Source organism: Pectinophora gossypiella, unplaced genomic scaffold (assembly GCF_024362695.1).
Source record: "Pectinophora gossypiella unplaced genomic scaffold, ilPecGoss1.1 Pgos_32, whole genome shotgun sequence".
NCBI classification, from domain to species: Eukaryota; Metazoa; Arthropoda; class Insecta; order Lepidoptera; family Gelechiidae; genus Pectinophora; species Pectinophora gossypiella.
In genome coordinates, this window is record NW_026063242.1 from 253,336 (window position 1) to 325,424 (window position 72,089).

Here is a 72,089-nt window from a genome sequence, read left to right on the forward strand (position 1 = left end):
TCAAACTCAAAAATATGTTAATTCAGTAGGTAACATTGTTACACTTTGAATCGTCAATTTTTACATCTTTAAGGGATTCCCGAACTGACAATAAAGTATAATTTTGCGTTTCGCATACTATTTCGTTCAACATAGGATTAATTTCCGCATCCATCTGAAGTCCAAACATTACCTCAGTCCGTCCCGTTGTCTTCCGACGGGTGTTGTTCATGCCCCATTGGACTCTACCTATCTTGTCATCCCAGACGTTCTTGTCAAAATTAAGATTTTGCGCAGTTAACGACCCTAACATCGTGCGATTACACTGCTCTACTTGTCCATTGGACCTAGGACTTGCAACTGCGTTCAACACGTGTCTAATACCTTTATCCGAGCAAAACGTTTGAACACGTACGATGTGAAGAAAGTACCGCGGTCGCTAATAATTCGATTTGGGTTTCTGAACGTATAGAAAATATCTTCTGATTCTCGCGTTGTTGTAACTGTTTTTGGTATTTCTGACTGGCCTGATAAATTTAAATTTCGTAAAGGCATCTACGACTACCAATAGGTAAGAGTTTTCCTCTCTTTGATCGCACAAAAAGGTCCAAGGTGATTGATGTACAGGGTGTGAAAAGGCACCTCGACTTTTCGTTTACGTGGAATAGGCCCTCATTTGAATTAGTTTTCTGTTATGTACTTTAACCCATCTGCATCAATATCAGTGGTAAGAAATTCCCGAATGCGACCCAGTTCACTATCACCTAATTGAAGAGTCTACAACCTGTCCCCCTCATTGATTGACATAACCGTCGGGTAAAGACCAGCGTCAATTTCCATTGAACTAAGATCCTCAATTGGGTTCCGAAATAGAAGGTCCACGTGCGACATTTTCGTGCCAGCACGATATTCAAAAAGCAAAAACAGCCACCAGCGGGCAATACGTCTAACCAAATCGCGTTTGGAAAGCATGGAGCGCAACGCACTACAATCGGTCATGATTTTGAAATTTTGACCCAGAAGGTAAACCCGAAACTTTTGAGCGAACTTACTATAGCAAGAGTCTCAAGTTTATAAACCTTTTCTCTTCTGGAGATGTCTGGCGACTAAAGTACGCTACGGGATGGTAGGTGTCGTTTCCATTACGTCGCTGCATCAATATTCCACTGACGCCCACTTCACTGGCGTCAGTGTGCAACTGTGTTTCGGCGGTCGGGTCGTAAATGGCTAAGATTGGCCTATCTATCAGACTACTCTTGAGATCAACAAATGCGGCTTCTTGTTCCTCAGTCCAACACCATTCCACATCCTTCTTGAGCAACTTATTCAACGGATGTGATAAAGGCGCGTAATTCCTTATAAATTTTCCGAAAATATCCTACTAGTCCCAGAAATTGGCGGACGGAATGTGGACTGGTGGGACGAGGAACATCAAACACTGACTGTGTTTTTTTGTCAGCCGGCCGCACCCCAGCAGCGCTAATATCATAACCCAAATAGTTAATAATTCTGCTGTAAGAAATTACATTTTGCCAAATTCAGAGTTAGGCTTGCCTTTTCTATCAACTGTAAAGCCCTTTCTTACCTATCCAAACACTCTTCTACATCCTTTTCGTAAGTTAATACGTCATCGATGTAAGCAGTAGCTTCTGAGAACCTAGCGGAAACCAATACCTTATTCATCAGCCTTTGAAATACAGCTGGTTCGTTAGCCAACCCAAACGGCATACGATTAAATTCATATTGGTCGTCTGGGGTGATAAAGGAAGTTAAGGGTTTCGATTCTTCTGCAATAGGCACCTGGTAGTATCCAGATGCCAGATCCAAAGTTATAAAGTAGGCCTGCCCCACTAATCGAGCAATCTCGTCTTCAATCACTGCCATCAGGTACCTTAACTGTCATTGAATTCAGAAACCTATAATCAACACAGAGCCTTTGTTTACCGTCCTTCTTACGAACCAACATAATTGGACTCGCATATTCCGATACAATTTCTCGTACAATCCCCGCATTCATCATCTCACCAACCATTTCTCTTACTTGTTGTCGTTCCTTGTGCGACAATATGTAAGGCCGGTAAACCACAGGACGCTCAATATTCAATTCAATTTTCATTTCAGTCATATTTGTACATCCCAACTCCTCTAATGATTGCGCGAAGCAATGCTTGTATTCGTTCAAAATGTTAAAATAGACGTCGTTTATGTGGCTCTTCAAGCGTTTTTGCTAAAGTTAACATCTTTAGGCTCTATACCTAAATGCTCGCCAACGAGGTCTGTGGGTGATGTACAAATATGATTGACAATCTGAACTCTATTATGTTTCGCAGCTTCATTCTTTGCGATTTATTGTTAACATAGTGTAGTTATGCCCCCACGCATCAGCCTTGCACGGATTTTTAGAGATATAGTAGGATTTAAAAAACGATATATGGCAACACTGAGTACTGGTTTTTCCTGTCGTTCGCACATTTTCTTCATTCCGTGTTTCTACGTTGAAGCCTTCGCACAACTCCTAAAGTTCGCAATTATTTTTACAAAAAGTATAATAATATATCTTTAAACATGGGAAAACGGAAAGAGAAGACTAAGGAGCCAGCTGAAAAACCCAAAAGACGGCGAATAATTTATTCTTCGGAAGATGAACAAAATTGTAAGTAAATCTATATTATCTAATTGTGAAAAGTGATATCAATGCAATTAAAAGTGATGTGGACAACTGAATTCGGGTTGTACCCTTCACGTTGGTTTTGATGTGTACTGCTGTATTGGGCAGTGACCGTCATTAAAATATATAACGATGTGTATTGCTATAACCGGGCAATAACCGTCACCTGAAAATTACTGACAACTACATTTGTTGCAGATGAAGACGATAATTCGTCAGGAGTACGACTTAGGTCACGTGCCGCCACGTGCTCACGCACTCGTAGCCGGTCACCGGTGTTTCCCATCCACCGTGATACTTCGCCATGCCGCCGCCAGCCCTCACCACAACGCGATCCTTCAGCAGAGCCAGGTCCATCAACCGTGCCAATCGAAAATTGTACGGAAGAGATGGAGTTAGATGAAGAGATTTTACTATTACTTGGCGAGGCGCCAAAGGATGTTACTTCGCTTGGACCCCCTATCCATAAAGACATAGCCAGTCGTTGGCAAGAAATACTCGCCAAAGGTTTGTCGAAGGAAGTAAAGGACCAAATAATGAAGGAGCACAGCGTTCCAAGCAATTGTGACCTATTGTTACCTCCGGAACTTAATCCTGAAGCAAAGGCAGCCCTATCAGAGGTGTTTATCAAACGTGATATATCCCTGATGAATAAACAAAAGCAATTGGCAACGGCGCTTTCTGCTTTGGCCACCGTGACTCAATTGGTAGTTTCCAATGAAACATCTAAACAAAAACTTTTGAAACCTCTGAGCGATGCGTGTCGTATTATTTGCGATAGCCATTACAGGGAGACGGCAACACGAAGAAATTTTGTAGTGTCTTCCGTAAATACGGCCCTTAAAGAAACTCTTATTGACGCAAAGAGAGGAAAATTCTTATTCGGTGATAACGTCGGAGAAAAATTAAAAATAGCTCAAAACATTCAGCGATCTGGCGATGCCCTTAAAAGTATACAACAAAAGAATACATTTACAAAAAATAATTTCACCTTACGAAAGGGCCGTTTAAACTACCAGCACCAACGGAGGACAAATCACAAGCCAGCCGGCGAACTTCCGAGAGCAGCTCGTCAGACGACGATGACGCAGCGCCAGCACCCACCGCGCCACCCCGCCACCAACCGCACCCGGAAGCCGTCCGACCGCTCCCCACCGCCACGCAGGACTTACCAGCGATAACCTCTCACCAGGTACCTTACGCCGGCAGGTTACAATATTATTTACATGAATGGCAAGAGATCACAACCGACATAACTATACTTTCTTGGTTAGAAGGGTATAAACTACCGTTTACCACGACTCCATACCGTCATGATAGCCCTAGTACATTTCCTAAGTCTATTCAAGAAGGACGAGATTTTACTAAATCAATCACTACTTTGTTAAACATTGGCGCAATTTCAAAATGTCATCATGAAGATGGAGAATTCGTTTCTAGCATATTTTTAGTACCTAAACCGAATGGTGACCAGAGATTTATTCTGAATTTAAAGTGTTTGAATAAATTCATTAAAACTGTACATTTTAAAATGGAAGATTATAGGACCGCGTCAAAATTGATTACAAAACAATGTTACGTGGCATCGATAGACTTAATGGACGCATATTTTTTAGTTCCTATCCACAAATTTCATCGCAAGTACTTACGCTTCCTATACAATGACACACTGTATGAATTTAATTGCTTACCATTCGGCTTATGTACAGCACCATATACGTATTCACAAAATTGTTAAAGCCTGTAATGGAGTTTTTAAGGTCACGTAATATGCTCTCTGTAATCTACCTTGACGACATCTTTTGTATAGGGCGAACATACACAGAGTGTGCAAATAACATTCATAACACTAAAACATTATTAGAAAATTTAGGCTTTATACTAAATTTCAAGAAAAGCTGTCTTATACCAAAAACACAATGCAAGTTTTTAGGTTTTATTTTTGATTCTAGCAATATGGCTTTAAAACTTCCTGAAGAAAAGAAAATTAAAATAAAGGAAACTATGACCTCTGTTATAAATACGCGTAGATGTAAACTTCGTGAATTCGCCAGATTATTAGGACTTTTAGTGTCAGTCTGCCCTGCTGTTCAGTATTCATGGCTGTATACAAAAGATTTCGAACACTTTAAATATTTTTGTTTACTTAAAAATCCCAGCTATGAGCAAAAAGTAGAATTACCAGATTATTTAAAAAATGATATGTTATGGTGGGTAAACCACATAGATGAAGGTTTTACTTCCTTATATCCTAAAGTTTATCAATTAGAAATATTTTCAGACGCCTCCTCCACAGGATGGGGTGCTTATTGTGACAAAGGGGAATGCTTTGGATATTGGAAGGATGTAGAAAAGTTCAGGCATATCAATGAATTGGAAATGAAAGCTGCATTTTTCGGTTTAAAATGTTTTACCAAGCAACTTAGCAACTGTAATATCTTACTGCGAATCGATAATGTCACAGCGATATCCTGCATAAATAGAATGGGCAGCATTCAGTACCGACATCTAAATAAAATTTCTAGAGAAATTTGGCAATGGTGCGAATATCGCAGAATAACTATTTTTGCATCCTACATCAATACAAAAGATAACCAATTAGCAGATTCTTTATCACGTAAAAAATTTAATGATATAGAATGGGAATTAAACGATTATGCTTTTAATGAAATAATAAAAGAATTCCAAATTCCTGATGTAGATTTGTTCGCGAGCAGAAACAATGCTAAATGTCCAGTTTATGTGACATGGAAAAATGATCCAGAGGCCTGCGCCATTGATGCATTTACAATACCATGGAAAAATAAGTTGTTTTACGCATTCCCACCATTTGCGCTAATTCCAAAAATGTTACAAAAAGTTATCAGCGACGAGACTGAAGTAATTGTAGTAGTCCCATACTGGCCTTCTCAACCGTGGTACCCAGTATTTCAAAAACTGATAGTTACTAAATCAATTATTTTTGACCCAGATATAAACTTGTTAACATCTCCTTTCAGAACGAGCCACAATCTGCACAAGACCCTCAGATTGGCTGCCGCGAAGCTTTCAGGCAAGCTTTACTTAGGAAAGGTGTGTCAATAAGATCCACAGAAATAATGTTAGCCTCACTGTCAAACTCTACTTATAAACAATACGATGGGTGTATTAAACAATGGGTACTATATTGTAATACAAACAATTTAGATTACACTAAAGCGTCAGTTCCTAAAATTTTAAATTTTTTAACACACAATTTTGATCAAGGTGCTAAGTATGGTACTCTAAATTCTTGCAAATCAGCTCTGGCTTTAATTTTAGGTAATATTCTTGAAGATGAACGCATAAAACGCTTTATGAAAGGGGTTTTCAAACTACGACCAACAAAGCCTAGATATGCCGTTACCTGGGACCCAAATGTAGTTCTTAACTATTTAGCACAAAAGTGGCCTAACGAAGATCTCAGCTTGGAAACCATTTCAAAAAAGACGTTAACTTTGTTGGCATTAGTGACTGCGCACCGTGTACAGACGTTCTCCCTAATTCAATTGAACAATATTAAAATACAATCTCCTAATGACATTACTATAAGGATCCCAGATATTATAAAGACATCGAAACCTAATTCTTATCAACCAATTTTACGTTTACCTTACTATCCTGCGCGTCCAGAAATCTGTCCAGCTCGTTGTTTGGAAGAATACATAAATAAAACACAATCGCTCCGTAAAAATCACAGTTATTTATTTATCAGTTCTAGACGACCATATTCAAAACTATCACCACAAACACTCAGTCGTTGGATTAAAGATGTTCTTAGTAGTAGCGGTATAGATACTTCAGTATTTAATGCTCACAGTACACGGCACGCAGCCACATCTTCTGCTAATAAACTTGGTGTAAGCATAGACTTGATCAGGAGCACCGCTGGTTGGTCTAATTCATCTTCAGTGTTCGCAAAATTTTATGATAGAACTATTGTTCCAGATCCTAACCAGTTCGCAAATTCCATTCTGTCTTCAGAGCACCTGTAACAATAACAAACATTAATTAGAACTATCTACTACGATTATGCATGTCAAACGTTAAATTATTTTTGTTATTAAATAAAAGTTATGAAACAACACTTACCTTAGTTCCTTTCTTTTTGAGTAATTTTATCACCTTTCCAGTATTGAAGAGTGATTATTTCACATTTTTCTCTGAACATCTACACTATGTTAACAATAAATCGCAAAGAATGAAGCTGCGAAACATAATTGAAAGTCAAACGAACTTGTAAGTGAAGTTCGATGACAATTATGTGAGCAGCTTCATTCGACGCGATTTATACACACCCTCCCTAAAGCAAAGGAAGCATTAAGTATATGTACACACTTAGTTAACAAACTTAAAAGAAATGAAGAAAAACCCACCCTAGTTTGTAAATAAAATGTGAAATAAATTACTTTAAACAAAATGAAGAAAATGTGCGAACGACAGGAAAAACCAGTACTCAGTGTTGCCATATATCGTTTTTTAAATCCTACTATATCTCTAAAAATCCGTGCAAGGCTGATGCGTGGGGGCATAACTACACTATGTTAACAATAAATCGCGTCGAATGAAGCTGCTCACATAATTGTCATCGAACTTCACTTACAAGTTCGTTTGACTTTCAATTTCATCTACCTATAATATCACCTTCATCAATATAACAAAAGCTGACAATGGGGTAATATGAACAAAGAGCTGACCTTCCTCTACTTTGTATAACCCGCCGGCTATCGTGAATTCTCGGTTTGGCTTCCCCACGACTCTTCCGCTAAGCCTAACATATCAATTAATCACAACATCAGTACGAGCTCTGATAATCGCCTCTCCACTCAATCTTGCGCATGAAGCGGAGACGACCTTTACACTCGCAGTATCACCACTACCACCGTTAGCAAAAGGATTCATCATCATAATAAAACCTCAATTCGTTGGCATTCTTGAATACCAGCACCTGCTTCTGTTCGGTGAAGGACTGTCCTACTAATATGGGACAATTGAGCAGATTACTGTCAACCACGTGACACAAAACATCCGCACTAACACCGTCGATGCATAAATTAACCTGTGTCCTGCCCATGGACAAAATAAAATCACTACCAAAACTTTTAGTGGAGTCGGGGGTTGATCACAAGTCTACCCCAAAATCAGTGTCGTTGTTTGTTTTATGAGCGAAACTTCGCTACCGAAATCTATAAACGATATCATAGAGGTGTCATTTACCCTAACTGTATTGAAATATTTTGAGCCCGACTTAGAGGTAAGTATGCGCATGATTTTAGGAATGTTACCTAGATTATCACGGTTTTCAAAAAAAAAGGGACTCTGCAAGTTTCCATTTTATGACCGAACCTACGACATCCTGTACATTGGACCAGAGGTTTGGGGCATTTAAGATACGGGTAACCTTTTTCCCTACAGTTAAAGCAAAATAATTTGTAACTTGAATTTTTTTTTTTGAAGTCTTAATTGATTTATCCCTATTGTCATTATTACTTCCCGCTGTGGATTCAGTCGACTACTTTGTTTTATTAAAATGAAAGCGATCGGGCGGCGGTTGGTTCTCCTTATTACTCATCAGAAAATGGAGTTGATCAGGCTGCGTACATGGTAACGCTTATCGCTGGATCTAATTGTCTTGTCACTTAATCCGTGGATAATGCAGTCCACGGCTCGTTTCCCTTCGATGTCACACCGGTTCACGATGGCTAATTCTTCATAATAATAAACCTCTAGCGGTTCACCAAACCTACTCTTTCGCCTAAGCGTATCCTCCAGGGATTGGCCATAATCATGTTCAAAAGGAAATGCGTCTAACCACTTTTGCTGCCATTCTGCCCAGCTGTACAAAATAGAATTGAAGCTTTCATACCAAACTTTGGCCAACTCCTGCAGTTTCTGCATTGCGAAGTGGATAACGGTTGTTCTCATCCCATCCGTAAACAGTGGCACACTCATTAACTTTCTTTAACCAAGTATCAATCTTTTGACTTTTCGATGAGGGTCCAAATTCGGGTAACATGGTTCATAATACTACTGGAAGGATGTGATGTGGCGACTGCTGTCGGATTAGGTTAAGATCTTAAGTTAACTAATGATTCAACAATATTAAGAACATCTTTAGATGAAAATGTAGGGCTATCTGACCTTTCTATTCCCTTAGCTGCCGACGAACGTCGCACCTCCTGCCCTTCGCCGCGACGTCGTTGGCTGTGTCGCTCGTTGTGCCGACGCGTGAAGCGACGTCTCTCTCCGGCTGTACTCCCGGCTCTCTCTCCGGCTGCGCTCCCGGCTTGTATCGGCTCGGCTCGGCTCGGCTCGGCTCGGCTCGGCTCGGCTCGGCTCGGCTCGGCTCGGCTCGGCTCGGCTCGGCTCGTCTCGGCTCGTCTCGGCTCGGCTCGGCTCGTCTCGGCTCGGCTCGGCTCGTCTCGGCTCGTCTCGGCTCGGCTCGGCTCGTCTCGGCTCGTCTCATCTCGGCTCGTCTCGGCTCGTCTCGGCTCGGCTCGGCTCGTCTCGGCTCGTCTCGGCTCGTCTCGGCTCGGCTCGGCTCGGCTCGGCTCGTCTCGGCTCGTCAGTCGTCTTCGTGGAACGATCTCGTCTTCAAGAGGCATAATCTGGAACTCGAAAACATTGGAACATGTAAATATTCTTCAGATAACCCTATATGTATATATCTATACAGATATATTTCCAAAGTAAAATATCTCAAAAACGGTGTATCCTGATTAACACATATGGATACCATCCCACTTCTGAAATGTAATAAGACCACGGTAACATGATCATTAACTAACATACGGATACCTGGATATACATAAAGCTGCCTCAGGTACATGCTCTATAAATAAAACAACCATTGAAATAATAAATAATAAGTATATTGGTTACTTACTCTAAATTTCCAAAACGCACGCGTGCTCAAACACAAGTGTACACGTGTTCAAAATGGTACGTCTGCCTTCGATGCGTGCTCGAATCAAAAGAACCCCAATGAAAGACAAACACGCCTTTTTATACCCTTTCTCCTAGTGTTGCCATATAAAGGCAACACAAATTCGCACAAAATTACAGAAAACCTAACATTGTGTCGGCTCTGGTACTCTTAGCTTTACCTGCAAGAATGGCACATATTAACGTGGAGCACACAAATACACACACATTGCACATAGAAGGAGGAATAAATCACAGGTACTTACAAAAATAGTTATGCATGCTAATGAGTGACGTCACGGACGTTGTGTTTATATGTGGAACGTCCTATCGCTGCGACTTTTAAAAATACTTAAAATCACCACGAGAGCGCGTTAACTACTTAGATACATAAAGTAGCCTCCAGTGAGCAATATATATTGTGGGATAAGTGTGCAGTGCTAAGACTACTGTATAAAACCTAAAATAAAATACGGCCCGGACAAGTGAGGAAAAAAGTGTACCCACATATAAAAATATAAACAATACACAGTGTTAAATATCATTTATTTTCAATAGTTAAAATCAATAAATTGGTAATTAAACAAAGTAAAAAAAAGGAAACAGAATTACAACATATATAAACACTTAAGTACACAAAAGTAAACGCCATCTAGTGGAACTACAGAGATCTAGCGTAACATTAATCGATCGAGTTAAAAATGCCAGTGAAGTGCAGTGCGTGTTGCAAGTATATGTCGGTTATAGAGGGCATTGTTTGTCCCAGTTGTAAGGAGTCAAACCACAGATCGTGTGTAAACATACCTAAGGATGCTCAAGTGCACAGCTCCTGGCTATGTCCGAGTTGTAAAGCCAGGCTGCCAACGAGGAATGAAAATAGCACGCCCTTTCGTGGTATGAGTGCCGCCTACGTGTTGGACGCCTCCATGTCCGAGCCGACGGTTGTCACCCAGCCAGCCAGCATAGAGCTGGATGATACTGCTGGCATGCTTAACAACACAGCGATTGACAATACAGTGGCGTGCGGGGGGCCGGAGCCCGACCTGTCTACAGAATTGCGGCAGTTCCGGGAGGAGATGCGGCGGACTCGAGAGGAGTTCCGCGCATTCCGCCAGGACATGCAGGATCTGCGTGCCCTGGTGTCCTCATGTGACACACGGCTTAGCAAGCTGGAGACTAGGGTCGACGAAATGGAGCGGATTGCGGGTATGGGCGGAGACGGAGCCCACGGTGAGCTCATCGGTATGCTGGAGAGCACAGTCGCCCAGCTGAGGCAGGATCTCGATGATCGTGATCAGGAGCTACTCCTGAACGACATCGAGATCTCAGGAGTCCCCGAGGAGAATGGAGAGAGCGTCGCCCACCTCGTTACGGCGTGCGCCGCGAAGCTCGGCGTGACGGTCGACGAACGTGACATTGTTAGGTGTATGCGTGTGGGTGGGCGGCGCGCGGGGAGCGAGGGCAAGCCGCGCCCGCGCAACATCGCCGTGCGCCTCGCCCGCCGCTCCACTCGTGACCGGTTCCTCCATGAAGCGCGCGTGCGGCGCACCGCCACCACGGAGGGAACGGGCCTACGCTCTGAGCCTCGGCGATTTTATGTAAACGAGCGGCTCACAAAAAACAATCGAATGCTGTTCGGCCGAGCGCGTAAATTAGCTAGCTCTTTAAGTTGGCGGTATGTATGGACGCGTGACGGCAAAATTTTCACCCGCCGAGACCAGGGCGATCCGGTAAACCGGATTAGGTCGGAAAAAGACCTAGTTAGTGTTTTTGGTCCGGCGCGCGTTCGTCCTGCTCCCGCAGCTGGCGAGAGCAATGTACTTATTGATACGATATAATAATGTTATACCTTTCATTGCACCGTATCTCTATCCTTGTCTGTTGTTTACACTGTGTTTGTTTCTATCGATGTTCTGCGTTATCAAAATGTATGTTTGCTACGTCATGCGGCTTGGTCATTTGTGGTGGAATGCGAAAATCGTTACTAAAAGGTATGTTTATGTAGTGTACGGTGTCATATTACGTATAATAAATTATATTACAAACAAACAGTTACACATGATTAGTATATTCCATTTCGATTCCAGTATTTCATTATTAATCACTATATTAACAAAACACCTTCGAAAATGTATACGTTATATCATGAGTACATTTTCATTCTTAGGTAATATATTATCACATAAACACCAACATGCACACATACCTAAACATTACTTTACAACGCTATTAAAACAATATAATTTGATTGGCACAAATGATTATGTCATGGAAAAATCTTGCAATTCATACTTTTCAATTTTTAATTCAATACTAATACAATACTTTAAGATAACATATGATAATAATAATATTCAATAATAAACGAAAGTTAAAAGTTGGACTATTTAATGCTGGATCACTGGGAACTGGGCATGACGAGTTTCTCGTGGCGATGGACCGTCATAACGTAGATGTAATGGCCATCAATGAGACCTGGATACGGGAGGGACAGGAGGGCCGCGCGCCCGCCGTGCCGGGATACCGCCTGCGGAACACACCACGCCCCCCCGGGCGCCGGAAGCGGGGGGGCGGAGTCGGATTTTATATCCGACGTGGTGTCACCGCGCGAGTGCTAGCCCATCCACAAACACCACCGGTGGAACAGATGTGGCTGGGGGTCACAGTTGGTAGTTGTAAGCTAGTGATAGGTACTGCGTACAGGCCAGACTGGGTGACTGAGGGTCTACTTATAGATGCTCTTTCTTCGTCCCTGGAAACGTTCACCTGGTGTAGTAATGTCGTACTACTGGGCGACTTTAATATTGACGTCGCCGTGCCGTCATTGGCTAGTGTCAGAAAACTTAACCAATTCTTAGCTGCTTTTAAACTCTCGCAATTGGTCACCGACTACACGCATTTCACTTCTCACAGCCAAAAGACTATAGATCTAGTATGCACCGATATAAAGGGGTGTACAGTAACAGTGGACTACATTCCGGATCTTGGTAGACATGCCTTTATCGCATGCCTACTCAATATACCAAAATTTAAACCCTCTCCTGTTAAAGTCACGCGACGGGCACTTAAAGACATACATGTCGACACTTTTAGAGATCATCTTGCCTCAATAGATTGGGGCAATGTCGAAGCAGTCGCCGACGTAAATATTATGGTATCAATGTTTAATTCAGCTATTGTTGCACTATTTGATTTGCACGCTCCATCCAAAACTTTCAGCATGCGTCATCACCAGTACCCTTGGATTACGTACAATGTAAAAATGATGATGAAAAGACGAGATGAAGCACATGCCAGGGCGCGTATAAGTGGCTGTGGCTCCCATAAGGCGTACTATAAGGATCTCAAGTATACTGTGGAGAAGGCATTAGCGAGCGAAAAGCAAGCGTATTATGATCATTACGTTAATACCAACTATAATGACCCTCGTACACTCTGGACACATATAAAAAATAACGTTAGGATTAAATGCAAACCTGATTTTCCTACATGTATTTTTAAGGATCCTGAAGCAATAAATGATCACTTTCTAGACGTACCTAATGGGGGATCGGTGCCGGTTTCAAATCTATTTTTTTTTAAGGAACAACGCAAGATCTCTTCCACATTTACACTGAGAAAGGTCTCTGAGGGGGACGTACTGAGGGAGTTACAGTCGCTTCGTTCGAGCGCCGTTGGCGTCGACGGTATTTCCTTAGACATGATAATAATGTCACTACCCGAAATCTCGTCAGTGCTGACATCTATTGTGAATAGATCGATCGATACCTGCACGTTTCCCAAACTGTGGCAGAGTGCAATCGTCAAACCACTGCCAAAGAACTCCAGTCCCTCCTCCCTAAAAGATCTGCGCCCTATTAGCATATTGCCTTGCATTTCAAAGATCTTAGAGAAGATCGTGGCGAAGCAGATGAGACTGTTTTTAGAAGCAAATGCTTTGCTTCCAGAGCTACAGTCGGGTTTCAGGAAATCTTATAGTACAACCACTGCTTTGCTGAATGTGGTGGACGACATTCTAGCCGCACAAGATGACGGGCGGGGTACAGTATTGGCGCTGCTGGACTTTTCTAGGGCGTTTGACTGCATAGATGTTTCTCTATTATTGGCAAAGCTACATTACTATGGTTTTGGTGCTTCTGCCATTCAATGGTTCGACAGTTACTTTAAATATCGTAACCAATACGTCCAAATACAGAATGATCATGGCGAACCGATGGTGTCCCCTCCCAAGCCTGTCACTCGTGGTGTTCCGCAGGGCTCTATCTTAGGCCCACTGTTATTTATCATCTATAGTGCCGATGTCGTGACTCATATTGAGCATTGCAAATATCATATATATGCTGACGATATACAACTATATATATCATGTAAACCCGGCGATACACATTCCGCTATAGACAAATTAAACGATGACCTAGAAAGGATCACTTTGTGGTCAGAGTCTAATTCATTGGTTTTGAACGGAAGTAAAACCAAATACATGATACTGGGCTCTAAACAACAGGTAAGTAAAATATCTAATGAAGGTGCTAATGTGGTCATTAGAGGGGAAGCCGTGGAGCGTGTCACGGAAGCTAGGAATTTGGGACTTCTCATGGACGAAGAACTGAGGTTCGACAAATATATAGTTAACACTGCAGCAAATTGTTTTTATCGTCTCAAGACATTATACCAAATCAGGAACTATATTAATACTGAAACCCGCATCAAACTTTGCGACACTCTTGTTATGTCGAAATTTAACTATATGGATGTAGTATATGGTCCGCGACTGCTTGCCCGATCACAAAAACTCATACAAAGAGTTCAAAATGCCTGCGCACGATTTTGCTTCAATATACCACCACGCACACACGTCACGCCGTTTATAAACAATGCCAATATTATGAAGATGAATGCACGGAGACAACTACATCTTGCAACGCTCTTGTTTGGTGTAGTGAAACATCATACGCCGCCGTATCTCGCTGAGAAATTGGTGTGGTCACGTGACGTGAAGTCGTACAAAACTCGCTCGACGTATTACTCACTGGCAATACCGCGTCACCGTACCACTGCCTTCCGCGGAAGTTTCAGGTTCGCCGCGTCCAAGTGCTGGAACGATCTGCCGCCTCCATTATGTAGTCTGAAAACGATACACAATTTTAAATCTCATTTTAAAAAACATCTTATGAATTTACAAAAAAGTGTCATTTAAGCAATATAAATTTCTTACATATTTAAATTACTTCACATTAAATTACACTAACGTCTTACTTACCTCAATGGATCAGACACGAAGGTTTTGCGGAGTCGTACTAGCGGCGTGGAAGCGACGATACCACGCGGTCTTGGTTTTTCACTGTTTTCATTACACTGCATCCATTGACCACAATGTACCTATTTATTATTGCTGAGCTCAATTCGTTTATCCATCGATTTTTATTACTTTTTCAATTATGAACAAATTGTGAAGTAAACAAATAAATGATAATCACTGTCTTATTGACGTTGATAGTATTGGATTGCATCGAATGCGCAATTGGTGTAGTGCCTGCTCGGCGACGCGGACGGCGGGCGACTGGTTCTTATCTATGCAACCATTGCAGTCATAAAAAATAATGCTTTGTCCCTGTCGATCTGCGGCCGACCGGTGCGGGACCATTGCCTAACACACACACACGTACACACTCCTACATCTTATTTGTTCAAACATTTATTTTATTAACCTGCTCACGATTGTTTTTACTTGTTTTCCTTTATGAGTTTGCACAATATATAATTAATATATATTATACTTATTTACATCTATATTTTATTTTATTTGTAATTATATTATGTAGTAATTATATTATGATAATATCTAAGTAACCTATAATAGTAAGTAAGTATATGTACATATGGTGGCGCGACGTCCGTACTTCACTCATTACTCAGGCCTCACAGAATACCAGCGTCGCGGCTCACGCCGCGGCATAAGCTGAGTGAGGACCTTTTATACGGGACACCATCCACTACACATGGGTAAGCCGACATGACGTCACTTTTTAATTTAGGTATAAGTTTCTGTGTTCGTTTTCCATGTTTCTATATAGAAAATATTTCGTGTGTGCGTTGATTTCTGATGTGATGTCATTATAATGTATATATTGTATATGTAATCCGTGTCTGTGGTGTCCTAAATAATAAATGTTTCTTTCTTTCTTTCTAATTATTTAGTGCAATAAAAAATATTTGTATTGTATTTAAATTTTTTTTCTATTTGCATGGAAAAAATAAGTAAATAGTAGAATACAAAAATAAAATTCATCTATAAAGTTATAACTAAACTTAAACTTACCTTATGAGAGGTATGTGAGTGAATTATAGAGTTTCTATGTCTATGGAGTGAATATTGTTGGTACTGCATCACTATGTAATAATTTTGTTTGGTATCCTGCTCGATAGCAAGCAAGATATATCGAAATGTAATGAGCACAGGTGAAAATAAGAAAAACGCGTCCTTCAGAAGAGAGAATCATCTCGTTTCATGGTCTGAATCCAATTGTTTCTTAATTTCTGTCCTAGTAATATGTGCTGATCCCAAGATTTATACATCGTAGGGCTGGGTGTGCTGATATATATTCTATCTGCATGCCGTAGTACTTGTCTTTTTTAAACCTACCACACTGCTTTATTTACATACAATTTATTTGTAATAATGGAAGAGCGGGGCCTCCAAACACAGGCTATGTCGCTTAAATGGAGACCCCAATCCACCAGTAGTTAAGGCTTTATTGTAAAAGAAAATAAACATTTTTAATTTTTTTTTCATTTTTCTGGTTTCGTAAATTAGGATATTTAGGAAATATGTAATCTTCATCCAAATCGGAAACAGGTCGAAGAATAAATTAAAGATGAATAGAATAACACATCTAGATGTTACATTAAAACATAATAATATGTTGTCGACATCAAAGGACAACACTACTTATAATACTTTGAGTACATGATCTGTCAAAGCTGATTAACGTAAAATGTGAAATCAATTATTTGTACAAATGTCGACGGCTTTGCTGAAAATATGCGTCTGCATCGTATTTAGGGCTCAATAAACTTTTGAAAAAACAGACCATGTAATGTACTTCGTGCACACAAATATGAATAATGTGGTCGATAACTTACCCATGGTGAGACATTATTTGATCGTTCTCCATTATAACACCCATTCTACTCTCACAACCAATGGCTACGCAAGCCATGGTTCATAATGAATAACTATTTCACAGATTTTTTATATAAAAAGTTGAAATAACATCCCAAAACACCGAAAAACTAACGCCAGGTTTGATATCCAGCTGGCTACCACAACATCTCAAAACGGGAAACCTGACGTTCTAGACAGCGGCGTTTGTCTATATTTGTTTCTTTTTTTCACAGAGAATGTTGCCATAGGGAAGAAAGAGAGCTAGGTATGATAGTTTCATCGTCATTCTAAAATATTATCTGTCTATTCTATACTTGGTCTTTGTCCACACTGAACATCATCAACATATGTGGAATATTCCAATGCAAAGGAAGCTAATGGATATTTACTTTTAAAACGATGTGAAAGTTCCATGAGACCGTGTCGTTAAAAAGCTGAGCTTTTAAGCCCCACAGTTTGTATCTGAATGCATTTAATGAAATCATGTGTGGAGTCACGCCATAAAATGTTTTGTAAACAACAATAGGTATTTATTATCAACAAGCACTTGTCTATACGTGGACTTAATGTCACAAAGTAAGACATAATATTATGTTCTAAACAAAATCAAAATGTCAAAAAGTTCACTTTGAACAGTGGAGCAATTTAATAAAATATCATTAAGGCATAAACCATTTTTTTTGTTTTCATACTGGCGTCAAAGGATTGCAAACAGGGTGATGAGGCAGAAATGACACATTTCCAGAATTTAAATCATAACTGTCAATATTAAAATATATGACCCTGGTTTATGTAATCATTAATCATCATCATCAATTTAAGAGCCACGCTCTTGTCGGTGTAGCATTTTCCATCATCATCAAAAACACAACAACAATAATAATCATTAATAAACTTACTAGGTATAATGTTGATATAGAATACTGTCTTTAAGAAACGCCTTTCAAGGTTATAAAGTCTTTGTAATGCTGAAGAAAAAGAATCTCCTATAAGAATATCCTCTAGTTCCTGTTTCAAAGATAGGGCAACGGATTTTTTTTTATTTACTAAACTTACAGAAGCTTAGATAAGCATTCTTCTGCTAATTGGTGCTCAGAAGTCACTTCTTTAAAAACACTAGGCACATTTTCGCATTTCCAAAATTTGGAAATATTATCATTAATCTCATTTAATTGTTACCTTGTATATTAATACATAAATTGGAGGAAAAAACCTTGCCAGCAGACTCCCTGCCACCTTATAACCAAAACTTGTATTTCTTATTTTAAGTAGGGGCCGGACGATGTAACAGGAATCACGCTGCAGCACCTGAAAGAATAGGTATGTCACAACCCAATAGCAACAATATTTCATGACTTTTGTTAAAGTTTTTGTCAGCTAATTGCACATGAGCATCATCATCATCAATTTAAGAGCCACGCTCTTGTCGGTGTAGCATTTTCCATTCCAGTCTATCAAAGGCCAATTCCTTGACTTCCCTATAAGACACGACGTTAACCTTTTCTTTAATCTGTTCCATGTAAGCTCTTCTTGGTCTTCCCCTTCCTCTCTTTCCTTCTAGCTTTCCTTCTATGATGTTTTTAATGAATTCGTCGTGTCTTATTAGGTGTCCAATCATCTTGCCTCTTCTGTCCTCAATAATTCTCAGTATTTGTCTCTTTTCCCTTACTCTTACTAGCACTTCCTCATTTGTAACCCTTTCTGTCCAACTTATTCTTTCCATCCTCCTCCAACACCACATTTCAAAGGCCTCGAGTCTCTCTCTGTCCTTCTGTGTCAGTGTCCAAGTTTCACATCCATAGAGGGCTATACTCCATACGAAGGTTTTGACACATCTTTTTCTGATAGATTTGGCAATCCTAGCCTTGAATATGCACCCTTTGTTATGGAAAGCTTGTTTTGCCATTGCTATTCTGGTTTTAACGTCTAAAGTACATCTTGAGTCATTCGTTATTATGCTGCCTAGATACTTAAAGTTCTTTACATTTTCAATCGGGATATTATTTAACTTAATTATTTGGCTGTCTATTTTTGGAGTTTTGGAAATTGTTAGAATTTTGGTTTTACTTATATTAATTTTAAGGTCGTATTTTTCAAAAACTGTGTTCATTGTGTTAAGTAGGGTTTCTAGGTCTTCTTTATTACTGGCCAGTGCCGCAATATCGTCTGCAAATCTGATACTAATTATATTCTGTCCATTTATTGTTATTCCGTTACTGATTTTAGCTATTTCCTTCATGGCACCCTCTATGAAAATGTTAAATATTAGTGGAGATAAGGAACAGCCCTGTCTTACACCTTGCCGTACTCTAGCTTTTCTCTTCACTTCTCCTATTTCTACGACAGTTTCCTGGTGTTTATATAGTTCGTATATTATCCTTCGGTCTCTATAATCCATTCCTACTTCCTTCAACCCCCTCATCATTTTCCTCCAGTTTACCTTGTCAAAAGCCTTTTCAAGGTCTATAAAAGCCACGCTGGTATCCATGCTTAAATCCAATCTCCTGTCAATTATCAGTCTTAAAGCTAATATTGCTTCTCTTGTACCTTTCTTTTCCCTGAACCCATACTGGTCATCTCCCAGACATCCCTCAGCTTTAGGTCTCAGTCGGTTTTGAATGATTTTAAGTAAAATTTTTGAAGCCTGTGATATTATGCTCAGTGTCCTGTGTTCTTCGCATTTCAAAGTATTTGGTTTTTTTGGTAATGCCAAAGTTTTACTAACATGAGCAGGGATGTTAAATTTGGAAATGTGAAAAGAATGTTGACTTAAATTACAGGTTATTTTTCTTACAACTCAGCAGGTAATATTCATGGAGAAGCTATTTGTTGTTGAATGTATACACACCTCACACCTCAAATTTGCCTTTGTTGAGACATTTATTACATTACTTCACAATTTACTTTCTTTGCTAAATCGTCAGTTATAAAAGATAGCTGAGACCCAGAGTCAAGTAAAGCTCTTGCGTATATGGTCGTGCCATTTTTACCTTTTAACCTCACCACAGCAGTTGGGAGAAGGACATCTTGCGATTGTGCAGTACCCGACATAGATACCACACCATTGTCTACCTCTGGAGCATTGCCAACAGTAGCCACATGAGCATGGGGTGATAATGGTGCATGCACAAGCGTTTTGTGCTTTTGTTAACAAACTGCACATTTCAAGCGAAGGAAACATTTACCTCGATGCTGGTTTAAGCAAATTGTGCTCGGGTATCTTTCTACCTTTGTCAAATGTATAAGATAGATATCTTCATCAGATGCTATTTTAAATATAGTACACTCATAAAGTTTGCAGTACTTACATGATGGTGATGTGGAAGACTTGGTGGCCACACCAGTGACAACTTTACCACTGGACTTGGCACGCCTTGGGGATGGAACAATCCTCTCTTCGTCGCTATTTTCAATGGCAACGGCCAGTTTTCTGTAAATAACAAAAACTCATCCAGTATGGGCACCTCCTTTATGTTCTTTCTAAATAAAAACCCCTGTTGGAATATGTGACAACCTTTTTTTTATTAAAATATTCACAAGTAGGTGTGTCCCATGAATCAAAATCAGTAGGCAAATTTTTGCGCTGTGCACTTTTTAAAAGATGTTATATCTAAAATGCTTTATACATGGAAGTTTGTAATTTGAGAGCCATTGTTAGGTATATCTATCATGTAGAAGTTTAAGAGCATCATTATAATTTTTATCAGTAAGTGGCATAATTTTTATTATTATACTTTACGTACCGTAGTTGGACTCGGAGCCACTGCAGGGGTGCTGGATCTAAGTAGGCGATCCAAAACCGCAATACTATTAAAGTATTTGGTTTCATATTCGCCATCGCCATAGTCTTCTTCGTCATCATCGTCAAACAACACCAATAAATGTAAGTCTCGTAATCTTTATAGGCTTCGACAAGCTGTTTACGCTTTTCGTATAAAAGTTCATGAGAGCTCGTACCTATTGTGATTAAAACCCCTTGACGAATATTTTATAATCGAACAATTTGTTTTTATGTACTTTTAGGGTCAGAAGTGGTAATAATTTAAAAAAAACAAAACTAACAATCACACTTTTTATTTGAATTGAAATTTTAACAATCACTTAAATACAGAAAAAAAGAAACAAAAACAAAATAACCTCGCTTGAAAATGCAACAGAAAAACAGGAAAATATCGAACAAAAATGGCTCACGTGACCTGGAACGTAGTCCTCTACCGATCCGTAGGCTTCGACGTCTCTCGAGCAAATGTCCGCCAAACTGGCGCGCGATGCTTTTTATAGAAGTCGGAGGTGCTACGATCGATCAGTGGGGGGTTACGCTTATACGGCCTCTCCTGATGATAGGTCGTCCTCGACCTGGTCATTAACTAGGGGAGTTCTGGATGAGGGTCCGGCAATCGCAGCTTGTTCAGTCTCCCTATCGCAGTCCAGTAGTGGCATCGATGGTAGTGCGTTGGGTAGCGCTATTTCGGTGTCCACAACTCCGTCGTCTGAAACGAGTCGAACATTAGAGATTGTTTCCTGAAATATCACACTCCTTTCGCGCTCCTTTCACATATCATTCACTTAATTCAGACAGTTTTTCATTCTTCACATCTTAAGCTCCTTGCATAATACTCGCATACGCACACACATTTTGGAATTAGAACATGTACGCCTTGACAGGTGACTGCCAATGCCCAGGGACGACTTGGTCAATCAATATCTGTCAACCGTAGAACGACTTGACAGACATTGCCAACGTCCGAGCCTGCCTAGTAACAAGGCTACAGGCAACAAGCGACAACATGACTGACACGTCCGCTTAAAAGCGACTTGACGATTAACGTCAACGCCAAGGACGACTTGGTCACTCAATATTTGCCAATGACCATGATGACTTGACGAGATGACGTCAACGCCAAGACGGCTTAACAAATATTGCCAACGTCCACGGACGACTTGGTCACTCAATGTTTATCAGCGTCAATAGTGGCATGACGATCAAACGCCATCACTTAGACAGCTTGAAAAACATTGCCAACGTCCACGCCCGACTAGCAACAAGGCTACAGGCAACAAGATCTACTTTATTCTAAGCCCACAGAACATTGCTCACCACTACTCAGAAAGGGGCCTAAGTTCAGGGTTATGAGAGGATTTGGATATATTCGCGTGCCGGCTTTTAAGTAAAATTTGGAAGTCGTCAGTTAGTCAGGTCAAAGAGAAAGAACACAGGGGTTTCAAGAGGGGTATATGTGGTAAACAATGTAACGCTAGCCCCGAACAAAGCTGTCTCTTATTTCAACTCACTCTCGAAGAAAGCAGCGCACGACTCCGGACACCATTCGCCGCGCCAAGCAACCATATGCTGCGCAGCTGCCTGCGTGAGCTTCCCACGGCCTCCGCTCAGAAGTTTCAATTCGTAGCGGCCGCCCGGTAAGGTCTTCACCACTTTGTACGGCCCACGCATACCAGGGTCAAGTTTCCCGGTTACCTGTGAGAACTTAATCACAAATACCAAATCGTTAACATGAAACAAACGCGGTGGGCGTCTGTGGCGATTCACATGCTCGTCTTGTTTAAACTGGTTGTCCAGAAGTCGTTGTCGAACATTGGCCCTGGTTATCTCGCGTACAGCCTCTCGGTTAGGTGATGTTCACTCGAGAGCCACGTCCCTCACCAAGTTACGGATGACGGGTGTCGTCCCTTCCGTTCCAATCAGAATGTTCAGTGGCGATGCCTGTGTGGTCTTCTGCTTCGTGATGTTCAAAACGAGCTGCATCTTCCACAAGACATCCGACCATGATGCATTTTTGTGATTGACTTCGATGCGTATCATGTTTAAGACAGTGCGTACGTACCGCTCGACTTGGCCATTAGAGTGGTGCATTTCCGGAGTGATGAAATGCAACTCGCACCCTAAGCCGTCCATCTAGGTCTTGAACTCGTTAGACTCGAACATCCGCCCTTTGTCTGTGACCATTAGTTTGGGGACACCGAATAAAGAGATAGCCTGCGATATGACACGTTTGAGTTCACCTACATCTTGGCGATATATCGGCTGTAACATGGAGTACTTCGAAAATGAGTCGACTAAGATAAGTACGAACCTATACCCTTCGGACTCTGGGAGAGGACCTAAGGCATCTACGTGCACAACGTGGAAAGGCTCAGCAGGTTTTTCCCATGATGTAATGTGCTGCAGTGGTGCCCGAGGTACTCGTTTCTTTGAAATGCACACTAAGCAATGAGAAATATATTTCCTGACGAACTGCCTTAGACCAGGGAACCAGAAGTGTCGCAGAATCAGGTCTTGAGTCTTCTCGTGTCCAATATGTTCGTGCTCGTCATGAAATATCCGTAAAAGGCTTAGACGGTAACCTTTCGGGATGTAGCAGAGCAGTCGTGGCTCCTCGCCTACAGTGGAGTACTTGTAATAAAGGAGTTCATTTTGTACTACATACCTGTTGGTGTCAAGAGTACCGTCTTGAAGTTTCTGGATGAGGTCTTGACTCTCCTGGTCGGCTGACTGTGCTATTTGGGCCCAGCTGCGGGGTCTGGAAATCTGGTTAACTCTAGCTGGGTTCCGGCTCAAGTAGTCGGCATGTTGCATTAGAACTCCTTTGCGATACTCGATATTGAAGTGGAAGTCCTGGAGGTAGATCCACCACCGAGCGACACGAGGTAGCAGGTCTTTTTTCCTTTCAGTTGATTTCAGAGCATTGCAGTCTGTGACCACAACGAATTGCATCCCCGCGAGGTAGTGTCGAGAATGCTGGAGTGACTTGACTACGGCCAGAGTCTCGAGCTCGTAGAAGTGGTATTTGTTTTCGGCTCCTTGGGTAACTTTACTAAAAAAGGATACCACGTGCTTCTTACCATCTGGATGAGTCTGTAGTAGCACCGCTCCATAGCCCGCACTGCTCGCATCCGTGTGGACCTCAGTAGGTAGCTCGGGATCAAAAATGGCGAGTACCGGTTCGCTAGTAAGATGTTTTATTAGGTCTTGTCGTATGGCTTCACATTCAGGACTCCAGTTGAACGCGACACCCTTTCTAGTTAGAAGCGTGATGGGCGCGGTTTTAGTCGCATATCCTTTGATATACCGGCGAAAATACCCGGCCAGGCCAAGTAACTGTCGCACCTGTTTAACATTTTCAGGTGGCGTCGTGTTAACAAGTGCCTCTACTTTCCTTGGGCTCGGTCGAACCTGACCTTTACTTATAACTCGCCCAAGGTATTCAATTTCGGTCGTAAGGAAGGAACACTTTTGGAGATTAATTGAAAATCCTGCCTGAGTGAGCGTCGACAACACCCTTCGCAGCAATTCAATGCCTTCGGTTATAGTGTTACTCATAAGGAGCACATCGTCTACGTAGACCAAGACACTACCCTCGTCGATGAAACTTCGTAACGCGTCATTAATTATGCGCTGATATACAATAGGGGAATTAGCAAGACCGAAGGGCATTTTGACATACTCGAAATGGTCCTCTGGTGTCACAAACCCCGTCAGAGGGATGCATTCCTCTTTAATCGGGATCTGGTGAAAACCAGTGGCCATGTCGAGGCTTGAGAAGTACTTGTAGCCTCCAAGTCTATCGATGTGGTCGTCGATGAGGGGGAGTGGGTATCGGTCTTTGACAGTGATGCGGTTCAACGCCCTGAAGTCAACGCAAAGTCTATCCGTGCCGTCACGTTTCTTAACTAAAATGATTGGACTGGCATATTCGGACTTTGACCGCCTAATAATGCCTTTATCTAGAAGATCTTTTATGATTTCTCGTACTTTAATTTTCTCTTGATACGACAACTTATAGGGGCGATATACTATCGGCGAGGAACTCGTCAGTTTTATGTCCATCTCCCCTGTCTTTACCGTCGTCGTGGCAGTGCCGGAAATAAGGAAATCAGAGAACTGATTGATGACGGAAAATAGAGTCTTACGATCTTCGCCCATTAGAGGTGTGTTCACCTCGAAAGATTCGATGGGAACGGCTGAGTGCGGATGAAAGTGTAAGCAGTCGTCTGATCGTGTTAAATATTGCCTATCCTTTGTCCTAACATACGTTACTCCTTCCCGATTCAGGACGTCCGTTCCGATTATGATGGGTGCGTTCATACACTCAGACGGTACAACAACTAAGTCCGCTTCAAGGCTAATTTCACTAAATTCTAGCGTGACTGTAACGTAAGATGTGGCGTTGATTTCCTTCTCGGATATTCCCTTAAGAACGCATTTCCTAGGTTTGGGCTGACATGGGAGATATTTAAGTACGTCTGATGAAATGAGAGACACGTTCAGAGCACCGCTGTCTATCAAAACGTCAACTGGGATACCTTCGATTACCGCTGCAGTGATATCACTGTTTCGTGGGGCGCTAGCATCTCCATCCGAGCAAAGATTAACATTATGCTGGTTTCGGGGTTCTGAACGTGCCTTTGCGAAACATTTGCTTACGTCATGTCCCGGTTTTTTACAGAAGGTACAGGCACTATTTGTAGGCGGCTTCAGTGTGCCCACTGACGGTGCGAGGTTCGGTGGATTCCCGCTTGAACCGCGTCTAATTTTCTTGGGGCAATTACGACCTATGTGACCTCGTTGATTGCAATGGAAACATTTAATATCCGGACGTTCATTTTGTTTACTCGGCTGATTTGTCTTAGGATGTAAATTATTGGGGTGGCTACTAAGTTTCCCTCGGTTGGGTTTGACGTATATTGACAGAAATGACACAATATTATCAGAAGTCAAGTCCGCATTAGCTGCAGCGGCCCGGACCTGCGGATCGTCTATTCCACGAATTACTATAAGGGTCCGCAACTCGTCGGAAAGACCCCGTACAATCCGTAGACGTAACAGCGTTCGACGTGCGTACTCAGCGTAGGTAGTATACGAGTTTGACGTAGTATTCATGGCCGTAAAGAGAATGTTCGCATAGTCTAACTTCGTGGGGCAAAGTGGGATGAACTCGCGTTTAAAATTCGACCAAGTCCGGTCGTTTGTAACCCATTCACCTAGCCACACCTTAGCATCCCCCTTAAGACAGGAAGCGACACGGGATAAGCATTCCTGATCGCCCCAGCCGTTAGAAGTTTTAGCGCGATCAACTTCCTCACACCATGCTTCTATGTTGTGTACGGTGGGATCAAAATTCGAGATATAGTAACAGTTTGATCTAACGGGTTGGTTTGATTTTAGAACTTCTAACAAGGCCTGTGCAAGGGTAGACGCCTCGGAGGAACGACACTCCGACTCACAAAGGCGGCGCCCCGTACCATAAGGTCGGTGAGTGGTGTCAGTCCCTTTATCCCGACTACCATCGTTTACGGGTAAAGGACTAGGCGTTCGAGTGGACGACGGGCGTATATCGCGGGTGCGGCGCTTGGTACTCCGGGAACGTCTCGCGGACCTACTACGTCTTTCATCGCGGGATGGACTTCGCGTATACAACTTTGGGTGGGAGCGCGTTATAACCCTATCGCGTGACGAAGTGCGCGACCGATAACGGCGGTGTCGATTATCAGCACGACGGCGGTCCCTACAGCGTGAAGAACGCGGGGGGGGGGGCGATCTTGATCTAGCCAGGGTTCGAGAACTACTGCGAGACCTACTACGCGTCATGCTTCGAACACGAGAACGTACGCGGACACGCGAGCCACTTCGTGTACGACGTCGCGATTTACGGCAACGCTTGCTACGTTCCATCACTACAACACTCGCGGTAATACGCACTTATTCACGGGACGCACTGATACACAACACAATTGACACGTAAACAAAATTTCAAATAAACGGTTATCGCTACGAAAAAAAAATCAAGCGGGCTACTCTGCTTTGTACGTCGTAACTATAGTGGGCAAATGAAGTTCTTTATCCCACTTCTGATTTTAGGGTCAGAAGTGGTAATAATTTAAAAAAAAACAAAACTAACAATCACACTTTTTATTTGAATTTAAATTTTAACAATCACTTAAATACAGAAAAAAAGAAACAAAAACAAAATAACCTCGCTTGAAAATGCAACAGAAAAACAGGAAAATATCGAACAAAAATGGCTCACGTGACCTGGAACGTAGTCCTCTACCGATCCGTAGGCTTCGACGTCTCTCGAGCAAATGTCCGCCAAACTGGCGCGCGATGCTTTTTATAGAAGTCGGAGGTGCTACGATCGATCAGTGGGGGGTTACGCTTATAGTACAATAATAAACAATGAACAAAAAAGGCGCAAAGTACACAAATAGCGATTTTAAATTGAAAGAATCCTGTACTGGTAAAATCTAGAATTGAAAGAAGAGTGACGAAAATGCCCGCGTTCGGATACAAACTTATACAGCCGATGAACAATTCCGCTTCAAGCGGTATTTCGCTAGACGATTTCTTCATACAAAAAATCTTCCTCGCTGCAGCGCTGCAAACATGATTTCGCGCCAATTTAATTTTCGCGACAAATTGAGTTGGCGTCATTTTGCTGTCTTCTTTTTTCACGGATGCGATGTATATTGTTGTCTCGTTCACACACTTATCCAAACGAGAATAGGCTAGATCCAACAGTTTCCAACTAGTCAAATCAGTTACTTTTTACTAAACGTCATAACACGAAATTATTATAGAATTTGTTTGAAAAAGCCAAAAGCACATTGTGACGTCACAGAAAAACGTGATAAATTGTCGGACTTATTATTACGTTTTTCTTGTTTTAAATTCAAAAATGAGTAAAATTGAAAAAAGAAAACGTTTTTCGTTACTTTTAGATGTGTCTTTATTTAGTAGGTAATCAGAATTTAATAATTTAACTTGAACCTAGTACACGACCCAATTTGAGAAAGCGCGGGGCGGATGGCACAGACAAGTGTGGACTGGAAATTTTGATTTTGATTTCCGTTTTTTTTTTATTCAGAAGACGAATAAGACTCATCTATTTAACGACTAGCTTTTGCCCGCGACTTCGTCCGCGTGGCGTGTTATATAAGAGAGAGATCTTTGTGTGTGTGGGAGTGCATACTTATGCAGTTTAGATTTTTTCATAAGTACATTTTTTTTTTCCCAATAACTCCCATTTTTCAAAATACAGCCAAAAATAAACTTTATATTTACTAAGGTATGCATGCATGCTAGATTGAATCAATTGATTGAATTGTTTTTTTTTAATTGATTGTTCATTGAGTTTTAATTTTAATACACACTTCCTCTCTTCCCTTCAACGTTGCTGTGCCCTACACGGTCCATGTTTTAGTTCCTATGCCTATGTAACACCCCATTGTACTACATGGAATGCAATAAATAATTTAATTGAATTGAATTGAAAATATCTATCTTACGCGGTTTCGATTTTTTCATACAAATGTTTTTTTCCCACTAACTCCCGTTTCCGTGGGAATTTTGCAATATCCTGTTGCAACTAAGCTTTAAGTTAACTAAGGTACCTGCATGTCAAATTTCAAGCGTCTAACTTAAGCGGTTTAGATTTTTCATACAAAAAGATTTTCCCGCTAATTCCCGTTCTCGTGGGCATTTCGGGAATTCCTTTCTTAGTGCACCTCTACGGTACTTAAGGTATCTGCATGCCAACGTCTAACTTGAGTGGTTTAGATTTTTCATACAAAAGGATTTTCCCGCTAATTCCCGTTCCCTTGAGAATTTTGGGAATTCCTTTCTTAGTGCACCTCTACGGTACCTAAGCTATGTCCCTTCCAAATTTCAAATGCCTACGTTTAGCCGTTCAGGCTATGCGTTGATATGTCAGTCACTGAGTCAGTCAGTTTCTCCTTTTATTTAGATTTGATTTTTTCATACAAATGTTTTTTCCCGCTAACTACCGTTCCCGTGGGAATTTTGTAATATCCTGTTGCAACTAAGCTTTAAGTTTACTAAAGTACCTGCATGCCAAATTTCAAACGTCTAACTTGAGTGGTTTAGATTTTTCATACAAAAGGATTTTCGGGAATTCCTTTCTTAGTGCACCTCTACGGTATCTAAGGTACCTGCGAGCCAAATTTCAAACATCTAACTTGAATGGTTTAGATTTTTCATACAAAAGGATTTTCCCGTTAATTCGCGTTCCCGTGGGAATTTCGGGAATTCCTTTCTTAGTGCACCTCTACGGTACTTAAGGTATCTGCATGACAAATTTCAAAGGTCTAACTTGAGTGGTTTAGATTTTTCATACAAAAGGATTTTCCCGCTAATTCCCGTTCTCGTGGGCATTTCGGGAATTCCTTTCTTAGTGCACCTCTACGGTACTTAAGGTATCTGCATGCCAACGTCTAACTTGAGTGGTTTAGATTTTTCATACAAAAGGATTTTCCCGCTAATTCCCGTTCCCTTGAGAATTTTGAGAATTCCTTTCTTAGTGCACCTCTACGGTACTTAAGGTACCTGCATGACAAATTTCAATTGTCTAACTTGAGTGGTTTAGATTTTTCATACAAAAGGATTTTCCCGCTAATTCCCGTTCCCGTGGGAATTTCGGGAATTCCTTTCTTAGTACACCTCTACGGTATCTAAGGTACCTGCATGACAAATTTCAAACATCTAACTTGAATGATTTAGATTTTTCATACAAAAGGATTTTCCCGCTAATTCCCGTTCTCGTGGGAATTTCGGGAATTCCTTTCTTAATGCACCTCTACGGTTCCTAAGGTCCCTGCATGACAAATTTCAAACGTCTAACTTGAGTGGTTTAGATTTTTCATACAAAAGGATTTTCCCGCTAATTCCCGTTCCCGTAGGATTTTCGGGAATTCCTTTCTTAGTGCACCTCTACGGTATCTAAGGTACCTGCATGCCAAATTTCAAACGTCTAACTTGAGTGGTTTAGATTTTTCATACAAAAGGATTTTCCCGCTAATTCCCGTTCCCGTAGGATTTTCGGGAATTCCTTTCTTAGTGCACCTTTACGGTATCTAAGGTACCTGCATGCCAAATTTCAAACGTCTAACTTGAGTGGTTTAGATTTTTCATACAAAAGAATTCCCCTTCACTACTCTGCTCCTATTGATTGTAGCGTGATGAAAAGTATACTATAACCTGTCCAGGAGTGTGAAGAATAATTGTACCAAGTTTCATTAAAATCCGTCCAGTAGTTTTTGTTTCTATAAGGAACATACAGACAGACAGACAGACAGACAGACAGACAGACAGACAGACAGACAGACAGACAATAATTTTACTGATTGCATTTTTGGCATCAGTATCGACCACTTATCACCCCCTGATAGTTATTTTGAAAAAATATTTAATGTACAGAATTGACCTCTCTACAGATTTATTATAAGTATAGATATTTTTATCTTTTAGGCTACCAATGGAACTTGTGGCGGTGCCAGCAGAACCAGTTACATTGTATGAGAACAATAATAACAACAATCGGCGACTGCTTGAAATAGCGCTCAGTAAGCGCCACAATATAGTAGAAAATTACTTTTGAGTAATAAACAAGTCTTTTTTTATTTAATCTAGTAATTGGGTTTTTTTACTTACCGCTCCCTGTTTTTTAATCTGTTTTGCAGAACCAAATTATTATTTCTCTCCTTCAATAATTGGTTCTGTGTCTGTATGGTGTTGACTATATCCTGTAATGAAGCATTTATATTTTGAAATTAATTCACATTACTGTGATTGATTAATATAAAAATTCAAACAACAAAGTCGCGCGTTACTTTACTTTTAAAACATTTGTCGTTGCTTGCTCTGCCGCAAGAAACTCGACGGCCCGATCTCCTAGCCCAATACGCCGCTGCTGTGATGTGGAAGTGGTAGGGTGCACGTCTCTATGAGCAGTATTCTGGAATGAATGGGTTTTAAAGTAGTGCTTTAATATATTATTAAAATGAGAAAGTTGGAACCTTCACAAACTTACCTGGCTCCGTGTGAAGGTCGACGTGTAAGCGGGTAACATAGGACTTTGTCCCGGGGCCTGCCTGTGTTCTAAATTAAAAACTGGCATCTGGAATAAAATTCGGCTTTTATTTTGGTGCTATAGAGCCTAGATATTTCACTCCATTACGTATACTGTATGAACATGATTTTATAAACATTTACAAAAAGAAAATCGAGTCTTGCCTGTATTTGGCTCTGTGTGGATGTCGACGTGGGGTTGGTGGGACTTTGTGCCCGAACCCGCCTCTGTTCTTCATTGAAGACTGGCATCTGGAATAAAAGCTAGTTTTTATTGGTAATATAGTGGAACAAGAATGTATATGTATATATATATTATGTGATGCAGTGGAAATGAGAGCTATGTGTGGGGTGACTTGACTACTGTAAGTGGAACTCCGTGGACTCTGCCTACCCCAATGGGAAACAGGCGTGATCGTATGTTCTGCTCATTAGGTATACTGGATGAATATGATTTTATGTAACTTCTGATTAAAAAAAGAAAATTGAGTCTTGCCTCTATTTGACGCACTATGGAAGGGACGGCATATCCCAGAGCCTGCCCCTGGTTTTCGATGATTTCAATCTAAAATAAAAGTAGCATTTTATATTGGTGTTACATTACTCCATAAAAGTAATTATAACTGAAATTCTAAACATGTACACCTCGCTTGCTATTTAAATACTTGCCTCTATTTCATTATTCAATTCCTGTGACTGACCCATTGACGACTCCACAGTTTTATGAGATGGCAGCTCCTAAAAATGGAAATCACTTTAATGTTGGATTTTAGGATTTCATTTATCTTTTTATGTTTGTATATTTTAAATGATAAAATATAATGAATAAAGATAATATTTGTTCACTATATTTGATGTTCTAATTCACTCCAACTTACCCCAATACCTGTCTCCTGTGAGTCGCCACCTATACCAAAAGCCATCTCTGTGCCAATGACACCTAAAATTTTATTTGTTGTCTCGGAGAGGCTTGGCACAGGAATTAAATTGCCTGTGGCGGTCAAAGCCTTACGTAGGCTCGCTCCTTCGCCCCTTGCTTTTTTTTTTAAATCCCGCCAAGTCTGAATTTTTTTTGATTACCAATTAAAATTGTGCTTTACTTCAATACATATAATAATAATTACAATCTAAAATGAAAATATTAAATAAATTATTTTACAACAATATTTAAAAAGAGCAATAATTACATGTCGCCATTGTTCTATGGATTTGTCAGGCCCATGTTCCCTCAGCAGCATCCGCAGCGTTTCCCACTGCTGTAGATACTGCTGGCTGCCCAAGGGGCCAGTGAACTCCCCGTTGGCAAAACTGGGGTGTGTACTCATGTAATCAACTAACATTTTTTGTTGAGTTAGAGTACTCCTTATTCTGAAACAAGTTATGATGATTAAACAAGATTCTTCGTAAACCAAATAGAACAATTCGGATTTGATACTTACTTCTTTTTCCCTAACTGCGGGTTCATTTCCAAAAAGATCACGAAAACTTTTACTTCACAAAGTTCAAAAGAAGTTGAGGACTTTAATTAGTTCGTTTGTATTTTTTATGTTCGCGTTTTTTTTTTTGTTCGCGTTTTTTTGTCATTGAAACAATCACAAGACTCATAATAAAACAGTAAAAACTTGTATAGCGCTATCCTTTTCTAATCTTGTGAGTACGTCAAAAATCGCATTTATAAACCAAAAAAAGAAAAAAGATTACGAAATGAACGAATGATTTAGAACAGCACTATTGGGGGTATAGTGTTAACAAATGAAAAAACAACACTTTTATTTCAGATAGCAACATTTTTTTATGCGACGAGTTATAATTTTATCCACGGTAGATAGTGGATCGCGCTGTCAAACCGTGCCCGCAGAGAAGATAGAAACTGCATATATCTTAAACCATACCGCGCCGCGCCGCGGCGCGGCAGTAGATAGTCGTGCCGAGCCCACAGGTTGGACATAGATCGATAGGAAGGGCACTAAACTATCTGGGTTTAGGTTAGCGTTAGCTGCGGCTGCTTTAACGTGAGGATTGTCGATACCGCGTATTACTATCAAAGTCATAAGTTCATCACTAATTCCCTTAATTATTTTTAGTCGCAGGAGAGTGCGTCTTGCATATTCCGCATAAGTGCTGTACTTATTAGATGTCGTGTTCATAGCTTCAAACAATATGTTAGCGTAATCTAATTTTCGAGGGCAGAGTGGTTTAAATTCATTTTTGAAATTCGACCACGTGCGGTCGTTTGTGACCCATTCGTTTAACCATACCCTCGCATCACCCTTAAGGCACAAACCAACCCGAGATAAACATTCATGATCGTTCCAGCAATTTATTTCCTTCGCGCGATCTACTTCCTCACACCACATGTCGATATTATGTATGGCGGGATCAAAGTTAGATACGAAATAATTATACGATTTGACCGGTTGAAAAGATCGTATAGCATCCGCCAAAAGCTTAGCTGGTTCGGTTACAGGGTGAAAATTCGAACTAGAGGATTGCGTCGCATTATGTAAGTCTACCCGCTCATCATGAGAACTTGACTGTGGTTCCAAAACATGAAATTCGTTCGAGTCGTGCGTACTCGTCGTGTTTAAGTCGACTACACTAGGATTTACGGCACTAGTCGGGTTACGGTTTACTATTGCATTAGGTGGGTCAAAGGTAGGGTTAAACTCACTTGAACATTTATTTTCTACAGCCTGTAAGCGTTTTAAAATTGAATCTAACGCGTTACAAATCATATTATTCGGTTCGGGGGTAGTCGTAACTCGACAATGATGGCGACGTGAGCGGTCCCGCCATGCGCCTGAGTGGCTGCGTGACCGGTTTCGCCGTGCCCGGGAGTCGCTACGCAAATGATCACGCGAGCCAGAACTTGATGAGTCCTGTCGGTGATGATGTCGCGAACGCGAACGGTTATGACGTGTCCGGCTTCGCGATCTATGCCTAGTATTAGACCGATGACGTACTCTAGACCTGCCACGAGACGTCTGTCTCGGTTGATCCGACATAATCGTAAAAAAAAAAAAAACAAGCACAGATACCAAAATGTTTGATTAGGTTCCTCTTTGTGGACTACAGGTTACTAATCCCACTTCTGATTTTAGCATCAGAAGTGTAAATTTAATAAAAAAAAACAATTTTAATGAACCGATATTATTTAATTTCTTTATTTACAAAATTATATAAAGCAAAACCAAAACTCAACTTTCATAAATTAAATAAAGGGAACCAAATCAAACAATTAGAATAACATAAGTAAAATAAATAAGTGAAAAATACGTAGCTCACTATGAACCGCACTCCACGAACGCTCGAGCAAAAGTGAGCGCGCGGCGGTAATGCGCGCCTTATAAAGGAGGGAGGCAAACAGGCGGGGGCTGGTAGGTCTTATTCCTTATAATATATTAATAGATATTAATAGAGGGACACTCGTACATTGAATACAACCATCGCTAAAATGTGGGAACTCGCTCCGAAACAGGGTGCGCTGTCGCTGCTACCGCTAGGGCGCCCCTTTCCATTGACGAAACCATGTCCTTGACTATGGCAGACCTGGCCTGCTGACCACAACGCCTGCATCCTTTGGACATTAACACTAAACCCACGATGACAATAATACAAATTAGAAAAACACTAAGCAGTTCCACCTTCTTCTCCATAGTCGCGGTGGCGTTGGCGTCGTTAGCTCCGACTTGAGCTATAACGACTTCCTCATTCTTACTTTGCGGATTACCCATAATAGAAATAATACTCATCTGGTTAGCAAGAGCGACCAGATGCTGCAGTGTCCGTCTATTAAATTAACACAAAAAATCTTTTAAACTACTTAAATACTAACTTTTTTGCTTACTTCAAAATTATTTTAAACACTAGATTATTTTGTGCAATTTTTGCTTAACATAAGAAAATTCCGACTTGACGTAGATGCTTTTTATGCTCCTCTTCGTCATCGACCTTACACGTGTTAGATGCGTCCGTCATTAATGCTAACGTAGCGTCTGCACCCGGGTAGGCCAACCTAACGGCTTGGCTAAGGCTCCGCTTACATTCGTCGAATGCCTTCTCGGCATCCTGAGTCCACACAATGGGGGTCTTATCTTTCTTCTTTGCCCCGTGTAGGTATGAATTAAGTAACGCCTGACTTCTAACTGCGCCCGGAATGTGTGGGCGATAAAAAATAATCATACCTAGAAAACGTCTCAACTCCTCGATCGTTCTTGGTTTTGGAAAATTTTGTATCGCAGCAACTTTGTCATCTAAAGGCTTAATTCCTTCAGTGGATACTTCGTGCCCTAAAAACTCTATTTTCTGTTGACCAAAGGCACATTTGGACACATTAATCGTTATACCATACTCATTCAATCTTCCTAAGACTTGACGTATCACAAAATAGTTTTTCCTGTATGCGGTACAACTATTTTCTTCATAACAACGTGACTGCCAAACTCATTACGTTTCAAATATTCATCGTTCTTCTGAGCTTCTGCTAACTGTGCATAATCTATTGTAGTTGGACTACATACTGTTTCTATGCGCGATAAGGCATCCGCAACAATGTTGTCATTACCATTTATGTGACGTATGTCGGTAGTGAATTCGCTTATTACTGTCAAATATCTGGTACGCCTTGGCGTTTCTTTTTCCGGATTAATTTTCGAAAATGCGAAAGACAACGGTTTGTGATCAGAATAAACTGTAACCTGACGCCCTTCAATCATGTTTCTAAAATGTTTAATACACATGTAAATAGCCAATAATTCTCTGTCATAGGTTGAATATTTCTGTTGCGCGTCGGTTAACTTCTTGGAATAATAACCCAACGGCTCCCAGTGACCGTTGCGCTGTTGTTGCAAAACTCCAAACCATGTACAAACCAGGCTCGTGGCTGATCAGTCCAAAAGTTTGCGATCCGATTAGATATCGAAATTACTGCTAAAGTTTCCACTGGTGGTGGTGGGGGTGGGGGTGGTGTATTACCCGGCATCTTTCACTGTCACTATTATCACTTAAAAAAAACACAAATTAACCTTTTAAGGCGACTAAAATCGCGTGTGCGCTCCCCCGCTAGCCTGTAGCCACGCGGCAAATAGGCCCGCGCCGCGTGGCGAGTTGTTTCCTGATTCAGCAGATTTAAAAATGTTCAAATTCACTCTAGGGGTCACCAGTTTAGGGTTTATATGTATTCTATTGCTTTGGACTAATAGGAGATAAAGAAGAAGTCAGATTAACGTTCACGCACTGCACATTTATTAGGTTCTTTAACAATTGAAATAATTATAATTAACAGGCTACTGACGCGAGTGGAGGGAGCGCGGTATGGGAAACAACTGGTTGGCGCCGTTGCGCCCGCACAGAATTGCTGACTCCGATTTTAGGAATAATACACTGTGTGTCCCTACAAACTTATCAACAAGGGATAAAACTTACGTATGGCGGACTCGTGTAGGCTTCAGTATTTGCGCAGTATTCGTTCCCACTCCGCATTGACCGCTCTTGTTGTCACCGCAAGCGTACACGGCGCCCGTATCTGTCGAAATACAGGATTGTTGTCAATGTAATATAAACGCAAGATTCAGTTCTTTTGTCCAAGTCCAAGGAAGATGTCTTCCGATTGTGGCTCCGTCCACCTCCTAGTAATATTATAAAAGATGCACGAGAGAAAAAGTAATATTATAAACGCGAAAGTTTATAATGTGTCACGCAAAAAAACTACTAAACAGATTTTGTTGAAACTTCAGTTTGTTGTGGCCTTATGAAGATAGAGGTACCGGTCTTCTATCGTGTGGGTTATGAGGTGCATTATCAACATCAGCAAGCCTGGTGCCAGGATTACTAAGGAGCCGTATTATTGAGAGATAGAATCCGACAGAGAACCAAAGTTACCGATATAGCTCTGAAAGTTAGCAAACTGAAGTAGCAGTGGACTGGCCACAATAGTCGCAGAACCGAAACCCCTGGTGCATGCGTGTTCTGGAGTGGAGCCCGCTTCTACGGAAACGCAGTGTGGGTCGACTCCTGGCTGGAGGCGCCTGGATAAGAACGGCCGAGGATAGGGCGTTGTGGCGCGCCTTGGGAAGAAGCTTATGTCCAGCAGTAGACTGCAACGGGCTGCTGATGACCAGTAAGTAGTAACCGCGACCAAGAGATTAAAGTGCATTCCGAAGGGTCATAATATTACAATTCACACAATCGGGTGATCAGTCTGTAATGTATATTTATTTATTTTAATCGGGGTCGGGGTTTTTTTGTTTGGCCGCCCAAATTGTACTGTATTCATGTGTCTGATTGTTGAAATTTTACTTGCTTACTTGCTAATTTTACTTACTGGTGCATATACCGGGTGTTATTAGTGACAAAAGTGAAAAAGAAAACTTTGAGGTATCATTCAGACCATAATTCTGTATCAGGATGAATTTTCCGTTGCAAAAGTATAGAACTGAAAATAATTAAAAAATAATACAAAAATTTTCATGAATTTTCCGACAGAATTATGGTCTGAATCATCGCCCTCAGTATTCGTTACGGTGTCACTAACATTCATAGCTACCTGTACTTGTACTTGTAAGGGGTATTAGTGACATCGTAACGAATAATGATTCAGCTCATTATTCTGAGTTAATATCAAGTGGAATTTTCCATCGCAATAGTATAGAATTCAAAATAATTAAAAAAAAAAGTTCCACTTACTGTAATTAATTTATTAACTCAGAATCATGGTCTGAATTCGGTTAGTTACGATGTCACTTGCACCCTGTATGTCGCGAAAGTCAAATAAGCAATACAAGGTGCTTGCTGTATTTAAGTAAATGTAAGTATTTATTTTCACTTAAAGTATTATTCATGTTTAAAATTGACAATGGTGCTAATTCCTGTAAATACCATCTAATTTTATTTTAGGTTATATCTGTCATTTTCTTATCCGCCGAAAAGGAAAGGGACGGGTAATCGACAAGCATAAAATTTATGGAACACACGTCAATTTTAAGCACAAATCTAAAACAACCGTCTAAAAATTCGCCCGGGTTATTCATTTATTTACTCATTCTTCCTAAAATTAAGAGCTGTCAATCATCCGTCCCTTTCCTTTTCGGCGGATAAGAAAATGACAGGTATAACTTAAAGTAAAATTAAGAGATGTCTGCAGGAATCGGGGCCATTAATTTATTAATTTAATATTTTCGACGGATACACTGTGTGTATACAATCGATAGAGCGATGACGTTACTTACTGAAAAAAATAGTTTTAAAGGTGTGCGTTCTGTGTATGCTGCGCATTGCACCTAGCTTTTATATGGAAGTATTTCGAAACGCTGGGTGAGTGCGCAGGCTACCTCACACCACATTGCTATCGGTGGGAGGCAAAAGGGATGAAAAGCTGGACGCGCTCGCAGATTTCCTCAGTATAATAGCGGGACCGTGGCATTACGGTTGCCTTGGTCCCCCTATTATACTAACATCACCTTGGTACCAAGCTCCCGGGCTTTATGCAAAAAGCTCCCCCGCCTTAATAAAAAAACAATAGGGTCCAAGTAAGAGAAGTACCTACCTTTTTTGAAGTATTTCAGACCTTAAAAAATATCCTGATTAACATTTATTTAGCTACTACAGCACTTGAAAAGCTTCCCCCTCTCTCTTTTAAACTTCTATTTCGTCGTGCCCGACCGACAGGGTCTACACTCTGAAGCTCATACGTAACTTACACCATCATACTTAGTATGCAAAATCGCGGAGGGCCGTGTTGCTCTATGTATGCAAATAAAGAATATTGGATTCTTGTACAAATTACAATGTATGATAGCGCGACAGCGAAATATTGAAAATCTAAATATTATGTTAACTGTAAACAACACGTGCGGCTAGCAAACAAACAACACCTGCACTTGTTTACGACACACGTGCAAGGTACGGTAGTGGGGACAACCCTTATAAGAAGGCGAGCCGCACGAGTTGTACCATTCTTGTGTCGAACTCCGTACAGAGAACATCCAATAAAAGTAATCCGTGACAGTGAGCCATTGTTTAACTGGCGCTATGCGTCCTCCACAAAGGTCACTGTTACCTTGGGATCAGAGTATAATATTCGTACTCTAACATCAGAAGTGGGATCGTCCTGCTGCCCACCCATTATATTGAAAAAGACGGCCACAAAGGATGAAACTAAGTTTCAAATACTCGTATTATCCTAATAAGATAATAATCGTGGATGGAGTCAGGTGTTTAATTAATTAAAACTAAGGCTAAACTTGGAATTGGACCTGAATATAAAAATTGGACCTGGACTTGAGCCGTGGCATATTCATCACAATGTCTATGTACTGTCAGGATCGAGGATAATGGTGCCTACCTGCATTTGAATACTATTGTTACGGTGAGTCGTTTTCATACTGGAACTTTATTGTTATTGACTTCATTGCTGGGTGTATTTTAATTTTTAATAATGAGGAAATTGATTTCAAATTAACTTGGAAAGTACTATTTCTCTCAATTTTAAAACAAAATTGACGAGACATATTCCCGCAATACGTGTCAATCATAATTCAAACCGCGTTTTCAAATCGGTTTTCATCATCGTCAAATCTTGGTATTTTGGTCTAAAAATGTTTTTTGGTGCAGACACGCTAACGCTGCGTGGTTTAAGCGGTATTTTCTCACTCCAAGCAATAAAGAAATGAACTTTCGTTAAATTACAACGTGATTTTTAATCTACCGTCATTAATCAAATCTTTATAAACCAATTGAAAGAGTCATGTGAATGTGATAATACACCTAGTTATTTTGTTTCATGTGACCACTGCTACATGACGACGAGTGAATGACAAACGACGAAGGCGTTACAGCATGACACAGTCTGAGCGTGGCAGCCGTGCCGCGTGTGTACCGTGTGGTGGTGACTTCGTGGCAGCGTATTGTATACTAAGCTGGCGCTTGATTGCCAATAACCGCCATTTCTTTTAATAGATTATCAGAATGACCGAACAATCTTCAGAAAGCAAGAAACGTTTCGATTCCAAATGTGCTAAAGTAAAATTATTTCATCCAGGAGACTTTGTGCTTTGTAAAGATACCCAATGGTCTAATAACAAGCTAGGTCCTAAATATTTAGGGCCATATCAAATTGTAAAAATTATTGGCAATGATCGATACGAAATACAAAGTCCTGGCCAAAAAAATACTACAATAGCTCATGAACATCTCAGATTAATACCAAACCTGAATTTAGAATGATCCGTGATAGCAGTTTACAAGAAATAAAAAAAAAATGGTTGTAAAGGTCACTTGTCAAAACAAGCCACAAAATAGCCTCTTGAGTTCATCGAATATTTCTGAGACTGGAACTGCTGCTAATCCAAGCAACTAAAGCCTCTGAGTTTGGCAAACGTCCCTTTCACCGTGATGTTGTTGAAACAAGCTATATTTTCGGCCGCTGAGTTTGACAACTGAACCTTCAGCCAGAACAAGCTTATAAAAATTTAAGCCTCTGAGTCTGGCGAAAAGTAAAATCACCAGAAGCAACAACCAACAAATATCAAAAACAAGCCACAAAATAGCCTCTGAGTTCATCGAATATTTCTGAGACTGGAACTGCTGCTAATCCAAGCAACTAAAGCCTCTGAGTTTGGCAAACGTCCCTTTCACCGTGATGTTGTTGAAACAAGCTATATTTTTGGCCGCTGAGTTTGTCTACTGAACTTTCAACCAGAACAAGCTTATAAAATTTAAGCCTCTGAGTCTGGCGAAAAGTAAAAACTATTTGGTTGATTAACATCTTCACCCATTTTAATCCGATCCTTGAACAAATAACGGACTAGGAAACTATTATTTTTTAATTTGTGAGATCGTATCGATGGAACGATATAGCTTACAACTGGGCGTAACAATGCAATTTAAAGAATGAAACGATTATTATTGAATTTGCCAATTGTAAGCTCGTGTCGATGCACCGATATAGACTTACAACAACTGACTTAACAGCACAAATACTGTTTACGTCGTAATAAATATCATAAGATTGAAGGTGGATGTAAAATATTTTTCTTTGTGTTAACGTCAAAATTTAATAAAAGTTAGTTGCGATTGTGGAGTAACGGAGTTTTATTCATGGTCCGTTACGAGCCGAATATATTTAGTAGCGACGCGAAATACATATAAAATATAAAATAATTTACACGATAATCACCAACAAAACAAAAAATATTGAAGTGCGAGGAGAATCGTCCATATTTTTATTCGAAACTACAGAACGACGAGCTGTGGGGAAAGGTACCTTCTACTTATCTACGTAACGGTTACACAGAGGAATTGGTGAGCTGCTGAAAGGGACCAAGACACTGGAAGCTGGTTGTGTGAGGTTGAGCTACGCCGCATCGATTAAACCGTGCTATACCTCTACCTATTATGTACATAAGTGGAGATCGAGAACTTTCGATGTGTTTGACGGTCAACATTATTATTTTCTGCTGATCTACCTAATTGGATGGGAAAGTACGATTTGGTATTTACCTAGCTTGGGAGATTGGTCTTCTTCTGCGTGCGCTATACGAAAATTCCTTACTTACCGGGTGACATCGAGGGAACGACGGTGGTATATGGCGTTACAAGATACCTACTTACCTGTTTCCAGATTTACCTATTTTCAGTACATATTACAAAGGAGTCGAAGCAATACCTACAAATATTATGATGTGCATCAATAAGCTGTTTACGGTCGTGTTTATCTGTTCTAAAGTGTAGTTTCGATATCAAGGACTTTAATAATACCTACTTAATTCATTTTTTGTGTTTATAATCGGTACGTATCTACCCTATTGTGTTTTATTGCGACTAAATAAGTACATATTTATTTATTTGTATCTCATACATTTGGTTCAGATACTAGGCTTTGTTTACCTACTTCTATGCTATGGATACTCTTATTAAATTGCAAACTAATTACAGAGATCAACTTAAAAAAGCTGAGATCAATTTTAGAAAATCACCGAAGTCACGAATTACTTTAAACTATGTAGAAACAAAGTTGGATTCTTTGAATGATTTGTTGTTGAATATAAGAAGTACCCATGGTGAAATTGTCAAACTAGCTTCACCTGAAACATTGACTGATCATCCATATTTTGCATTAGATATATTCAATTTAATGGAAGAGGAATATACTGACTATAAGTGTCTCTTAAAAGATGCCGTAAGAACATTTCGACCAATCAATGATTCTCTAAATTCATCTACGCCGTTACCTACAGTTCAACATAGTAGTAAAGGTTATTCACACCATGTTAGATTGCCCGATATAAAGCTACCTACCTTCTCTGGTAAATACACAGAGTGGCCTACGTTTCACGATTTATTTGTTTCACTTGTTGACAAAAATCATCATTTAGATGGTGTACAGAAATTACAATATCTGAAAACGTATTTGTCAGGGGAGGCTGAACAGCTGTTACGTAATATACCTATCACCGCCGATAATTATGTCATTTGTTGGAAACAGTTGCAGGACAGGTACAATAATAAAAAATACATATCGACTTGTTTACTTAAAAGATTGTTCGGTCAGCGTAATCTAACAGTACAAAGCGCTAACGGCATAAGGGACCTTTTAGACACAACGAAAGATTGTTTAAATGCATTAAGTAATTTAGATATACCAACTGATACCTGGGATGTGATTATTATTTATGTAACTTGCTTGAAATTGGATCCAGAAACAAGAAAGCAGTGGGAAATTAAAATTAGTGAATCTGGTGAGGATTTACCGACCTTTTCTCAATTTGAAGACTTTTTGGTTAGCAGGTTTAGAGCTTTAGAGTTTCTGGAGCCTAATAAGAGTAAACCTAGGGAGAATATACATCCCAAAGTACATCACGTGTCTATGCCCTCCTCTGTGGTATGTGCATTTTGCTCCGAAAATCACAAAATGTTTCAATGTAAAAAATTTAATCAGGCCGATTATAATACACGCATAGAATTTGTTAAAAACCGTGGAATTTGTTTTAATTGCTTTGGTGCAAACCACACTGTTAAATCATGTTACCTTCGTACTTCGTGTCGCATATGTAAGCGTAAGCACCACTCGTTGCTCCACCCACCAAACCAAGACACCAACCAACAACCATCTACAGAAAAGCCTGTAAGTGTGAACCATGTAGTTGCGTTCCGTGCTGCGACCGACGACCCACACCGTATTGACGGGGTGCCAAAAAATGTTGTAACCAACCATTCCTCCAATAAAATGGACCATACCCAGGTATTGTTAGCTACAGCTATAGTTAACGCAGAGGGGAGAAATGGTATCAACCAACGGCTGAGAGTTTTACTAGACCAGGGGTCTCAGGCCTCATTTATTACCGAATCAGCTGTACAATTGCTTGGGCTTAGGAAAATTCCTATGCAGAGTTCCATATCAGGATTAGGAGAAAACCAGCGGACATTGACTTCAAAAGGTGTAGTTAATGTCAACTTATCCTCGCTCCATAATCTTAATTTTACCATCCAAGTAAATTGCCACGTCTTGAACAAATTGACAACATTTTTACCAGTAAAGAAGCTTGAGTTGACTGGCTGGCCAGAGTTAGAAGCACTTCAGTTGGCAGATCCTGGATACCATACTCCTGGGAAAATTGATATATTGCTAGGCAGTGAAATTTATGGCCAGATTTTGCTTGAAGGTCTTCTCAAAAATGCAGCTGGTACCACCATGGCACAGAATTCTACTTTAGGTTGGATTCTGTCAGGCCAAGTTGAACCGAAACCAGTTCATTGTCATAGCGCCAGTGTAACCTTACACTCGTATACCGACGATAATGAACTTCTAAAACGATTCTGGGAGTTAGAAGCGGAAGCACAACCACTAAAAAGAATTATGTCAAAGGAAGAACAAAAATGTGAAGACATGTTTGCTGCTACCACCACCAGACGTCGCTAGTGCTACGGTGGCAACGGGTACCACGCGCGATAAAGCGTCAGGTACAACGTTATCCACGCCACGCCGATGTTCGATAACAAAATTATAGGGTGATAAACGGCAACCCCATCTCTCTAAGCGACCTGTAGGATTTTTTAAACTCAAAAACCACCTTAGACTAGCGTGATCAGTAAAAATCTTGAATTGCCTGCTACCCTCCAGGTACGGACGAAAATGTTCATTTTCGTTGGAATAAAACTCGCTTATTTGACCCGTTAGGTTGGATCGCACCTTGTATCATTCCAGCAAAGATATTCATTCAAAAATTGTGGATGACAGGTATTGCATGGGATGATGAGTTACCGCAATTGTTATTGGAAGAATGGCTTGGTTTCCGAGAGGACGTAAAAAACCTATGTGGCATAGAAATCCCCCGTTGGGTTGGTAAAGGACCGGATAGCAAAGATGTAGAAATACATGGGTTTTGTGATGCCTCCAACGATGCGTATGCAGCAGTTGTGTATCTCCGGGTTACCGATCGAGATGGGAGGATACATGTTCACCTGTTAACTTCGAAAACTAAGGTCTCTCCTATCAAGCAGATATCTATTCCTCGGCTCGAATTGAGCGGAGCCACCCTCTTAGCGAGACTGCTGAAGGAGGTTGCTGAGATACTGAGTGTGGAACCACACAAGATACATGCATGGACAGACTCGACTATTGTTCTCGCCTGGTTAAAGGGTCACCCTAACAGGTGGAAGACTTTCGTGGCCAACCGAGTATCGGAAATCTTATCCACACTAGAAAGTTCGCAGTGGTCGCATGTACAGTCTAGTGACAACCCTGCGGACTGCGCTTCACGTGGTTTGAATACTGCGGAGCTAAAATTAACGCCTTATGTACCTAACCGTGTCTTTATACATACCAGGCCAAAAATAACGAAGTTTTATTCGTTTATAAGTTTTAGCCACACCTAGATGAGCAGCCGTAGGTTCACAATGGTTTTCGTGTAATATGTTATCACGAAACTCCTTAGGTATCACCTCTTTCCATTCAAAATCGGAAGCTAATTTACTTTTTGTTTTAGTAAACCGAAATAGTTTACCGTTAAGGAATTGAAAATTTGCACAAGTTCTAGGATTTTCCTGGCAACGTTTCACAATATTCATATACCAATCATCCGACGTCGCTAGTGCTACGGTGGCAACGGGTACCACGCGCGATAAAGCGTCAGGTACAACGTTATCCACGCCACGCCGATGTTCGATAACAAAATTATAGGGTGATAAACGGCAACCCCATCTCTCTAAGCGACCTGTAGGATTTTTTAAACTCAAAAACCACCTTAGACTAGCGTGATCAGTAAAAATCTTGAATTGCCTGCTACCCTCCAGGTACGGACGAAAATGTTCAACTACGTTAACTACTGCCAATGCTTCTCTCTCGGTAGCGGAGTAATTACGTTCGCAAGGTGATAAAGATCGACTGTAGTATGCGACTGGGTGTTCTTCTCCGTTAATCGTCTGAGTCAACGTACCGCCAATACCGAAATCGGATGCATCGCAGTGTACTGCAAACGGATGGTCAAAATTAGGGCAGGACAATACAGGTGCGCTTGATAAGGCAATTTTTAAGCTTACAAAAGCCTGTTCAGCTTGGTCGGTCCACTGAAAAGTTTTTTCCTTCCGTGTGGATGTAAGGGCGTTCAGGGGACCAGCGATTGTGCTAAAATTCTGAATGAACCGGCGGTAATAAAACGCAGTACCCAAAAAACGCTTGACATCCTTTTTACACGTGGGGGTGGGAAAGCCCGCAATAGCTTCAATTTTATCTGGGTCTGTACGTAATCCCCGTTCGTCTACGACGTACCCCAGATATTTTAGCTCTTTGCGAAAGAACTTTGATTTTGACAGATTGATTGTCAAATTAGCTTCTCGGAAACGTTCGAGAACCACTCGTAAGAGAGAGAGGTGCTCTTCAAATGAGGAACTAACACAAATCACATCGTCAAGGTAAGTGAAAACTTTCCCGCCAAATTCAGGACCGAACAGTCTGTCCATTAACCTTTGTTGTGTTGCGGGAGCCGAGGTTAAGCCGAAACACATCACTTTATAATGAAATAGACCGCGGCCCGGGATAGTAAATGCTGTTTTTTCTTTAGAAGCATCGTCTAACGGAATTTGATGAAATGCCGATTTTAAGTCAATGGAAGTTAGGTACTTTGCTTCTTTTAATTGATCCAAAATGTGCGTTATGTAAGGTAGTGGATAAGAATCGTGTTTTGATACCTCGTTTAGCTTCCTACTGTCTAGACAGAATCGAAGAGAACCGTCAGCCTTGGGAGCCAAGGTGACGGGACTATTCCACGGGCTATTACTTGGTTCCACTACATCATCACGCAACATTTCATCCAACTGTCGGTTAAGTTCCGTTAGCCTTTCCGGGGACATCCTGTAATACCGTTGCTTAATAGGTATTGCATCGCCCGTGTCAATTTTATGAGTGATAAGGTGGGTCCTACCCAAACCTTTCGCTTCTGAGGAAATTTCCTCGAAGGCCCTAAAAAGAGACTTTGCTTCTAGCTTTTGGGACTCCGAAAGTATGTCAAAACTGTGTAAATGCACAGGTGAAACTACAGGAGAACCCGTATATTCGTTAGGGTTCGTCCTACATTTATTTAAGATTTCGGGGGCCAAATTAAACGTCCACCAAAAATTTATTCCAAAAAGTAATTCGGACGTCACGCCCGAAATAACGTAAAATTTAACCAGCCTGGTATCCGACCCAACCGTGACTGGCAAGTTAACGTAACCATTCACGGGAGCGGTGGAACCGGTTGCCGACACTATAACGTCGATATCCTCAGCCCTATTCACCTCAAGGTCACACAAGGACTTCAAAACATCTGGAGTAATTATTGAAATCTTTGAACCTGAATCCAATAGACCGCTAATATGCGAATTAAAAATAGTAACCCTTAAAAAAGGCCTAATGTCATTTCCTTTTACAACATGAACCAAAGGTTTATCTTTCCTAACCTTTTTGTTAGAATCAAGAAAGTTCCTAATAAAATTTAGCCAGGACTGCCACTCCTCAGCGTTAAAATATTTTTTAGTTAACCCCTGGTTCGCAGTTATTAGTTTTTTGGATTTGCCTGCATGGGTTTATTGCATTTAGGGCAAGTCCTGAAAGTAACATCTTTCTCTCCGCAACGATAACAAATAATTTGCCTAGGGGCCTTACAAGACTTTAATGAGTGACCATATTGTCTACATTGAACGCAAAAATCCCTGCGACTGTCAATTGACGCAGACGCACAGCTACTAGGCTTGCCCTTGTACCCTAACTCCGGGGCTAGCACGCTCGTAGAAGCTAAAGGCTCCTTAAACGTCTCGGCTCGAAATTTCGCCTGCTCCAGCAGCTTACAATTTGCTTTCAATTCGCCCCATGTATCTAATTTTGATAATGCCAACTGTGTCGAATAAAACGGCCTAATGTTGTGAAGCACAATTGTCAACTTATCCGCATCGGCGATAGGTTTGCGCAGCCGCGAGAAATAGTTGCTCATTATACTTAAATAATGGTTAATGGACTCCTCAGAGCCTTGGGTTCGCGCGCGTATCTCAGCCATTAAACGGTAATCATAATCTAAGGGCAAGTACTCTTGTAATAATAACTCCCTAAGTGTTACCCAGTCATGCGCCTCTCCCCTCACTCCACGGTACGGTACCAAAATAATGCCTCATCCGTAAATAATTCGATTGCCGAATTAAAAAGATCCTCATCAGAAACACCCCGTGACGAACTTAGCTCCGATACACGTTCCAAAAACGAAACAACACAACCTTTGCCACTGAATTTGAGGTTAAGTTTAGCAACACCCGACTTATCCCTACTGCACTGCACCGTAACCACTGGCGATGACTCCCCTGGCTGGGATACACACGGCGCGAAGTCGTCTTCCTGCTGGGTACTGCTCCTGAAAGCAGTGAACAAGCGATCGACCCGGTCCGTGACCGACTGCATACGCCTTTCCAGGTCAACATGTGTTTCCTGATCTCCTGCAGAGATCGGGGACACCCTACCCAAGCGGTGAAACAAATGGTTGCCTAGCGAATGAACCCTATTTAAATTTTTAAGTGTCAGTCTCGATTTGCTACTGACGAGATCAGACAACTCCGACAACTTGACATCAATAATGCTAAGTTCCTCCGAAATGTTTCCCTCAAAAACATCTACTTCATCAGTTGGGATCTGTTTGGATAACACCCCAATTTGTTTTTTGAGAGCCGGGTAAGTATCCTCAGGCACTGCACCACGAATTAATACCTCGTAAACTATTTCATCTTTACGTAATAGATGAAATTTAATTGGACGTTCTTCCAATGCCATGTTTAAAAAAAAATGAATGACCAATGTACTTTAACAAAGATTTAACTAAGTACTAAGTTTTAAAGAAAAAATAATCAAAGAATATTTTCATTAACTAAATACCTACGTGAAAAGTAAAAATAAATGCAAATAAACAAAATGCAAATGTAAAAAAAATAAGTTATTTGTAAAACTATCAATGTATAAATGTTGTTTATTTAACGTATTTAATCCAATTCAAAAGATTTACTTATTAGAATTTATCCGGTAATAGAATACAAATCGCGCAAAGTCGAGAGGAGTGGAAAAATCAAGGGGAGGCCTTTGCCCAGCAGTGGGATCGTATAGGCTAAATAAGATAAGATAAGATAAGAATACAAAACTATTAAGCAAACAATAGCTCAACAATAAAAGATCGTACACGTAATACTAACGAGCGTGTAAAATAAACAAAACCAGTTTATCCGCTATAAGCTCAAAAGGAATGCAAGATAGATAACAAGCATGTAGGTACTTATGTATAGCCGTGGTTATACAACCAAGAACTATAATTTTACTAGACAGCAAGTTAAATGTTTAATTTAAATTAGGCCGAAATGCTTTTATAAATTGTTGCATAATTTGAAAGAATTTACAAATTGTAAATAAACCTTGAGGGTATAAAACAAAAATATAATTCTAAACTCACGCCAAGTTTCATAAAATTTTTAAGAAAAAAGCTGTATAGCAAAGCTAAGCAGTAAACTAGCAACAATAATAATTTTACTCAAGAATGTTTAAAATTTGAAGTTAAATTAAAAAAAAATCTTTGTAGGGTATATAATGTTTTGTTTTATAAAAGCAAATTTGTGATAAAAACAAGAAAGTAAGCTCAAAATTTTAAGAAACAATTAAAGAAGTTTAATAATACAGAAAAATAGCTGCAACGCAGTATAAATTTTTTTTAACAATGTGATGTTATAAAATGCTATACGAGTTCAAAGTCCAAACTTTAAAAGTATGCAAAGCAAAAGAAATATATAATGCTAATGTAAATTTAAAAACACAGTTATACAAAATAGTTTGTAGGTAAATGTAAATTAACTTGTTTCGTTTAAAGCACACATCAATATGAACACGATAAATCTTATTCACTAGGGGGTAAATGAAGAAACACCACCACCACACAATTTGTTCTTTTTACACGTTACAAAAAAAAATACACAACGAATGACCAGCCGATCCTCGAGCAAAAGACCGAAGACCGGGGGCGTACCCTGAACCTTTAGACCTCTGTAATCGGGCGCCATGTAATGTTTTAAAAATTTAAGAAGATGAAAAAGAAGAAAGTAGATTGATGAAATAAGAAATAAGCCATGGGTTTACTCGAATTTTATTAATTACTAAGAAAACCAAAGTTACACAAAAATATAAATAAGTATTTGGAACTTTTAAATCCTAAGGGTACATTCCAGGTATTCAAGGCCACTGGTCATTCGTTAAGCATTATTAAAAAAATAAGAAAGGTATTATAAAAACCTCCCTAGCTCGTTTGCCCTCGGCGGCGGGAAGGAAGCCGAGCCGACTAGGAGCAGCTACCAATAAGCTGTAGCTGTAGCAGAACAGCTGTACAAAACACCCGTCATAGAACAGAACAGCCTTCGTAAAACAGCCGTCTCAAAACACCATCACAAAACACCTTCGCAAAACAGCCTTCTCAAAACAGCCACAGTCGGAGGTCGAGAAGCCACGTATGCGGCCAACGTACGATGACGTCGATGCCACGACGCTGGGACAAAATGGCGGAGCAACGTGTCCACGCCACGGACACCAAAACCACACCAGAATAAAAATTTACGAAGATTTGGCGGCGCGTGCGACGGAGTTGCGGGCCACCGGTCACACGCTTATAAACCGCCCGAAATTCACACTAAAAAAATCGAAGGTGTGGACACACCCGCTCGGCGGAGCGCTGTCTGGGGAATGCGGCAGCTCGCAGGCGCAGGACTATATAAATCGCCCAATTCAACGCCTACGTCACGGACAAAGCCAGTACAACCTCAATCGTCCGTTAGATGACGCCGCCGTCGCACACTCAAAATGCAAGTTATTAACAAGTCCAAGGACAGGAGACAGACCGAAAATTCCCGATGTGTATTAAATATTGACACCAACATTCTTCAGCAGCCACCTGACAAGGGACTCCAAGATATAGCCTTCCGTATAATATCGGCACACGCCATCTTCCGGTTACTGGTGGAAAGTCGCCGACTGCGGAGCCCAACGATAGCAAGTCGATGCTTCCGGACCTTACATCGAACAAGGCGAGATGGCGCTGTGTTCAATACTACACAAAAAAGCTATAAAACGGATCCCCTGTAACTAATCCGGAGGCTGAAAGAAACGGCACTACAACCTAATTAACAAAGTATATTTAAGTTAATCACACAATAAATGCACAGAATAAATTTAATTTCAGTTCAGTTCATTTCATTTCATTTCAATCTTTTCACACAGTTTCATAGAGCAGTTAAGTTTTTATGTGCATCAGGATCGCGGGTGTATTTCTCAGATTGGCCTAAACATATTGCCGTTATTTGGTACCTCCTGTGTACTTTTACGTACCTCTTCTGAAAATCTGTGTACCTACGTCCATACAGTAATATTTTGAATATTAGGTACACCCGCCATTCTGACGTCAGAACCGCGGGTGTACTGTTAACCCATATGTGTAGCTTAGTAAATGTTTAAGTAGATTTGGTACCTCGTGTGTACCTTCAGAAACAAGTATCAAATATGTAAAATACTATAAACTTTATGAGAAAAAAATTTTTTCTTTTATTTTACGTCGTTATTTTATAAAACGTATTAGGATGACCAACAACCCTTTGGCTACCTATTATAGAATTAAACAGATGTTTGTCAGTGTTTGTAGAACCAAAAAGAAACAATGACGGTTCTGAAAGTTTTTTTTATTCATCTGAATGGTAATACGAGCATTTAACAATTAAATATTAATAATAATAGTACATTAGTACTAATAGTACCTACCCACTATAATGCCTACAGCGAAAATCGCCCGGGTTGGTGATCGCAATTACCTAGACTAGATGATAGTCGATTATGGAGGACGCTGCTGCCCGTCCTTCATAGTATATTCCCTTAGTCGCCTCGTACGACACCCGCGGGAAGAGATGGGGTTGTAACATATGTATTATTCATTATTTTTATTTTTTTAGTATCTATGGATTGCACTTGGATTACTCTGGTGCATGATGCACTCGCTCATTATATTTTTCCTTGTAGCCTGTTTATATATATTCTTTCATATTTTCCTTAACAATAATAAATATGAAATTCTCCCGTCTTCGTCCCAGGACTGGAATAGATACAAAATATTATTTGATTGTTGACATAGGTGGGTACTTGGTTTATTTTTAACACTATATTCTAACGCATGTAGATAATATATCAACACCTACCCTCAAATTGAAATATTTTCGCAATTGTGTTTTAGTGATGTCGAAATCTATACGGTTCGCGCGTTAAATTATTTCTTCTCTCGGAAAAACGAGAAAAAGTTATAAAGTTAACTTATTTTATAAAATGAAACGTGGTAATAAAAGTTGTGTTCAATTACAAGAACAAAAACAAGCGTTTGTGAAATATAAAGAATATTTTAAACGGAAAGATGATTTGCCTTCACCCTGTGATAACATTTTTAAAGATGTTTCTAAGGTTTTACAGTGCAAGATGTCCGAAAAGGCATTGTATATATCGTTAAAAAGGAACTATGACTATTTCTTTGATTCAGAAAGTGTTAATGATGTGTCATCTGATAACAGTGATTCAAGAAGCAGTATGTCGGAAGGTGTCATAACACAGAATGCTTCGGATTCTAAAGAAGATTCGGAAGATACTATAGAAGATGCAGAAGAGATTTCTATAAAACATGAGGTTTTTACATTTTCTCTTGACATATATCACTGGGAAAAAATTCAACCTATCACAAAATACACTGTGCGAAATGTGTTTGAAACTACATCGAAGACTATTCAAAAAAAATATATTCTACCTAAACACGAATGGGCTCATCTACTACGGGAAGAAATTTGGAAAAAGACAAAACTACCATGTAGTTGGACCTTTAAAAATCATTCCGTTAAATATGGCGATGTAGTTTCCTGCTATGGACATTGTGCGCAATGTAAGGCTGATATCAAAATACGCATCAATTGGCCGACAGATAAAATTATTGTTTGTGAAGGGTTCTTAACTAACTATGACAGCAGTAGTCATCATCATATCCCCGCAAAAAAAATTAAAATGTCCCCAGCTAAAAGAAGAGAACTTTCTCAAAGCTTAAAAAAGGAATCTGCGATCATTGTTCGTAATAAGTTAGCTGATGAGAGCATGTCCGTTGGAGATACTGAGCCATCAATTCTGCCGACTACGGGATGTTTGCGTCAAATAAAATATGAAAGTAAACAGGGTCAGTACTATCATAGTCATCCTATTTTGGCCTTGTGGAGTATGACCACAGTACATCCATATAACGAATTGATAAGACATATTGCATTGTACCCGTTTTATTTACACTATTGGTTACCAGCTCAAGAACAATACTATGAATCCTATTCAAAATTAAAACCAACTATTATGAGTTTAGATGCCACTGGTAGTATTGTAAAAGAGACAGGCCCAACAAATGAAAAATTAATCACAAAGCATATTTTTCTGTATTCAGGAGTACTGTACGATGTAAACAATGGAAGGAGTGTACCTGTTACTCAAATGTTATCTGAAAACCAAAGTTTGAATACAATTTACACGTGGTTAACGTCTTGGTTGGCAAAAAAAACTCCTCCCAACGAGGTAATAGTTGATGACTCTGCAGCTATAATAGGAGCAGCGGTTAAAGCATTCACTCCTTACAATTCCACAAAAGATTACTTAACTTCATCGTTTAACAAATTAAATTCAGATTCTAAAACGCCAAAGGAAACATATATACGTTTGGATACCAGCCACTTCGTTAAAACAGTGTATAATTTATCTTGTTTTCAAAATGTAGACTCACGAGTGAAAATATTTTACTGTAAATGTCTCCTGTACATTAAATCATTAGATAATTATAATCGTGTAAAAGACGTAATTTCAGATGTAATAACAGTTTGCCTTCATAAATTCATAAATACAGGGGCAAGATGTGAAACTGCAATAAATACACTCAAAAATATTATTAAAACGGACACGAAAGTGACAGTAACAGATGAAAGCATTTCCAGTCAAGAAACAGCAAATGAGTATTCCATATTTTATGAAACTATAAACGAAGGTTGTTCATCTGAAGATATACTTCCTTTAATAGAAGTTTCAAATATCCCTAAATGGTATAGCGATCAAATTGACACAGAAAACTTGTTCGTGTCTCTGGCTGATGACGATGAACCAGGTTGTCATGAAAATTTATTTTACATGCCATCTTTCTTACGAACGCTAACTCGTTTAGTTAGCCAACTCCCACTATGGTCCAATGTAATGATGACGGTTTATAACTCCACCAATAACGTGGCCTCTTCATCCAATGTGGAAAGTTATTTTAAAACGATAAAAAGATACCTCTGTAATATTCCCACAAAAAGTCAGAGATTGAGAGTTGATGAGTTTTTGAAAATCCATTCCGAATATTTGGCTGGTGAAGTCAAAACGGCAATGATCAAAGAAAACGTGAAAAATACATCATCAACAATCACCAAAAGAAAAAATAAATTAAAAAAAATAAATTTAAAAAAAGTTAAAAAAGAGTTTAGGGACGAATCGGTATTTTCAGAAAATCCATGTTTAGTAGAAAATTGGAAAGGGCTAGGTAAACAAGGCACATCAAAATCTAAGACAGGTGAATACTCTATTCCTTTACTGTTTAATGGAAGTAGGACAAGAACTGGCATCAAAGATGTTATAGTAACCAATACATGTGCATTCGATGCTGTTTCTCAAATAATTGCTGTTGGATGTGTCGATGGCTTTAATTTCAACACTTCGATACTAAATAGTGACAACATTATACTGTCAATTTATTAAAGCGATGATCAACAAAAATAATAAAAAACAATATTTGTACAAGTGTCGAGCTGAAATTTTAAACAAATTTTGTGATAAGAAAGTTTCAAATAATAATATAACCGAAATAAGTTGTGAGTGTCCGGTGAAAAATATTTTCGATAAAATATTAATAGACGATATATACAGTGCTGAGAGGATAGAAACTTGTACAAACGAATCTTGCGCACTTAATAAAGTCAGTAGAAAAATTGCATTCATTCCTATAAATCCAAATGTTTGTGAAAATATTTCTTCCCTAAATAAATCCGCGCAAGATTCGTTGTGCGACGATATAAATATTGTCGAATGTCGGCGTAATGATTGCAAAGGAATAAGAACATTCAGTTATTTACTCTGCAATACTGTGTCGTTTGAATTAAGCCAAACTGAATTTATTTGTTTGGATGATGTGCCTCATACTATAACATTACATGAAAAGACTTACATGTTGCTTGGCATTATCGAATTTTTACCTTCGGGTCCAAAACCAGATGATATTAAGTACATTGGCCATTACAGATCCCATTGTTACAGAGGCAAACGATGGGAGTGTTACGACGATCTTCGCAATCATGTTACAAAAAGCCCTAAACGTATGATTGCAGAATGTATCATGTATGGATTAAAATAGTAATATAGTTACATATATAAATCGTCAAATCATGTATGTAATAACTGTGTGTACCTAGTCTTGCCACTAAATAAAAATGAACACCGGGTGTAAAAAAGTACGTTCAATACTTTAAGGGGTATTTATACACATGAATATGAAGAACTTTTACTAGGGAACCAACTACGAAAAATCACAAATAAAAATGAGCTGTTCTATACATAATTTCAATATCTACTAAACAAAAATGTATTGAACGAGTTTTTTTTTTGGTGATTTTGCAGTTAGTGGTAAAAGTTGTTCATAATCATGAGTAGAAACACCCCTTACAGTATCGAACGTACTTTTATTAAATCCTGTATAAAGTAATTGACAATTTTTGTATGGAAGTTGGACCAAGTGCTGCCTAGATTGCTCACATAGTGCATTTGGTTCCTCAGACATCACTAATCTATAATCCAAGTCACAAAAAATCGTGAAACACGGGTTTAATTACTTTCTTTTAAGACTACATTTAAAAGTTCCAATCCGAAATGCCCATTTAATATTTTTCCCCCATACAAAGCTTAATGCCCCTTTTAACTACTTTCCTGTGATGCTTTTTTTAAATATTTTTGTATAGCTCCTGTTAATGCTGCAGTATCACTGGAGCTGCTCGCACTCCTAGGCAGTACTTGGTCCAAACACTGTCGTTTCTAAAATTATGTATTATATTCTATTTAACTAATAATTTATTGTTCAAATTTTCATATATTTTCATTACATTTAATGTTTCATTAAATGTTTAATTGTTAAATGTTCACATAGTTTCGTTACATGCTATGTGTTCAATTGTTTCATTAAAATGCTCATATTATTACTTATTATTACCATTCAGATGAATAAAAAAAACTTTCAGAACCGTCATTGTTTCTTTTTGGTTCTACAAACACTGACAAACATCTGTCTAATTCTATAATAGGTAGCCAAAGGGTTGTTGGTCATCCTAATACGTTTTATAAAATAACGACGTAAAATAAAAGAAAAAATTTTTTTTTTCATAAAGTTTATAGTATTTTACATATTTGATACTTGTTTCTGAAGGTACACACGAGGTACCAAATCTACTTAAACATTTACTAAGCTACACATATGGGTTAACAGTACACCCGCGGTTCTGACGTCAGAATGGCGGGTGTACCTAATATTCAAAATATTACTGTATGGACGTAGGTACACAGATTTTCAGAAGAGGTACGTAAAAGTACACAGGAGGTACCAAATAACGGCAATATGTTTAGGCCAATCTGAGAAATACACCCGCGATCCTGATGCACATAAGTTTTTGAATAGACATGAGGTTGTTCATTTTGAAATTCACTATACAAAGATTTTAATCGTAAGACCCGGTTTTCTAGACGCAATAATTAAATGATAGAGATTCGATTTAACTCAACATTGGGTTTTACGACCATTAATGTAAAAGAAAATATTTATATTCAAATTAAGAATGTTGGTAATATAGAATGACCCGGTAATAGGTATAGATTTATATGAACCCACAAAAATGCTTTCTAGCCGTGGGTAATAGCTACCGATTTATGGTGGTACAAAGGTAATTTCAATTAGCTGCACAGAATAACAATTCAAGATATTTTAGATATAAGGTAATAGATTTTGTTTACAATTAAATTAATCTATATTACATACTAATGAACCAATCACATGGTCCATTCTATCTCAGTTCTAACGAACCAATCACATGGTCCTTTTTATTTCAATACCAACGAGCCAATCACATGGTCGTCTGTTTCTCTAATAGTTAACCAATCACATGGTTCTTCATACCTTAAATTTAACGAACCAATCACATGGTTCTTTATACCTTAAATTTAACGAACCAATCACATGGTCCTCTGTTTCTCAAATATTACCTAACCAATCACATGGTACTTTATACTTTAAATTTAACGAGCCAATCACATGGTCGCTACCTTAACAAACTATTGTCATAATACCTTTAATCTTATCGTATCGTGATACCTTCATACACATTTTACACATATTGATATTTATACTAAATACAAAAGATGTAATATCGTTGATTTAAATTTGATTCCTAACTCTAAGTCATGATCAACAACAATAAACGCTGTTAAAAATCATATTCACTGTCAATATTTTCAAGATCCGTGTCACTTTCATTTATGCTTAAGGCTGCTACATGAACCCAGGGCAACATAACGATAAGTATGTCTACTATTAAGTACTTAAACCTGGTGTCGCCGCGATTTTATACCGGTCATTACCGAGTACTGCAATAACACGATATGGACCCGAATAATTGTGGTAGTAACTTTTTACTTTTTCCATCATTTTTAAAATTTGTAGATGTAATCTCTACGAAATGCGCATATTCCTAGAATACGCGCACACTCCCAGAATATGCACATTCGATGCAAGCATCCACATATTATTTTTTTTCACGAATCTTGACATCTTAAGAAAACCAATATGTCCTCTTCAACCGATCCAGTGTTCTTTAGGCCAAAGTGGCCTATGTCGTCGTGGTTCATACGACATAGCTGCCACCTTGCCCCCTTCGGCACCACCCAACGCAAATCAGATCTATTACAATGAACACACCTGTATAACTTGTTATCCTTGATAACATATTTTTCCTTTATTTCTTTTAATCCATTAGCATCTAAGTCAGATGAAAGTATCTCTCGAATCCGGCATAATTCACTATCACCTAACTGCAGGGTATGAAGCCAATCGTCACCTTCCCTAAGGAATAAATAACTTCGTTGCCAAATCCCCTTAAAGCTGTCGTTACGTTGTTGTGTTGAAGGCCCAAATGTGTTAATTCTGAATTTGTCAAAAGAGAAACCTCACTGCCGAAATCTACAAAAGCTTTCACTGAAACCCAGTTAATAAAAACTTCTTTATAGAACTTCAAGTTCAGAGTAGACGTGGATATGCACATCGTCTTTTGAGAATTGGTAGCCTTACTATCACGCTACTCGTCGGGTTTCACAAAACAACTGTCTATTTTATGGCATACTTTGTTGCACCGAGTACATCGAATAAGTGGTTTCGGGCACATTCGAAATGGGTGACCTGATCCCTTACAATTAAAACAAAATATACCGGTGTTATTCGGTACTGATTTTATCTTGAAACCACTAGCTCTATTACCATTGCTGCCGCTAGTTGTATTGAACCCTAGGTACGTTTGGCCTATTCCTAAAATTGAAACGTTCTGGGATATTTGTCTCCTTATTACTCATTAGGAATTCTAATAACTGTTCAGGTTCTGTGCACCGTAACGCCAAAGCATTCGACTTTGTAGTTTTGTCACTCAACCCGTGTATCAGACAACCTACCGCGCGTTTGCCGATATTGCACTGGTTCAACATTGCCAATTTCTCGTAAAAGTACACTACGATTGGTTCCTGGAACATACTTTTGCGCTTTAGCATGTACTCCAAGGACTGGCCATAGTTTTGCTCAAATGGGAATGCACTACACAACTTTTGTTGCCATTCTACCCAAGTATACATTATGGTTTCTAGACTATCATACCACGATTTAGCCAGTCCCTGCCGTTTCTGGCAACGCGAAATGAATTGTAGTTCTTTCGTCCCAACCGTAGACGGTGGCGCACCCATTCACCTTTTTTTTTAACCAAACATCTACTCGCTGTTCTTTCGATGACGGGTCAAAATCTGGAAGTATATTCTTAGGATTGGGGTTATTAGAGTGACTGGGTGCGCCTGCCGGCGTCGGCTGGGGCTTTATTGAGTTTAGTATGTCTATAACATCCTTGGACGTGAATGTAGGACTATCTATCCGTCTAGACCGATGCGCGGTATTAATTCCTTCGTCATGTGCATCTGTATGCGGACGTTTCATCCCATGATTGACGTCATTTCTGTTTGGTAGTCTACTACGCGCACGGTCACGTTGAAGTTGATCTTAAAGGAACTGCAGCCGTGCTCGCTCTCGCGCTTACAATTGTTCTCGCTCCTGTATACTCGAACTATTCCTAGTTCTACTTTGTTGGCGACTTACACTCCGATTACGGTGGTAGAGAGTGGAGCTAGGACTACGTCTTCTACTTCTGCTTCGCGTCTTACTGTGACGATGAGAACAGCTCGATTTACGTCTACGACTTCTACTTCGCGTCTTACTGCGGTGACGATGACAATAGCTTGGAATACACGTCTACGGCTTCTGGTTCGCGTTTTGCTGCGGTGACGACGCGAACGGCTTGGACTACGTCTACGACTTGTACTACGTATCTTACTTGAGTCATTGCAATTAGAGTGAAGTCCACCCTCGGTATGCACATCACGGTCGGTGCGCCTTTCACGTGACTGCTCGGATGTCTGTATCTCGAGAGTTGTAAGGCTCCGTCGCCTCTGAGCTTCAGATTCATCACGCTGTTGCATATCTTGGTAAACAATTACCGCTCCAACGGTAAAAATAAACTATTCAACGCCACGTGGACTAGCCAAGTTCCGTATACTTTCGCCGCCAACTTTCAATGCCCAATTTCTGCATTGCGAAATGCACTACTGTCCTCTAATCCCAGCCGTAAACCTCCGCGCACTGATTTACCTTTTTTAGTCACATGTCTATGCGTTGGCTTTTCAGAGACGAATTAAATTCCGGAAGAATATTTTTGTAATCCAAATTTTTATTTACTGATGGTGCGCTTTGATTTAACGGCTGCGATGGGAGAGCATCTTTATAGTTTTAATTAGTTTGACAACCTTCTCCTGCTCTCTTCTCAAAGCCAGCTCGCGATCAAGCAAGCAGCGACTGCGGCTGCGGCTTTCACCGCGGCTGCGGCTGCGTCTGGCACGTGAACGGCTCATCCTAGAAGTCTCCAGACTACGGACTCCGTCTCCTCCGTCCATTTCCTAGAACTCGTAGAATAAAATTGTAACCATTAATGACTAACCAACATTTGAATTTTAAAGAATCAAATTTTACTGTTTTTGATGATAACTCGAAAATGGTGCGTCCGGGGCACATAATTATCCGCCAGATTCTACCATCCAGATAATAAATCCGAAGAACAATCCGGAGTGTTCGGTCGTCCGGATATCCGGACAGCATGCCCTAGGTGCATCTAGAGAAAATAGACAATATGTTTGACCCCTTTCATCAACCTCCGTAACCTCAACCTGGTATCATCACATGTGCTGTTCATATAGGATCTATTACTGTTACTAAAGAACACCCAAAACCTGCTAGGGGATGGATAATAAGGCTATGATAACATTTTATTCACAAAAACGTAGAAGTTAAAAATATTTGTGTAAAAATCTCGTAACTATGCATGTAACCTTACAAACGACATTTTCAGTAATCCCTTATAACCCTCAATACCAGCAAGTTCTACTAATTTATGATAATAATTACAATGACTCTTAATGATATTAGGCCAAACAAAATAATTACATTTTATAATTTAGTATCTAAATAAAGATTCAATTACTGAAACCAGATTTACCGGACCATATTACATAATAATATGTACATACATACATATACTCACGCCTGTAATCTCTAATGAGGTGGGCAGAGCCACAAGTAATCAAAGACAGCTTGCAGCCACTGATGATACGAAATCCTAAGATACCATACATACCAAACCACCATATTATGTGGCCTATAAGAAAAAAAATGTAAAAACAACACATAAAGTAAACTACTTATATGTCTGGTCGCAATAACAACGAAATTTTTGTTACCGCTGTATTCATTAGAATTAATCTTTACCAAACATAATAACCCTTTACAACAAAACTTCACTATTATTTCCTTTAGTATATTTTATTATTTTATTTTTTTTAAATGTAGGTATGTACGTAGCATTGGATTAATTAGGTAATTCATTGAAGTTGAACATATCAATAGTAATACATTCATTTTTGTTTATTTTCTGTAATCCGTACGTAATGTTTAGAATGTGGGTAACTCTTCGAAATAAAGACAGGTTAAATAACTATAGGTACCTACTATTTGAAATAAAAGTTGACTATGCGTAATTGAAACAATTAGAGTCTCACTAATAATTAAAGAATAATTATAATTCAAGCAACACTTTTCCACAGTTAAACTTACAAACTATCCAGCTTGAAAAATGGTCACGCGTGGCAACAAAACATTCCAAAAACGTAGGTACTTACCACTTCTGATATGTAGTAAAAATACGGAAGAACAGTAATCACACTTATTTATTCTGGTATCAAATAACACTTAACTTGGTAAACACGTCCGATGTCGACAAGGTCCCCAACGCAAGAGAGCGTGTATCAATCCGTCCGATTTGACAACCCCATTCTTGTGTTGCCATTTATAGAAAAATGTCTTATAACTGTCGACTAACAATTCAGCCTAACAGTATACATATTTCAGTTGTTATTCTGGTAAACAGGGCGGAGACAAATTTACAAAAACAAATCGTCCGTAAGATGTTATAAATAATGTACTAACCCGAATTTGTTTATTATATACATTAAAAGATAAACTACTAGACTAACAGAATGATTTAATTTCTAACTAAGATCTAACTTCGTCAAATTGCAATATTGCTTTTTTGATGAATTGTGGGTTTTTTAACCCGCCAGATAAATATATATTGCTTTTATTTTGATCGGAATAAGTGGAAGATGTGTTGTGCCTAGTGCCTAGCTGTAATAACAAGGGTCATCCATCATTGTAATACAAAACAGGCACGGCAACGGAGAAAATAGCTGTTTGTTTTCCAGACTATACTTACCAATTTACCCGAATCGTTGAGTAAGGAAAACGTAGAACCTTTCTAATTACTTACTATGAACTTTTTAAATTTTGACATATCCCAATAAGTTTTTCGGCAAATTATTCTGACCGCAGCTGCTTCGTACAAAAAAAAAACATAGGATGGTGGGTGGTTGTGGGGATGAAACGGGGGGAAGGTTGTGTATTTGGAATGCTTCAACTGTGTTTAGCGGCGAACATTGTATTACATAGTCTACGCCACTTGTTGATACACTAAGTTCGACAAATAGCTTCATACTTAACCACAATTTAGTCAGTCATTAGAGGAGGGACCGCCAAACTATATCTGACCTAACGTTCACACATATATCATTAGCAGTGATGCATCGCATGCTTTGCTAAATAAATGTAGAAAATACTTGAAATAAAAACTCAGTGAATATTAATTAAACAATATTAACATGAAAGAAAAGGAAATATATCTATATCTACACCGCATGCAAGTAATACCTAAGTACTTATTGCCATGAGTGACGAGCGTCAGTAAAATACTGCTAAAATAATAATATTAGGTCTTTACCTATCAAATTGTCGTTCTGCAGTACTGGCCATTTCAAATTTTTTTTTTTTGTTTGACTAAGAATTCTAATTTAAAATTAATCTTATTATAAAAATATGGAATTCTTTTTCCAAATGTAAAAAAGACAATTTGTTTACTGATTAGTTTCGTCATCTTGGATTCGTTAAAAGTTCGAGTAATTATGGAATATGAGTAACGTCAGGACAGCAACGCGGAACTAGCGGCACGCAATATCAACGACGTTTACGGAGTTAACACTACAAACCAACGCACCACCTGTTATTGGTTTGCTCGCTTCCATTCTGGAAATTTCGACCTGAAAAATGAACCTCGCGCTCGTCCGAAGACTTTGGTCGACTATGACGAATTAAAGGCGGTTGTGGAAGCTGAAGATACATAATCTACGGCTGAATTAGCAGCAGTTTTCGACGTTAAAATACTTTTCCTTTATAGACTTAACACGTTTATTTTCTTATTTTTAAAACAAAGAACTAAAAATGGTTTGTTTACACAAACAACGTGAAACGTCATCTGTGAAATTTCCACGATAAGCCGTGTGATCCGCCAACGCGTGGTTGATTTTTTCGTAAAATAACTTTTCTTTTGAGGGAATCTTTATGGATTTTTATACCTTTTTTAAACATTTTTATGGATTCCTGTAGTCAAATACTTAGAAATAAAACGTCACGTTTGAGCGGCAAAACAAACTTTGGAATTTAGGCAGATACTTACTCGAATATTTTAAAGTAAGTACATAAGTAATTTTAAAAAGTAGTCAAAGATAAATTATGAAATGCTAATCATATTGTCGCAGACATGTTTGTCGCATGCACCTTGAGCGGTGGGTACGGATCGTCACGCATTAGGTGCCTCATGACGGGTACAAGCAGTCGTCGTGGTAGACCTCAAAAAAGATGGCGTGACGACTTGGACGCTTGCCGGAGGGACTGGCCGGAGTACCTTCAGGACCGCGAAAAATGGAAAGAGGAAGGGGAGGCCTTTGCCTAGCAGTGGGATCTTGTAGGCTAGATTACATTTGAATCATATTATAAAATTGTATAGAAGCTAGTCTAAGATGATTTCATTTTTCGATTACTACTTATTAAGAACTAGCTGGTACCCGCGACTTCGTCTGCGTACTTTTAATTTGAATATTAAGGATTATATAAAAGGAACGGTATAGCATGTGATTAAAAGAGAGTAAGTAGGTATATTTAAAAAAATAAAAACTATCTGTTTACAGTCGTTATAAAGTACCTATGTATTCCATTGAGTGGCAGAAATTACCTAGGAATATTTATCGGTCCCTTATGTCCAAGACACTTACAGGGGTCAGCGTCACGTTGTGTACAAAAATATTTTAAAATGACCTAATTTAAAACTTTTTTGTACACAACGTTTGCTATTTTGTTATTATTTGTTAAAATGTAGAAATTGTTTGGACTCGACACTCGCGAGCAGGCCACGTATACACCACGTGCGCTCCCCCACCACAAGACAGCGCCGTTGACTGCCGCCACACTTCGGCGAATGTGCGCGACGACGAACGACGACCGACGGCAGTGGCGGCGATGCAGAGTATTCGTTAAAAGGAACTTTATCTACAAAAGCCAAATTTTTTTAACTTGATACACCCAAAACTACTAAATATCATGTTCCTAGGTTCAGTGGTTAATATTTTGTATACAAAAAGTTTGGCTTCGTAGTTCCCGTTCCGAATCCGTTCCGTTCCGTTCGAATTTCGGAAAATCCGTTTGTATCCGGAAAAACTCTGCACATCCTAAGAGACCTACGTACCAAGTTTCATGGTTTTATCTTCAAAAATGACGAATACCCATACAAACATTCAACCCGTATTTCACCCCCATACTGGTAAAAATTTCAAAATGCTTGAACAAACGATTTTTTGTTTGTTATTTAGTGCCTAAACACAAAATTTAATATTTTTATCTTGAAAAATGACGAACCTCATAAAAATTTCAACACCTATTTCATCCCCTCAAAGATCGAATTTTCAAAAACGCTTTAACAAATTGTTTTTTTATTTCTTATCAAGTTCCTAAATATAAAGTTTCGTGGTTTTATCCCCAAAAATGACGAACTCCCATACAAACTTTCAACCCTCATTTCACCCCCTCACTGGTCGAAATTTCAGCAACGCTAGAACAAATGTTTAATTATTTTTTATCAAGTGCTTAAATATAAAGTTTCATGGATTTATATTTTAAAATTAAAATATCCCATACAAACTTTCAACCCCTATTTCAATCTCTTCGTCCCTTCTTTTCGCAATAAAAGGTATCCTATTTTCTTTCTCAGGGTCTAAAGATTGTCTGTGCCAAATTTAATCAAAATCGGTTGAGAGGTTTAAGCGGGAAAGCGTAACAGACAGACAGACAGACAGAGTTACTTTCGCATTTATAATATTAGTAAGGATTATTTTCCCTCGTTAAATAGTAAACAAACTAAGTGTAGGTGTTATAATTTCGTTGACGAACTGATTACCTATCCGTTTCTTTGTCTAAAATGAGTATTACCTTATTACTATGATTGATTACTGGGCTTAAAGTTCGTATAAATGTCTATCGAATTACCTCCTCAAGTTTAAAGCGTTAGCTACGCTTGTAGTATACGTTGTCATGTAGTACTATATTAATTATGTGGTGTAAGTAATTAGATTTTATCTGTATGTAATGTAACAGTCAGTTGAATAAAAAAACTTATACAAATCAGATCAATTAATTGGCGTAATGTGATTCTAGAAAGAGTTTTAATGTTAATAGATAGCTAGCTATAGCTATGTGTAGGTTCCTGTAGGAATGAGATATAACTGTTTAATAAAGACAGTTGCATCAAAATTTTATCATAAATTCCCTAAATTATGGCGCCTACCTACCCTCTAAGTTAGAAAAGTGATCAAATACTAACTTGAGGTCACTCAGTTTAAAAAAAAAACATCGAAATCATTCCAGTAGCTATGGCGTCATGCGCTTCTTGACACGATCACGAAATCTAGATTTCCGCGGGAATGAGGTATTTTCCCGCCATAAAAAGTAGCCTGTGTCCGTGCCTAAGATCCTATCTTTAAATTAACCAAGTCTTATAAAATTCCGTTCAGACGTTAAGGCGTGAATGAGGCAAACTTTTAAAACAAACAATTAAAAATCACTAACCTAGTTTTCTGTCTACTGCCTACGCCTTAAGTACGATAGCATAAATATTAATAGGCCATATCCTTTTCTAGATTACTATCTATCAGCTAACTAAATTTCATCAAAATCCGTTGAGCCGTTTAGGCATGATAGACAAAACTCCCAGCAAAAACCATAAAAAAATCACTAACTCAATTCAGTTTTCTGCCTACTTCCTACCCCCTAAGTACGATGACGTGATCAATTTGATCGTACAACCGTTTTTAGATAACCAACTATTACCTTACTAAATTTCATTAAAATCCGTTCAGCCGTTTAGACGTGAAAGAGCAAAAGTCCCAACAAAAACGACTACAAATCACTAAATCAATTTAGTTATCTGCCAACTGCCTACCCCCTAAGAACGATGGCGTGATTATTTATAGCCTATGACCATTTCTAGGTTATCATCTATCACCATACCAAATTTTATCAAAATCCGTTGAGCCGTTTAGGCGTGAAAGAGTAACAGACAGACAGACAGACAGACAGACAGACAGACAGAGTTACTTTCGCATTTATAATATTAGTATGGATTAGGTACGTAATAATGAGTACGATGTTTGGCCACGTTTATTGATGACGTCACCTTTTTATGTTCTCATACTAAAACGCCGTGTAAGTACCTAAATAAACTATTTTGACGTTTTGAAAAAAAGTATCTCATTGATCTCATTTGACTAGGTTGCGTCATCTAGTCTATTGTGAGTTAAGCTGTATTGACTGCATTTTTTATCTGTTTATTTAAATCAAGCAACACGGCATATTCAATATAATAATCCCATTTTCTTTTGCTACCGTAAACTAACGTAAATAATAAGCCAATTACAATACATAATTTAATAAACTTAGGTAGGTAGTACAACTTACGAAAGAAGCTTTTGTAATCATCAGTTAATATTTATTTAACACACAAATCGCAAACAAAAAATTTTGAACTATGAAGGTTCAGAATATAAATAAATAGGTAGGCCTAACTTAAAAAAAACACTGAACTGCTTAATTAATTGCATTTAATGTAACTAAAATAATAATTTCGGTGGATTTTACTGCCAATAATACAATTTACCATGATTGCATGCACAATGTGAGTAGTGCAGCGTAATTTTGCTGCAGCGCAATCTTTTTGATTATCAAGTTTTCTTTTTCTGGCTTTTTGGACGTATGCTATATTTAAAATTTGAAATATGAATTTGTCTCCATGGTTTGTTTGTTTGTTTCTTGACATTTGAGAGATATTCTTTGTGGCTGACTATTGGTTTTCTTGTATTTTATCTGGAAAATCTAATTTAATGTTCTGTATGTGTTTTTAAATGTGCTGTTTTAATTGTGAAACGTAAAACGTAATTTCTGGTGATATAATTATAGTATTTCATTTTCCCTGGTAAGTTCGTGTTGGTTTGCTCTTCTTTCTTCTTTTTCTTTGATTCCTCTTTTCTATTTTATTATTTATCTTTGTAGATAAGGGAAATCCCCTTGGGTTTTGGTTTTTACCTGGAGCTACATCGTGTGCGAAGCCGCCCCATCCCCACGGATCCTATATATGATTCGAGTTGCGACTGCGAAGTCGCTACGATCGCTCCGACTCTGCGGTTCCTGTCACTTGCCGTTACCCGTTTCCTGACCCGAAGCTGTATCGCTTCAACGGTCCCTACAAGACGGACGGATCGACGGAATAACTACGGCTGCGAAGAACCAAATTGCTTTTGTGTTCCTTTTTATATTCCTGAACGTTTTTTTAAATATTATTTCCGCTATTTGTGAATATTTATTTAGGAAGCCTTTTTCAAAATTCTTAAAGCCCCGTGCGGCATCGTTTCAGTGTTTGGTATACCTTTCGGCATAATATTTAAAACTTTCGTTGATCAACGGAGGTAGGTGAAGTTCGATCCTTTTTTACCGTTGTTACCTTTTAACTATGTTCATGTTAATCTATAATAATTTAAATTACTTAAATTGCATTTCCTATTAAATTTATTTAATTGTTAGCGACTCCTCTTCTTTATCGCTACAGTAGGTACATTCAATATAATAAGTACTCTTAGGTACCTTTCTTAGTCTTACCTTTCTTTCGCGCTCTTCTCCGTGTTGACAGTTGAGCACGCAGCGTGTTCCAACTTTACGTCCCACCTTTTAGCGTTCATGTTCAATGAACGGTAATTGTATACCAATGCTATTAATATATAAAATAAAATATAAAAAAATGCTTGGCACTCTTGTGGTATTTCAGTACGCCAAGAGACATTAATCTTGTGGAATTTGGATGGCGGCATCGACAGGAGAGCGCTGGGTTGCACCATCTAACAAACAAGTGTTATTATATGTCATTTTTTAGGAAAACAGCAGCAAAAAAAGTTGATTTTGGCCATATACCATAAGATCCCTGTCGATTATATTTTTCTTTGATATTTTTACGTGACTTTGCGTAGACTTGGCCGAACAGCTGTGGAGCGCTGGAGGCTTTCGGTATAATATTTAAGATAACAGACTGAGGTAGCAGCTCAGTTGAGGGAAATCATTGACCTCGCCGACGGGATCGGTATCGGGGTCCCAAAGTGTTTGTTGTTGCGAGCTGTGGTTGGGATACGAAAAGAACTTCCTGTTCAACTATATATTATACAAAAATGATGGTTTTATTTTAACTCCACAAAATCTATACTTATAATAAATCTGTAGAGAGGTCAATTCTGTACATTAAATATTTTTTCAAAATAACTATCAGGGGGTGATAAGTGGTCGATACTGATGCCAAAAATGCAATCAGTAAAATTTTTGTCTGTCTGTCTGTCTGTCTGTCTGTCTGTCTGTCTGTATGTTCCTTATAGAAACAAAAACTACTGGACGGATTTTAATGAAACTTGGTACAATTATTCTTCACACTCCTGGACAGGTTATAGTATACTTTTCATCACGCTACAATCAATAGGAGCAGAGTAGTGAAGGGAAATTCTTTTGTATGAAAAATCTAAACCACTCAAGTTAGACGTTTGAAATTTGGCATGCAGGTACCTTAGATACCGTAGAGGTGCACTAAGAAAGGAATTTCCGAAATTCCTACGGGAACGGGAATTAGCGGGAAAATCCTTTTGTATGAAAAATCTAAACCACTCAAATAATAATAATAATAATAATAATCTTTATTGAACATAGGCTTACAATTTTACATTAATAAAAATATAGACAACTATAATAAGACCAATTACTCTAGATATGCGGCGGTCCCTGCACTAAGCTCAGCTTGTATCGCAGGGGCCAGAGTACGATTTCCTGTCAGGATTTACAAAATGGACACACGGACAGAATACAGAGCACTATGAAAAATTATAACTGCTTATATCAAAATACACAATAATGAAACATAATAAAAATATTTAAAATTAACAAAAATAAAACTTCTAGGAATGGAGTAATGTGTGTGTGTGTGTGTGTGTGAGTGTGTGTGTGTGTGTGTATGTATGTGTGTGTGAGTGTGTGTGTGTGTGTGTGTGTGTGTGTGTGTGTGTGTGTGTGTGTGTGTGTGTGTACTCAAGTTAGACGTTTGAAATTTGGCATGCAGATACCTTAAGTACCGTAGAGGTGCACTAAGAAAGGAATTCCCGAAATTCCTACGAGAACGGGAATTAGCAAGAAAATCCTTTTGTATGAAAAATCTAAACCACTCAAGATAGACGTTTGAAATTTGACATGCAGGTACCTTAGGTACCGTAGAGGTGCATTAAGAAAGGAATTTCCGAAATTCCCACGAGAACGGGAATTAGCGGGAAAATCCTTTTGTATGAAAAATCTAAACCATTCAAGTTAGATGTTTGAAATTTGTCATGCAGGTACCTTAGATACCATAGAGGTGTACTAAGAAAGGAATTCCCGAAATTCCCACGGGAACGGGAATTAGCGGGAAAATCCTTTTGTATGAAAAATCTAAACCACTCAAGTTAGACGTTTGAAATTTGGCATGCAGTTGCAGATACCTTAAGTACCGTAGAGGTGCACTAAGAAAGGATTTCTTGAAATTCCCACGAGAACGGGAATTAGCAAGAAAATCCTTTTGTATGAAAAATCTAAACCACTCAAGTTAGACGTTTGAAATTTGTCATGCAGGTACCTTAGGTACCTTAGAGGTGCATTAAGAAAGGAATTCCCGAAATTCCCACGAGAACGGGAATTAGCGGGAAAATCCTTTTGTATGAAAAATCTAAACCACTCAAGTTAGACGTTTGAAATTTGGCATGCAGGTACCTTAGATACCGTAGAGGTGTACTAAGAAAGGAATTTCCGAAATTCTTACGGGAACGGGAATTAGCGGGAAAATCCTTTTGTATGAAAAATCTAAACCACTCAAGTTAGACGTTTGAAATTTGGCATGCAGATACCTTAAGTACCGTAGAGGTGCACTAAGAAAGGAATTCCCGAAATTCCCACGAGAACGGGAATTAGCAAGAAAATCCTTTTGTATGAAAAATCTAAACCACTCAAGTTAGACGTTTGAAATTTGTCATGCAGGTACCTTAGGTACCGTAGAGGTGCATTAAGAAAGGAATTCCCAAAATTCTCACGGGAACGGTAGTTAGCGGGAAAATCCTTTTGTATGAAAAATCTAAACCATTCAAGTTAGATGTTTGAAATTTGTCATGCAGGTACCTTAGATACCGTAGAGGTGTACTAAGAAAGGAATTCCCGAAATTCCCACGGGAACGGGAATTAGCGGGAAAATCCTTTTGTATGAAAAATCTAGGACTTATGATGACCAAATTGGAGATGTCCTTAGAAAAGGTTCAATACGATCTACTCTGAACCGGCGTGCGTGTATGAAGCGATTGATGAATGTGGAGGAAGCAAGAGAAGTGTGTCAGGATCGAAGCAAATGGAATTCTATAGTCTCTGCTTACCCCGGTGGGAAATAGGCGTGAGTTTATGTATGTATGTATGTATTGTATGAAAAATCTAAACCACTCAAGTTAGACGCTTGAAATTTGGCATGCAGGTACCTTAGTTAACTTAAAGCTTAGTTGCAACAGGATATTGCAAAATTCCCACGGAAACGGGAGGTAGTGGGAAAAAAACATTTGTATGAAAAAATCGAAACCGCGTAAGATAGATATTTTCAATTCAATTCAATTAAATTATTTATTGCATTCCATGTAGTACAATGGGGTGTTACATAGGCATAGGAACTAAAACATGGACCCTGTAGGGCACAGCAACGTTGAAGGGAAGAGAGGAAGTGTGTATTAAAATTAAAACTCAATGAACAATCAATTAAAAAAAAACAATTCAATCAATTGATTCAATCTAGCATGCATGCATACCTTAGTAAATATAAAGTTTATTTTTGGCTGTATTTTGAAAAATGGGAGTTATTGGGAAAAAAAAAATGTACTTATGAAAAAATCTAAACTGCATAAGTATGCACTCCCACACACACAAAGATCTCTCTCTTATATAACACGCCACGCGGACGAAGTCGCGGGCAAAAGCTAGTTAATTTATAAAATCAGTGAAGTTCAATAATTTATCTTCGTGCTAAACAGAAGAATTGGTCCTTCGGAAATAGGACGATGAAAAAGTTACTTATATAACTGTGCTTCGTCTGTTGTTCCGGCTGACCGACAAGATCCGTTGAAACGGCCTTTCATTTTCATTGCGCTGACGCGGAGGCTGGATTTCCACATTCCACTAGCCAAAGAAGCTGAAGGAAAACAAGATTTTCAAATTAGAAGATTAATGCCTGCGTTACTGCCTGGAAGTGCACTTCAAAGAAATTGGTGTTATTACTCATTGCGTCGTCGGTGCGTATTTTACGCGCGAAACAGTACTTTGAAGTAAAACCTATTGTTTGTTACTAGGTACTACCTAAAATCGTGGCAAATCAGAAGATTACTTCTATAAAAGGCTGTAAAACATTTTTTTGAAAATGTATTTTACTAAAAATATTATATTTTTAATCAGATTTACCCTATCTATACTTATAATAAATCTGTAGAGAGGTCAATTCTGTACATTAAATATTTTTTCAAAATAACTATCAGGGGGTGATAAGTGGTCGATACTGATGCCAAAAATGCAATCAGTAAAATTTTTGTCTGTCTGTCTGTCTGTCTGTCTGTCTGTCTGTATGTTCCTTATAGAAACAAAAACTACTGGACGGATTTTAATGAAACTTGGTACAATTATTCTTCACACTCCTGGACAGGTTATAGTATACTTTTCATCACGCTACAATCAATAGGAGCAGAGTAGTGAAGGGAAATTCTTTTATATGAAAAATCTAAACCACTCAAGTTAGACGTTTGAAATTTGGCATGCAGGTACCTTAGATACCGTAGAGGTGCACTAAGAAAGGAATTCCCGAAAATCCTACGGGAACGGGAATTAGCGGGAAAATCCTTTTGTATGAAAAATCTAAACCACTCAAGTTAGACGTTTGAAATTTGGCAAGCAGGTACCTTAGATACCGTAGAGGTGTACTAAGAAAGGAATTTCCGAAATTCCTACGGGAACGGGAATTAGCGGGAAAATCCTTTTGTATGAAAAATCTAAACCACTCAAGTTAGACGTTTGAAATTTGGCATGCAGATACCTTAAGTACCGTAGAGGTGCACTAAGAAAGGAATTCCCGAAATTCCTACGAGAACGGGAATTAGCAAGAAAATCCTTTTGTATGAAAAATCTAAACCACTCAAGTTAGACGTTTGAAATCTGTCATGCAGGTACCTTAGGTACCGTAGAGGTGCATTAAGAAAGGAATTCCTGAAATTCCCACGAGAACGGGAATTAGCGGGAAAATCCTTTTGTATGAAAAATCTAAACCATTCAAGTTAGATGTTTGAAATTTGTCATGCAGGTACCTTAGATACCATAGAGGTGTACTAAGAAAGGAATTCCCGAAATTCCCACGGGAACGGGAATTAGCGGGAAAATCCTTTTGTATGAAAAATCTAAACCACTCAAGTTAGACGTTTGAAA

General features: G+C 39.2%; 2 protein-coding genes across 2 annotated transcripts; both read right to left on the reverse strand.

Annotated features, from left to right (window-relative positions):
- Nucleotides 1–20,896: 20,896 nt before the first annotated feature.
- LOC126380945 (uncharacterized) lies at nt 20,897–22,333 on the reverse strand. The gene is made up of 2 exons (XM_050030524.1): nt 22,047–22,333; nt 20,897–21,244 (listed from the first exon to the last, which is right to left on the reverse strand). Exons 1-2 carry the CDS (start codon nt 22,204–22,206, stop codon nt 21,075–21,077), a joined length of 330 nt encoding a protein of 109 aa, XP_049886481.1. The 5' UTR covers nt 22,207–22,333; the 3' UTR covers nt 20,897–21,074.
- Nucleotides 22,334–30,207: 7,874 nt separating this feature from the next.
- LOC126380941 (uncharacterized) lies at nt 30,208–32,565 on the reverse strand. Its single transcript, XM_050030519.1, has 8 exons — nt 31,824–32,565; nt 31,515–31,697; nt 31,306–31,374; nt 31,133–31,201; nt 30,802–30,888; nt 30,599–30,685; nt 30,404–30,523; nt 30,208–30,311 (listed from the first exon to the last, which is right to left on the reverse strand). Exons 1-8 carry the CDS (start codon nt 31,974–31,976, stop codon nt 30,216–30,218), a joined length of 864 nt encoding a protein of 287 aa, XP_049886476.1. The 5' UTR covers nt 31,977–32,565; the 3' UTR covers nt 30,208–30,215.
- Between the last annotated feature and the right edge of the window lie 39,524 nt (nt 32,566–72,089).

Bases quoted from the DNA above. Each gene is read 5' to 3' on its own strand.
- LOC126380945 (XM_050030524.1), bottom strand. From the start codon at position 22,206: ATGCGTGGGCCGTACAAAGTGGTGAAGACCTTACCGGGCGGCCGCTAC. The intron at 21,245-22,046 runs GTGAGTTGAAAT...GACTCGTTTCAG, and splicing joins GTGCGCTGCTTTCTTCGAGA to ACGACGGAGTTGTGGACACC.
- LOC126380941 (XM_050030519.1), bottom strand. From the start codon at position 31,976: ATGTTAGTTGATTACATGAGTACACACCCCAGTTTTGCCAACGGGGAG. The intron at 30,686-30,801 runs GCAAGACTCGAT...ATTTTATTCCAG, and splicing joins CCACACAGAGCCAAATACAG to ATGCCAGTTTTTAATTTAGA. The intron at 30,524-30,598 runs GTAAGTTTGTGA...CATTCATTCCAG, and splicing joins CGACCTTCACACGGAGCCAG to AATACTGCTCATAGAGACGT.